This window comes from Echeneis naucrates, chromosome 12 (assembly GCF_900963305.1).
Source record: "Echeneis naucrates chromosome 12, fEcheNa1.1, whole genome shotgun sequence".
NCBI lineage: Eukaryota > Metazoa > Chordata > Actinopteri > Carangiformes > Echeneidae > Echeneis > Echeneis naucrates.
This window is the reverse complement of record NC_042522.1, coordinates 18,892,029-18,958,704: the sequence shown is the minus strand read 5'-3', so window position 1 is coordinate 18,958,704 and position 66,676 is coordinate 18,892,029. Positions and strand designations below refer to the sequence as shown.

The 66,676-nt window shown below is 44.9% G+C and overlaps 3 protein-coding genes across 4 annotated transcripts; 1 reads left to right on the top strand and 2 right to left on the bottom strand.

The window, feature by feature from the left end:
- Positions 1-7,614: 7,614 nt before the first annotated feature.
- Positions 7,615-21,272, top strand: pitpnm2 (phosphatidylinositol transfer protein, membrane-associated 2). The gene is made up of 26 exons (XM_029515830.1): positions 7,615-7,707; positions 10,211-10,425; positions 11,789-11,910; positions 12,160-12,393; positions 13,721-14,059; positions 14,151-14,246; positions 14,423-14,527; positions 14,617-14,681; positions 15,017-15,107; positions 15,241-15,394; positions 15,468-15,657; positions 15,731-15,850; positions 15,939-16,150; positions 16,232-16,407; positions 17,139-17,309; positions 17,407-17,550; positions 17,653-17,817; positions 17,908-18,156; positions 18,441-18,589; positions 18,669-18,785; positions 19,123-19,239; positions 19,354-19,502; positions 19,688-19,837; positions 20,000-20,183; positions 20,267-20,395; positions 20,703-21,272. Exons 1-26 carry the CDS (start codon positions 7,630-7,632, stop codon positions 21,072-21,074), a joined length of 4,293 nt encoding a protein of 1,430 aa, XP_029371690.1. The 5' UTR covers positions 7,615-7,629; the 3' UTR covers positions 21,075-21,272.
- Positions 21,273-25,743: 4,471 nt separating this feature from the next.
- Positions 25,744-32,833, bottom strand: LOC115051787 (kinesin-like protein KIF2A). The gene is made up of 21 exons (XM_029515442.1): positions 32,758-32,833; positions 31,841-31,935; positions 31,524-31,643; positions 30,988-31,042; positions 30,395-30,520; positions 29,909-30,009; positions 29,728-29,823; positions 29,492-29,546; positions 29,236-29,398; positions 29,070-29,160; positions 28,930-28,993; positions 28,755-28,846; positions 28,379-28,521; positions 28,088-28,292; positions 27,814-27,924; positions 27,664-27,731; positions 27,489-27,581; positions 27,079-27,223; positions 26,679-26,780; positions 26,465-26,600; positions 25,744-26,380 (listed from the first exon to the last, which is right to left on the bottom strand). The coding sequence occupies exons 1-21, from the start codon at positions 32,816-32,818 to the stop codon at positions 26,295-26,297; spliced, it is 2,208 nt and encodes a 735-aa protein (XP_029371302.1). The 5' UTR covers positions 32,819-32,833; the 3' UTR covers positions 25,744-26,294.
- A 680-nt stretch (positions 32,834-33,513) lies between these two features.
- On the bottom strand, positions 33,514-59,971 carry LOC115052202 (tenascin-like). 2 transcript variants are annotated; one of them, XM_029516198.1, is made up of 23 exons: positions 59,755-59,971; positions 52,651-53,206; positions 50,642-51,955; positions 50,043-50,306; positions 49,851-49,966; positions 49,169-49,322; positions 47,766-48,035; positions 47,509-47,694; positions 47,340-47,429; positions 46,917-47,180; positions 43,453-43,728; positions 38,596-38,868; positions 38,218-38,340; positions 37,610-37,753; positions 37,405-37,524; positions 37,124-37,267; positions 36,767-36,897; positions 36,368-36,500; positions 35,759-35,910; positions 35,576-35,672; positions 35,329-35,490; positions 34,749-34,912; positions 33,514-34,465 (listed from the first exon to the last, which is right to left on the bottom strand). In XM_029516198.1, exons 2-23 carry the CDS (start codon positions 53,126-53,128, stop codon positions 34,355-34,357), a joined length of 5,166 nt encoding a protein of 1,721 aa, XP_029372058.1. In that variant the 5' UTR covers positions 53,129-53,206; positions 59,755-59,971; the 3' UTR covers positions 33,514-34,354. The 2 variants fall into 2 exon arrangements, with proteins under 2 accessions (XP_029372058.1, XP_029372059.1); XM_029516199.1 differs by lacking the exons at positions 38,596-38,868; positions 43,453-43,728.
- Positions 59,972-66,676: the final 6,705 nt, after the last annotated feature.

Sequence of the window (66,676 nt, the reverse complement as noted above, 5' to 3'; positions counted from 1 at the left end):
CGCTCTCTGCTCCTCACATGCAGGAACATATGCAGCACGCAGGAAGGTCAGCAGTCATTAACATGCAGATCAGCATTGTGATATCCACACAGCAGCAAAGCCTTTAAATCTGAATGAAAACAGCCGATGATCAGAATCAGACTGAACACAACAGAACTGTTTACTCGTGTGGGACGATGCGACTGAACTGAATCTGTCAGATCTGATTAAACAACAGCTCCTTTAAAATGAAGCGCAGACAGTCAGACCAAATTAATCCTCACTTGGTTCTTTAAAAGCAGCCAGCAGTTTCCTGGATGTGTTTTCATTTTGAAATAAAGATATATTGTGCTATTGCACATACAATAAATAAACAAAACAAAATCAATTATATTTAGTTTTTTCATTTTGCTGATAAAACTGTTTCACAGATTTTTTCTTCCATCACAACAAACTGGATTTAGACTCACTTTCCGAGTTTATAGTGAGATGGTGCCCTCAGAAGAATGCTTTAAATATAGACCCATAACTGCGTGATGTAGCTGCAGAGGGTGAGGGGGGGTCCATGTGAGACCAAGGTCGGAGGGGAGCGCACAAAGCTGCGGTCACACTCGTCCACGTTTGCCTTTCTCTGTTTGTGCACTTACTCTAATTAACAGTCGTCAGACTTTGTTCAGACGCAGCGAGCCGTTGTTTCCTCATCAAATTTTCAGAAGCAGCACAAATTCAGAGGTTTGGAGGAAGTGGAGCGTCGGCTTACTCCACACTTGGAGCGTCACCGTTAGTTAAAAGTGAAGCGTCCGACTGCTCAGGACTCTTTCTGTCCTCAGGTCCAAAGTCAGAAAAAAGCAAAAAGTTCAGAAGTGAACTATCTAATCAATTCATAAGACATAAAAATATAAATGGAATATAAGTCAAATCAGTCTGTTCTTTCATTTCATCCCTTCCTGAGTGTGAAAATGAATTGTGAGTTGTTGAAAATGGTTCATCATGCTGCCAAAGAAGCTTCTTCACTTTCTAATAATGAGTCATAGCCTGATTCTCCTCCCTGGGGGCCCCCCAGGGTTATAGATCTGTTGTTGGGCCCCCATTTTGGCTCCAACTGTGGTTTTCTCATCACTTCCTCTGCAAAAAAAAAAAAAAAGACTCAGCTTCCAGATAAACTGCTGGAAGAAAAAGATCTTTACATTTTAAATTCAAATAATATAAATTAGAATAAAAACAAATTGGCAGTAGAAAAGGAAAGAAAAGTGCATTAAAAAAGAAGAAAGAAGATTTGCAGTTAATTAGATTGACGTTTCTAATCTGAGCAGAATGATGATGTTGTGTTTACAGTCCGTGCTGCCTTCAGGGTGCACCAAAAATCGTAGTAATGGGCAGCTACTTCAAATTAAGGAAGTGAGTCTCTGTCTCATCTTTAAACACAAAGTAACCGCAGGCCCAGATGAGGAGTGAGCAGTGATCAGCAGCCCCCCCCCCCGCCGACACTGATGCATCGCCATCATTTACCAGAACGCAGGAAAAGCAGAGCAATTTGAGAAGCATCACAGCCAACCCCTGCTCGCCCCCCCAACCCCCACCACCACCCTGAGCTAAAAATAGCCCGTCCTCCCTCATCACCCAGGCCTCATGTCAGGGCCGCTCGCTCCCATTTGCTGCCCTCGTCTCTCTGTGTTGTGATGCTGACGGCGTCAGATGCGCACCAACACATTCAAGGACCCGATGAGGCCATGCCTAAAATTCAGTCCTCCACTTCCTCTCCTCCTCCTCCTTCAGATCCTTTTGTTGCCCTCACAGCGGATTGAGGAAGGAAGCAGTTTTGAAACATGACCTCTGCTCCACGCGCTGTTTATGGAATATGAGAGCGCCTTTTCTGACGACACGCACGTCAGCAGGCTGCTGCTCGAGCTCTCACGCTGCTGAATTCATGTTTCATTAGTGGGAATCTCATCACAGCTTGTTTTCTCGTTCACAGGAAGGCGTCCGACCGCGGCCGGGGATGGACTGCAGGTCAGTGACAGCAACAGCACTGTTTGAAAGGACTTCCTGCCAGCTGAGCGGCTCTAAGAGTAAAAACAGTCCTGAAGTATTGTCAGAACAATACCAAGCATCAAAAGTAAAACGATGCATGAAAGCTGCATTCTACATTTACACAGTAAAGTCCTGTGGTTCCCAGCACAGGGCTCAGGTTACATCTTAAAGCTGTGAAATCCATCTGCTATGAATCTGAATCACCGGCGTGGTGTGACAACGACAACACAATAAGCAAACACACCTTCTGACACATACTGTCAGTCCGGTGCCGGGAACCTGAGAGCCGTCTGACATATCTGACATGAGCAGGATGAGTAACAGGAGCGTCTGGTGAGGAAAGATCTCAAATTAACAGCCGTAATGGCAGCAGATGTTCATGGGTGGCGGGGACTTGATTTTGTTAGCGTGCGTTCTGCTGATGCTCAGATAAAGTGAGTGTGTGTGTAGATCCATCAACAAGTCATTTCATTCAGAGGATGTGCAGTCCTGTAGCCGGCAGATAAAACCGGGAGCTGAGCGATCAGCGGGGCTTCTCTTGGAGTCTCCGAGCTCATTCTCATTCTGATCCTCAACCCTCCGCTCGTCCGCACGGCAGTAAATTTAATCTCGGTGCAGGTTTTGCCTTCCGTGATCTCTTGTAGTAAACGCCGTCAGGTTCATCCTCGGAGCCAAAGGGCCGTTTGAAACGCTGCGTCTGCGGATGGATTTAGTTCAAGACGTTTGTGGAGTTTGTCCTGCGCTCATTCATTTCAGTCACACACCTGAATGTCTGACAAACTTAAATTCACTGTGATATCATGAGTCAGGAGGCAGTTGGCTTAGCTGAGCAGGAAGAAAATGTTCATTTTCAGTGATTGGGGTTCAAAGAAAAACAAAAAAGACAGCAGCTGGTCTTCTGTGGTCTGAAGCAGCAGTCTTCCTCCTGAGTCAGAGGGAAAGTCCAGAGTCCACACCTCTCAGCAAATTCAAATTCTGTAGACAGTGCAGGAAAGGAAAGCCAGGTCGGCAGCGACAAGCTGCAAATACATGAATAATCATCAGAGAGTCGTGCACACATCTGCAGTGTCACAGATCCGCATAATCCCATTTTAGGCATTTGTGTCAACAGATGGTTTGGATGAACGTGAGCTGCAGTTCGATCAGTTAAAATGATATTTCTGTTCTTTGCTTTTAGACCTGCAATCAAAAAAAAAAAAAAAAGAGCAGAGCTGCCAAGATGAGAAGAGTTTCCCTAAAATGTGACGGTCTGCTGTTTGTTGTCGTTGTAAAATGTTTTTTTTTTTACAGCTGTCGAAGAAAACAGCGAGCAGATGAATCAATACGGGCTGTTTCAGTTCTAATGGAGCAGCAGAATCAGCTTCAGCTTCCTCTGCCGCTCACATGTGATTCGATTTGTATTATCTGTTAAATTAACATCTTGGTCAAAGTTATTCGGACTCTTTTGTGGACCAGAAGGTGAATTTGTTGCGTATAAATAATAAATCATGAATCAATAAGTCAACAGTAAACACCGAGCCGATCCTGTCGCCGTTTGATGCTGAAATGAAAAAGCATCAATCTGGTGGGCTGCACCTCCGACTCCTGCATCACAACAAACCCCACCAATCAGGCGCCAGCCTCGTGCGTCTCCATGGTAACAGAGCTTCCTTGGTCCTGGGGAGGTGGAGACAGCAGTGTGTGTGTGTGTGTGTGTGAGGGAGAGAGGAGAGAAGGGAGGTGGATGAAGGAGGTAGAGCAGAGGGAGGATTGATACCTTCTGTTGTTTCACGGCGAGGATTCAAAAAGCGAAGCGAGGAGGGGGTCGAGCCGGCGTGGACGGCACAGAGAGCAGGGACGGGGGGGGACGGGGGGAGGAAGAGGATGGGAGTCTCTCTGGAACCAGGATCTGTTATGAAAACAGGTAAATGATGGTGATGACATGGAGGAAGGTGGAGGATCTGCAGGTGTTGTTGTGTTGAAGTTCTGGATGTGCTCAGGTTGCAGCTCCTTTGTTGTCACGTTGGCTGGTTGTGATGTGCTGCAGGTTCGTTTCTGAGTCTTTGGAGCATTAAGGCAGAGCTCAGTCCGGTTCAGACCCGGAGGAAGTGAACTCATCGTGGGATTCCTTCGCCACGCCGTTGTGTTTTAAATCCATGTGTTTTGTATGATGAAAAGCAGGAATCTCAGCACGACTCATGTAGCTCCATCTAACCGCAGAGGGATCCGACCAGATTCATCCTGATGATGATTTTCTGATTTTTAAAACATTTAGTGAGCAGAAAGTGAAACAGAAGGGCTGAACTTATGTTTTTGTGTCCTAAATATGAAAAACTCTGCAGGTAAATCACATAAAACTGCTATTTTAATATTGATAATGCCGCTATAATTTATTTAAAACTGAGATTATTTGCCGTTATGTGAATGTTCCTCTTCTTCATGATGTGGCTACTTGTTTTCATACTAATTTCATGCTGCACTAGTTTTTAAAAGCTATCATTACCCTTTTTTATATAGCTGTTAGCTTAAGTTGACAAATGTTACAATCCTTTTAATGCAGTTTACTATTTTTTTTTTATTCTAATGTGATGTTTTCTTTTTTTTCTCACTAAATGCATCTAAATCCTCAGTTAGCTTTTTTTTGCTCTTGGCAACCAGCTGACTCAGAACTCAAAGTTGGAGATGACCAATGTTGTGTGTAGTTACATTAGTTAACATCAAGTCTCTCATTTCCCTTTGGAGGTTGGTGGAGACCAAAAAGGAGCTAAAAGACGGGCAGCTGCTCTCTTAACCAAACCAACGGAATTATAACTAATCAGAGCAGAACAGATCTTATTTAGGAATAAAATCCTACAAAGGTGACATTCAGGCCGACACCTCAGGTGGATGGTGTGTTTTCTAGGGATTGGTCGAGCAGGAAGTGGGCTCCTGGGAACGGACTGCAGTGTTTAATGGACCGGAGCCGCTCTCCTCCGAGCCGGCCGCCTTGGTGGCAAATTTGGTGCAATTTAGCTTTAGGCTTTTTCATCCCGCCATCACACGGCGCTTTGATAGAGGACAGCTGGCAGCTAGGCGGCCTCTTAGTGGTGCAGATGAGACATTAGCTGAGCGAACACTCACTGTGGGTTTTTGGCTGCAAGTTCAATTAGGAAGCTTTCAAATTCAACCAGGAAACCATCGCAGCAGCATGAAGACAATGTTTTGTTGGTGATTGTGAAAGTGGTTTCACACCATCGTGCCAATTTGAGCTTCTTCCTTGAGGTTGGTCTTCATGTTTTATTGCTAATGCAACAATAAAAACTGCGAACTTCATCAGCTCAAAGGATTAGAGGACAGCGGAGCTGATTTCCTTTCTGCTCTTGTTGGTGGCTCTGTGTGAAATTGGAGAAAAGCCAGAGGGATCTTTAGCAGTGGACATTCCCAAAGTAATTAGATAATTAGAGGGAGAAGAGCCACGATGTCGTCAGAGAGAGAGGATGACATCATTACATCACATCTTGGACGAGGTTCTCCTCGTTACTCTGTGACAAATGGAATTAAAGTCTGTGGCCGTCTGCCAAGTCCGAGTCCAGGACTCAGATTCTTATTCAATAAATCTTCTATTTTTAGTCTCCACGGAACTGAAACACACGATACATCTTGAAACACACACAGATGTTCATCTGACACCGAATTAAATTTCAACTTTACACTGCTGAGCTCAGCTGATTGGATCCTGAATTTAAAAAACATGATAAATTTAATTTGTCCAAATTCTAATTCTTTAAATGTGTTATATAAACTCTAAAAGAGTTACAGGAGAACTTTCTGCAGCTTCTGACTTTAACTTATTTATTTTTTGTACAATCACTCTGCTGCTAATTTAAGTTCAGCTCACGGTGCATGAATTTTTAATTATATTAACAGATATTTGCCAAGAAATAATGACAAATACGTGGAAATAAATCAGCATTATTTCATCCCCACTGTTCCTTCACAGTTTGACTGAACCAGGAAGTGAATTGAAAACCTCCATTTCATCATTTCTAATTTGTCCAACATGGATTCTTTGAGCCAGAGGAAGCTGAGAGTGATGAAGGACGCTTCAAAACTCAAAGATTTTGTCTTCATAATGACAAAAAACAGAATGTTGGTGTTTCTGAAAAATGAATTCAGCAGACCAGCCGTCTGGATGCAGGAAGCTGTTTTGGATGTGCTGACTCATCGTCCACTTTGCTGACGGAAGCAGATAAAAAACAAAAAGCTCCGTCTCCGTGCCTGAATCAGTCCACATGCCCCTTTTCATCCGTCGCCGTCTCTCTACTTTAGGCGCTTCCTGCCTAAATCCAGGACTCGAGCCGTCGCAGCTCTTTCCTCTGCTGACCTTTGACCTCTCTCAATAACCAGGTGTTTCAGTGTATCTGTGACTGTAATTCAATGATGCAAGTTCATTAAAGCATCACAAATCTCTGCCGTCACAGAGAGGATGCTCTGAGGCAGTTTGTTGGGATTTAAATGTTATCTCTTCATGACTAGTTCAAATGTTTTTGTCGATAACCGTCTCTGTTAGTTTATTGTGCCTTTATGAAAAAAACAGCGTGACGGTGCCGTTAATAATCTCCCTGCAGGGTTTTAGTAATAAACTCCACACTTCGTGGTCGCAAACCAGAAAATATTTGTCAACGTGAACGTATAACAGTTCAGTCTATCTTCCCATCTGAGGTCGTTAGTCTCTCGGTGTTTGTGGCTCATCAGCTGCAGCAGCCTGATGAAACATACAGTACACAACCTGACCACGCACAGATGGACCGACACACACAGACATTGTGACACAAATGTCATATCTGACATATCAGGAGTGATGCTGCTGCCATAGATGTCACTTACTTAGAGTCAGGTGCGTGTGTGTGTGTGTGTGTGTTAACTTCAGTAATCATAATCACAGCGGGACATAAATGAGGTGGATTTACAGGAAGATATAATTCATTCAAAAACAAAAAGAGATGATTTCATTAATTAAATTATTAAAATCTGTAATGAAACAATAACAATAAATAAAATGTAAATATGGACAAAGAAAAACGTTTCATATAAAACATACTTTTAATTTGACATCTCAGCCCGTCTGCTTCCTGCATCAGATTTACAATCCGTCCTAATCTGTTAGATTAAGTAGCTGCTGTCATGTGACCCCCCCCTCCTGTCAGTTTGTGGCAGCAGGTGAGACAAACAAACGCCACAGTCCACCGCCGCCGCCGCTGCTGATGTGTTGGATGGGCGTGTTGCATCAGGACAACAGGAGGCCGAACCTGGATTCAGGCTGCGGGGGGTTTCTGGGTCAGTGGATTACCTGTAATGGATCTGTAGGAGGGCCGGCTGGAGGTCACACCCAGGAAGTGTTGGCTTGATGTCTGGCGGTGGAGGGTGGAGGGGGGCGGGGTTTAATCCCTGATGACGCCTCCTCTGGTTTGACAGCAGAAGATAAAACCTGTTTTCTTCTTCTGCTCCTTCTCAGGTGTGAAGAACGATGACTCCCATCCTCGCTGCTTGAACATGCTGCTCGGGTAGCGAAGAGGAGCGACCACCCCTCGTACACACACACACACACACACACACTCTGGACACACACGCTGAGAGAGGCGGCCCAATCCCAGCACAGCCATGCTGATCAAGGAGTATCGGATCCCCATGCCAATGAGCGTGGAGGAATACCGCATCGCTCAGCTCTACATGATCCAGGTCAGTGTGCGTCTGCTGCTACAGCCTCATCCTCACTGACTCACAACATTAACACACAAATTACAACAATAAGGAAAAAGACTGGACAGAGACAGAAGACGCTGCTGCTGTTTTTATTTAATCTCGATTGTCTTTCATTCTGGATGAAAAATGAATGTAGATTATTGATCGTTGTGTGACGAATCTTGTGCTTCATAAATTCACAGCTCATTTTGTGTCTTTTTTTTTTTTTTTTTGCTGTGATTTCACTTCACGTCTGTTAACAAGTGACAGATTCAATGCGGCCGGTCAGTTTGTTGATGAAGTAGAAGGAAGTGTTTTCTCTGCTAACACCAGTCTGGAGTCAAGGTGTGTGTTGGGGTCAGGAGGTCGAGGTGTTCCTGGTCAACGGGTCGGTGTTGGTCTGCAGACCAGATGGTCCTCCATCTGCCTGTGGGTTGTGTTACATTTAGTAATTGTGTGGCGACACAAGCAGACACGTGTACACATGGCTCTAATTGTGGCGCATTAGAAATGGTTGTAACTTGTAACTTTCACTGAGTGAGCTGGAGAGAAAACAGAATCAGTTTCTCTTCATTCGTTTGGATCTCTGTGATGGTTGTTCGGAGGAAAATGGAAAAAGTGTGAAATTAAAGAACGCAGACGATGTCTGAAAACAGAGAGACGGAGCTCCACTTGTCAGGAATGTGTCTTTTGTTTTACGTACACACACACACGGACCCCTCCTCCTGCTCAGCGTCACAGCTGAGAGCCAGGTTGCCGTGGTAACCGGGTGACATCAGCCGTAGCATGGCGGTAGCTGCCATCATTTGTTAGTGATATGAATGAGGGAGGGGGGGGGGGGGGGCAGACATGATGGGTCAGCCGCCATCGCCATGACAACGTCACAGTTCACGTTAGAGAAGCAGTCCTGACTTCATCATCCACCACCAACACTAAACCAGCCAATGTGGATCCATCCGCCGCTGAAAGTAGTCCCCAAACAGAGCTCTTTAAATTCAGTCTCTCCGTTATGACTCGACAGCCTTTTTTAGCCTTTTTTTGATGACATCACTGTGACTTGGAGATTTTTGTGACGATGACTCCTGAATGTGACGGCGGTGCATTTTTAAAAGTTGGGAAATCATTGAAGTTAATTAGAAACCGTCCTGAAGGGATCATCCCTCCGACACGTCTGATCTGTGTATTTTCTATTTGAGCCACTTAGAGGCAGAATGGGAGACATCTGTCGAACCTCTGAGCTTCTGCTGGTTTTCACTAACTAAGAGTGTTCCGGGTCCACCCAAAGATGTTAGATTGTGTTGAAATCTATGGGAAAACGGCCCTACTTCTTATCGGATTCAGCTCAGTCTCTAGTTTCAAGTTGTCTTCTTGTCCTCGTGATTAATATTATTATTATCACGATGGCTGACGGACACACTAAAGCAGGCTTCCACTTCAGCTCAAAGCGTTTATCTTCAGAAAACCCGACTCGGAGGTGGATCCTGAAATTTGAAGTGAGAGAAAAGAGACTTTTGAGGAGAGCAGCGTCGACACAGAGACCAGCTATTTTATTGTTGTTTGTGTTGACCCAGATAAAAACGTGCTGATCCTTAAATCTCTCTTCAGTGTGTGTGGTCACTGTAGATACTGTGTTCTGCCTTCACACGGTGATTGAGACGTTTTCATTCCGTCCATTGTAATGAGCTGCAGATCGAGGAACGGCGCCACGTGAATACAAATCATCACCGCTATTATTAACAGCAAGAGCGGCGGGGCTCGAGGTTAAAGGAGCTCAGATTAAACATGGGGCTCTCTCCTCAAGACTTTGGGAGGTAATATCAGCGATGAGGGTCAGGGCAGGCAAACAGCTGTCATCTAGGAGGTGAAAAATAAGGTTATTCTGTCACACACCGAAGGCCCGAAGTCAAAGCTGGATCACAAACACACCCTGTTGTAGGTTTTCACTTTCAGTCGTTTGTCACTTTGAGGGGAACTCTCTGCTGCCTCTTCAGGGTTTGGTTTGTTCTGAGATCTGATCTTATGACATCACGTCGCCTGTGTTAAATATCTGGATTCCTTCAGTAGTTATTTCTGGACGTCAGTAATCATCATCAGCGTCAGCTTTTCGAATAATAGCCAAATATTGATTCATTATTCCACGAGACATTTGGGCTCCTGTATCAGATTCCTGTGTTTTTGTAAACAGCCCGTTGGCACTCAGACCCTCTTAAGTAGATGCAGTGTGTTTATAAACTGATGCTGTAATCCCCGTAATACCCGGCTCAGACTTACAGGATCTGAGGGCTCGGACCATCTGCTGCCTTTTACTTCAGGATCCTGACCGTTCCAGCTCCTCTGCAGGGAATTTTAAGGCAATTTCTTTTGTGTGTGTGTGTGTGTGTGTGTGTTTCACAGCTTGGCTTGGAAGTAGCTCTGGGAAATAAACAGATTTACGTTTAATAAGAATAAAAACTCTGCTGCCAAGTGATGCCGCTCCAAAGAACTGGTGGTGTGTTTTCAGAAAAAGAGCAGAGAGGAGAGCTGCGGCGAGGGCAGCGGCGTGGAGATCCTGGAGAACCGGCCATACGAGGACGGCCCGGGGGGGTCGGGGCAGTACACCCACAAGGTCTACCACATCGGGAAACACATCCCGTCCTGGTTCTGTGCCATCCTGCCCCAAGCCGCCCTTCGAGTGGAGGAGGAGTCCTGGAACGCCTACCCCTACACCAGAACCCGGTGAGGTGTCGGGTTTGGTAAGATTAGCTGACACCGGCTGTACAAAGAAGTTGGATTGTGTTGAAGTCTATGGGAAAATGTCAGTAAACGTTTCTGTGATGAGTTTATGGTCTCAGTCTGAAATATAACACGATGTTCATTTCTTAAATGATGGTATGAACTATTATTATTATTTTTTATTATAACTTTATTTATAAAGCACTTCTTCACAAAATTACAGCTCAATCCAGATAAAAGAAAATCTGGATTCTGGAGTCACGTCAGCAGGGGAGCAGCAGGTCTTAGTTGTTGGTCCAGTATGTTACTGTAGATTTAACAGCATTCGATGAACTGTGAGGACTTTAGGTTGGAGAATACACAGCAGGGCAGATTCCAAACTCATCCTGCCCGTGAACACGCAGCTGACAAGCTATCAAAACAAGACAGCTCGGACTTTCAGGAAACTTAAATCACTCCGTTGCCTTCTGGGAAAACGTTTGCTCCTCGTTGACACTTCAGCTGGCATTAACTAAAGTAGGGAGCCTGACCTTTGAGTAATAAAACGATGTTAAAGGGGTTTCACTGTACGCCTCCCACATTCATAAATGTGATGAATGGAATAATGTTTGCTTGATATTGCTGAAGGGGATTTTTTTTTATTCAGCTGAGTAATCACATCTTCAGGGTCTCTGGTTGCCAACTCGGTGTCAGACTTCACAACGTCCTCTGGTTGACTAAATACCCCGAGACCCAACGGGCCGCCTTCTTTTTCACATTCACTTGGCACCAAAAGCAGCACAGTCGATGCTGATGCTGTGAGATTAGATTTACGGGATTTCATATAAACTTTGCAGCTCCTGCAGAACTCACAGAACGTGTCACATCTTTATAAACTGCTAAAAGCTTTATCTTTTTGTTACAATTCAAATATTGTCGTAAATGTTACAGCGTCCTTCAGCAAAGTAAAAGTTTCATTACTGAGCTGAACTCAAAAAAAGTTCAGAGCATTAAAGGCCCATATTTGACTCTTCTGCTGTCTTTTATTTTGAAGGGTTGAAATTTATGCCTTTAAAGAACCAAAAATCATCTCAGTGTAGTTTTTCATCTCCTCTTTGCAGCCATAGCAACAACAGGTCAGTCAGCCAATCAGGAGAGAGGATCTGTTCCTCTTCTTCTGATTGCCGTTTAGGGGCGTGGTCGAGGGTATTGACTCGTTGTGACATCACAAAGTCACGGCTGCTTTTAAGGTTCAGTTTCTGAGTCCAGACTCTGAGAGCTTTGAGACTTTCAGTGCTTTAATGTATTTATCCGGATGGACACCAGGACATTAGTGAACCGTTTGGACTTGGAGATTGTCACACATCGTTCTTCTTCTGTCCCTCAGGTACACCTGTCCCTTCGTAGAGAAGTTCTCCATCGACATTGAGACGTATTACAAACCCGATACTGGAAACCAGGGGGACGTCTTCAGCCTGTCGTCTGCAGAGAAGAGGCAGAGGACTGTGGGTGAGCGAACTGTGTCTGCAGGATCAGATATCAAACATCCGCTGTGATATTTGCAGTGAAAACACAGGCGGGAGTCTGAGAGCTGCTGTTCAGCCTCTGAATACTAAAACTCAGCAAGCTGCAGGGAAAATGTGCAGACACGTTCCCTGCACGTTGTGATTACATAAAAGACACACACAGACACACACCGCTGGAGGCAGATGTGGCAGCATCTGTCCTGCTGAGCTTCACCTTGTTGTTGTTGTGCAGACCCCATAGACATTGTGAAGGACTACATCGCCCCTCATGAGTACCTGGTGGAAGAAGACCCCAAGCTGTATCAGTCCATCAAGACCAAACGGGGCCCGCTGTCGGAGGACTGGATCGAGGAGATCAACCAGAGCCCGGGTCAGAACCCCGTCATGTGCGCTTACAAGCTCTGCAAAGTGGAGTTCAGATACTGGGGCATGCAGTCCAAGATCGAGCGCTTCATCCATGACGTGGGTAGGTACGGCCCGGTCCAAACCTTTCTGAGTGTGAGTGTGAGCAGCTGCGCCCTCAGAAAAAGACTTCCTGCTCATTTCTTAGATGTTGCTCCATTTACAGGGAATATTATGAGATACAAGCCGTGGGCTGTTTGAAATCAGCCAGCAGGCCACCGTCTGGCCTGGAAGGAGAGACAGTGCAAAAGTTAAAGTTCTGGGAAAGCAAATGATTAAAGCTGTGGAGGGCAGAGGAAGAGGTCTGGTTCTCTGAGATAGCGGAGCGGACCGGATTGAGGTCCTGCTGGTTCTGGACTCTTTCTGTGGATCAGCACTTTAACCTGAAGCGTCCCCCGTTTGTTTGTTACAGCACATCATGAGTACGATCCATATCTGCTCCGTCTTTGTTCTAATTTGTGCTGAAAAGGTCTTTGGGTTGTGTAACGCTGCACCTTTCCCGCTTTGTAAATAATCTATTTAGTGATTTCCATGTTCATGCCTAATTTCACAATGTGTTCGTGGCTCTTTTCTCTGGATATTATTCTAATAGCTTTCTCTGTTTGCTAATTTGGGCTCTTATTACCAGGATGGATGTTTTATTCATGATCTGCTTGAAGGGTTTCAGGGTTTTTATAACCAGCTGGTGCTTGTTTAGGAAGGAAGATATTCAATCATCTTCTACATCTTATCAGTGTCCGGGTCGTGGGGGGTTCTGGAGCCAATCCCAGCTCACTCTGGGCGAGGGGCGGGGCCACCCTGGACGGGCGTCCGGTCCATCACAGGGCCAACACACACACACAGACAGAGACCAACAATTTAGTCACCAATGAACCCAAACAGGATGTCTTTGGACGGCACAGCACTAACCACTAAACCGCCGTGCTGCCTCAGGAAGATACTGATTAAATCTAAATCTCCTGTGAGACGGCAGACAGCGCAGATGAAATATAGTTTATATCAGTGTGAAGTCACACAAAGACGAGTTGGTCAAAAAAAAAAAAAAACATAAATACACAAAACTGAACAGTCAGTTTTCTGAGTATAACAATTCAAATCTCTGAAGAAATGAAGCTGCTGGTCCAACAAATTAATAAAAAAAAATACATTGTAGAAAAAAACTGCAGATACAAAATAAATTTTTTTACATTTAAATTAATATAAATGTAAAATTTGAATTCACATTTAACATTTAAATTCACACCAGAGTTGTACATTTTCCCCAGGAGGAGAATTCTTTAAGTTTAATGATAAAAACTTTTCGTTTCAGCTTTAAAGTCCAGTTAAAAATATATAAACCAAGGCCATATTTCAGATTTTCTCATTTTGATGCTGCCCGTCTGTCTGTCCAGGTCTGCGTAAAGTGATGGTCCGAGCCCACCGGCAGGCGTGGTGCTGGCAGGACGAATGGTACGGCCTGACCATCGAGGACATCCGGCAGCTGGAGCTGGAGACCCAGCTGGCTTTAGCCAAGAAGATGGCCCAGTACAGCCTGAGCGAGGAGGGGGGGGCGGAGACCAACGGCTCCTCCGCCAGCCAGGACCAGGAGCCGGGAGCCGAGACGGCCGGGCCGAACGCAGAGCCAGAAGGAGGCGGGGGGAAGCCGGGAGAGTCACTGGAGACACGAGGGGAGCTCACCAAGCAGTGGTCGACCTCCTCCAGATCCTCCAACAGGTCCTCAAAGAGGGGCGGTGAGGATCACCATCTTCTGCTGCATCGGTCAGATATCACGTGTTCGTTTGATTGGCTTCACGTTCTTCACCGTTTTCTTTGGCTGTGCAGGAAGTCCGTCTCATCAGAGCATCTCAGAGTGGAGGATGCAGAGCATCGCCCGGGACTCAGAGGACAGCACAGACGACGAGTTCTTCGACGCTCACGGTGAAACCTGCTGAATTATTCATAAAGAGCATTTAAAATAAATGTTTTCTACAGAAAAAACTTTCCACTGTTCTCTTAGCTAAAATTACTCGTTCATGTGAGGAGGTTTGAGGAGGATCTGAACCAGGATCCGCAGCCTTGTTAGATTCAGGTTTGTGTGTCTGCGTGTTGTTCAGAGGACTTTTCTGACAACGAGGAGATGTTTGTGAAGGAGATCACCAAGTGGAGCTCCAACGATCTGATGGACAAGATAGAAACAATCGAGGTCGATGAAGCACAAGGTAAGACCAGATCCAGATCCAGATCCAGATCCAGATCCAGATCCAGATCCAGGACTTCACGGCTGATTGAATGAATCGTGTTTCCACAGAAACTTTGTACCAGGAGTCGGGCGGGGAGTTCACTGTGATGAGTAACGAGGAGGTGCAGATGGAGGTACATGAGAGCAGCTTTGACTGTGACACTGCAGCTCAGAGGGATGATCCTGAGCCTCGGGGGTCAAAGGTCATTCATGGGCAGTGTGGTTCGAGCCACCTGCCGGAGCTTTCAGTCGCTCCACACGGCCTTCCTCAGTACATGCAGCTGTTTTTGATTAAAATGATTCAGCTGATTGTTGTGAATTGGTTTCCTGTTCATCGTCTGGTAGATGTAGTCTCAGTACTTTTCCCTGCATGTTCCTGATTTATCTCCCTCTGTTTCTCCTCTCCTCTTCCTCTCCTTCTTTCCTCTCCTTTGTCTCGTCTCCTTGTCTGCTGGCGTCTTTCTTGTAGGACTGCTCGTCTCAACAGTGTCTCCAACCGTCCAAGATTCACGTCCTCGTTCTGGTCCTACATGGAGGAAACATCCTGGACACCGGCTCAGGTACGACAACGACCTGACCCTAAAACAAACCTCAGACAGTATTCATCTCAAAAGCCAAACAAATGATAATTCATATTCACTGTTTGTTAGTGTTCAGGTGTGTTATGTTGTTGTTGCTCTTGTGTGTCTGCAGGTGAACAGAACAGTAAGCAGGGGGACGTGAACACGCTGAGCGGGGCCTTTGAGACCGTGATGAGGGTCCATTACCCCACGGCGCTCGGCCGCATCGCCATCCGGATGGTGCCCTGTCCCGCCGTGTGCGTCGACGCCTTCTCCCTCGTCTCCAAGTGAGTGTGTAACATGGTTTGATGTCCAGCCGAGGGGGGGGCTGGACCGATGATGACTGTCTCTGCTCTGCAGTCTGAGCCCCTACAGCTACGACGAGAGCTGCCTGTCCAGCAGTCAGGACCACATCCCGCTGGCCGCCCTGCCTCTGCTGGCCACCTCCGCGCCGCAGTATCAGGACGCCGTGGCAACCGTCATCCTCCGAGCCAATCAGGTGTTCGGCGACTTCATCAAGTCTCTGGAAGGGGCGACCTTCAACGGCCAGGTCAGCGTGACGCCCGAAGGTCTCCTGTGCTTCGCTGAGTGTGCGCTTGAGCGTGTGGTGTTTTCTAACGCAGGTGTGTGTCATTGGCGACTGTGTCGGAGGAATCCTGGGATTCGACGCTCTGTGCAGCAGCTCCGTGACGGTGTCGGAGAGTCAGAACAGCAGCAGGCGGGGCAGCACCATCAGTGTGCAGGTATCAGCCTCAGCAGCCCCACAGCCATCTGCATCACGTGAAGACTGCTTCCTTCGGTCTCTCCCACATGTCCACCTCTGTCCCTCAGGACGCAGACCTCCTGTCTCCGGGCATCGTCATTAACAGCGTCTCGCCTTCCTCGCCGTCTCTGGAGGGAAGTCGCCATCTGAGCCGCAGCAACATCGACATTCCTCGCTGCTCGGGGCCCGACGACCCCAAAAAGCAGCTTCCACGCAAGCGCAGCGACTCCTCCACCTACGAGCTGGACACCATCAAACACCACCAGGCCTTCCTGTCCAGGTGAGACGCTGTTTGATTCGTTTTACATCCGTGTGACTTTTTAACAAACCTGCATTTATCTTTCCTCCCCGGCGGGAGCAGTCTTCACTCCAGCGTTCTCCACGGAGAACCCGGATCTCGGCGCTCCAGCAACAGCACGATGCTGGAAGGAGGCTCTTTGGGAAAGTTCGACTTCGAGGTGACCGACTTCTTCCTCTTCGGCTCTCCTCTGGGGCTGGTGCTCGCTCTGAGGAAGACTGTGGTTCCCTCGCTGGACGGTGAGCTCATGTTTATTCCTCTGTGGGATAAATGTCTCCAGCAGCTGGAAAACAGGTGTCAGAGGTTAAAGGTCATGTTTCTGCACTCATGTTTTGGCTACAAGATTTAAAAGACAGAAAAAATGTAAAAAAAAAAGACTCTCCTCTGGATTACTGACCTGCAGCTGTTACAGTCCGAGCTGATTTCATTCTGGTTGTGGATCATCCTGAATTCTATTTAAGAACCAGCAGTTTGTTTCGCTTCTTTAATCTTCTTTATTTTTTTTAACAGACAGATTAAGAAAAAACCAGATGTGGCCAACAACTTTTGGTTGTTGTTTGATTTATTTGTCTTAAAGATCGACGATCCAACTGCGGAACTGTTGGCTGATTTTTAGATCAGAGACATAGAGCCTGAGGGAAATTCAGCCGTCTGCTGCTCTCATGCGTACATCATTCACACAACAAGACACAAAAATTGTGCAAACATGCATAAATATATACAGAGAAACAAAAGACACAAAAAAATAGTCTTGCAGTTTTACAGCTTTAAAGATTTGTTATATTCGGCTTCATATTTCTCTCTCTCTCTTTTTTTATGACCTTTTCTTTAATAATTTTGCCGCTCTCTCTCATTTTGTCAATATGGAAGATTTGTGTTTGTGTGTAGTCGCAGGTCCTGGTTGTGCGTTGTAGAAGATGAATAATGACAAAAAGCTTCCAGGTTAAATGTCCCTCCTCCTCCTCCTCAGTGTCGGCTCTCCGTCCGGCCTGTCAGCAGGTTTACAACCTGTTCCACCCAGCCGACCCCTCGGCGTCGCGGCTGGAGCCGCTCCTGGACAAACGGTTCTACCTGCTGCCCCCCTTTAGTGTCCCCCGCTATCAGCGCTTCCCTCTGGGCGACGGACACTCAGCTCTGCTGGGTGAGCAAACGCGCCGCGACGCATGCAGCTTTCACATGCTTTCACGTGCTTTCACGTGCTTTAACATGCCACGTCTCTCCTCCATCTGGCGTCCCAGTCGACACTGTGCAGAGTAACCCTCACATTCTGACGGAGCCCGGCGGTGCCGCCCCCCAACGCTGCCAGGAAAGCACCACGGTCAACGAGACGTCCATCCCCGTCCCCGTCCTCAACTGGCCCAACTCGCAGCTTCCAGCAGAAAGTGTGTTTCTGTTTGTCTTCACAGTCCGGGGGGGTAAAAGGCACCAAGTCAATGATTCCTCAGTTTTAAAGTGAGAAGCTGACTTCTCTTCTGTCTCTTCAGTGGACGCTCTTCACGCACAAATTACTGTGGACGGCCAGTTTCCATCATCCACCTCCTCACCAGGCGTCCCCCACCTTCGCTTCGCCCGCCGAGCCAGCGAGGCCAGCATAGCCAGCCAGGTGTCGGGCTTGGCCGACTCCTACACCGCCTCCAACATCGCCACCAGTAAGTTGACCTCTGACCTCAAGCTTTGGCCCTCAAGCTGACGGTTTATTTTCGATGTTGACAGTCTTGTGTCCTCCCTCCAAACACCAGCACACAAAGTGAGCCCCACTAAACGGTCCGGTCTGCTGCACCAGCTGGCTCTGCCCTACAGTAAACTCACCTCTCGGACTCCGTCCCTTCGCGTTCGCTCGGCGGTCCGTCGGGTGTTCCCGAGACCCCGCGGCGTGGAGTCAGAGCAGAGCTCTGACGTTAGCTCTGACATCACAGATTTCACTTCTGACATCACAGACATCAGCTCGGCCCCCCCGTCACCCAGGGTGTTGCAGAACGTAGAGCAAGGTACCCTGGGAGATGCAGTGCGAGGACATGACGCTCCCCTTCTTCCTTCCTTCCTCTGGAGTAGTCTTCCTCGGTAGTCCTGTCTGAGACCAGTAGACCTTCTTGTGTGACTTCCCAACAAGTCTGAGCTGTTATTCTCCTCCGAGTGCGTTTTTCACGTCTCCTCACGCAGGGCCGTTTCCAGCTTTGTGGGGGCCGCTGTGCTGATCTTCCTGATCTGTTCCTCTGGATCAGGACGTCTGAACTCACCCCGTCTCTCTTTCTTCTCTCCTCCCCTGCTGCAGTTGCCTCTCGGTGGTGGGGCAGTAAGCGGATGGACTACGCTCTGTACTGCCCCGATGCCCTCACAGCGTTTCCCACCGTGGCTCTGCCTCATCTCTTCCACGCCTCCTACTGGGAGTCCACGGACGTCGTCTCCTTCCTGCTCAGACAGGTGAACGGAGTCCGGCCGCCGATTTCTGATCAAACTGAAATGCTCTGCGTTGTTTATGTATCTGTGGTTTCTGTTTTAGGTGATGAGACACGAGAACTCCAGTATTTTGGAGCTGGATGGTAAAGAAGTGTCTGAATTCACTCCGTCCAAACCTCGTGAGAAGTGGCTGCGCAAGAGGACCCACGTTAAAATCAGAGTACGAGTCACTTCTTCTTGTTTTATCTTCAATGATGAAGCTGCATTCATTTTGTTAGTTCAAAAAAACAAACACAAAATACATGAATGTTTTTTATTTTTTTATCCCACTTATAGCTGAAGCTAACTATAAATCCCAAAGTGACCTTTAAAATCACCATTCATTTCTTTGAAGAGAGCTGATACTAATTTGATAATAAATAATGGTTTATAAAAATGTCAGGAAAACAGGACAGAAAAAAAAGGGAATTATTTGGTACCTCCTGAACTTAAACTAAGATTTGGAGTCATCTGGACAGATGATCAGTAGAAGACTTGTTTGTCTCCCTCTGCGTCAGAACGTGACGGCCAACCATCGTGTCAACGACGCCGTGTTCACGGAGGACGGAGCCCAGATGGTGACGGGACGTTTCATGTACGGCCCGCTGGACATGGTTACCCTCACTGGGGAGAAGGTAATCACACACTCAGCTGTGACCCTCCGGGAAAAAAAGAGCCGTTACATAACCGCGTCCCCATCTGTTCCCTCAAAGGCCGTTCATGGGACGAGTGTTTGTTTTTTCTGGCAGATCGACATCCACATCATGACCCAGCCGCCGTCCGGAGAGTGGGTGCACTTCCACACGGAGCTCACCAACAGCAGCGGACGGATCTCTTACGTGTTACCTGAGAACAAGAAGCTGGGCATCGGGGTGTACCCGGTCAAAATGGTGGTCAGGTGAGAGAACACGCTGTTTGTTATTCTTCCTTTTGGCCTGAAGGCAGCAGAGAAGGAAACACAGATACACACTGCTGAGTTCTGCTGCTCAGTCCGTCTTTCCAGGATCTTATAAAATCCAGCTCTGCTCTGGTGTCCTCTCAGAAATTGGCCTGATAAGGTGTCACCCTCCTCGTCTCTTTCAGGGGTGATCACACATTTGCAGACAGCTATCTGACTATTTTACCTCGAGGAACAGAGTTCGTCGTGTTCAGTATCGACGGCTCTTTCGCGGCCAGCGTGTCCATCATGGGCAGCGACCCGAAGGTCCGAGCCGGAGCTGTGGATGTGGTGAGGTGAGTCTGTCCCTCAAGAACATTTACTTTAGAAACATAAACTTCTTTAAATATGTGAATTATACAGCAGACTGCAGGAAGTCTTTTGTCCCCTTTCCTGTCCAGTATTAACATTTTATGACGCTCTCTTCGTGCCCTCTGAATCTTTATGGCCTTTTTCAGGTACTGGCAGGACTTGGGTTATTTAATCGTGTATGTAACGGGCCGTCCTGACATGCAGAAGCAGCGGGTGGTGGCCTGGCTCTCTCAGCATAACTTCCCTCACGGCATCGTCTCCTTCTGCGACGGGCTGGTTCACGATCCGCTCCGACACAAAGCCAACTTCCTCAAATCCCTCATCAACGAGGTAAAGGAGGCCGCCGCGGTGTGATGAAATGCTGGAAGTCTGTGACCTCCGCACCGCCGCTGACCTCCCTCTCTCATTATCAGGCACACATGAGGATCTTCGCGGCCTACGGCTCCACCAAGGACATCTCCGTGTACACGTCCATCGGCCTGCCGCCCTTCCACATCTACATCGTAGGAAGAGCCTCGAAGAAAATGCAGAACCAGTGTCAGGTACATCGGTGTGCTAACCGTCAGGCCTCACGTTGTGTTAACATCTCTTTTATCACATCAGCACATCGGTGTCGGCGTTAAAACGGAGCACTTCACTTCCAAAGGTTCATCAGATGAATCTGAGGGGTCATGAAACGATGAATGTGATTCACTGGATCATTTCTTTGGTGAAAGCAGCGATGTCGATGAGCGACGTCTCAGTTAGCTTCTGTTTTATATAATATGACATAATGCAGGACTTTATATTCATGATGTAGATTCCTTTTTTATTTTACTGTGTGTATTTTCTAAATTCTGATCATTCCAGTTCATCTCGGACGGTTACGCCTCCCATCTGTCCCAGCTGGAGTACAACCAGAGGTCTCGTCCCGCCAAGTCTGCCAGCGCCCGCATGGTCCTCCGCAAAGGCAGCTTCGCCCTCGGAGCGGCCGGGGGAGATTTCCTCCGCAAGCGCAACCACATCTTTCGCACCATCTCCTCCAAGCAGGCCGGCGGGGCGGGGTCGTCCTCCCCCAGCCAGTCGGGCCGGACTGAACGCACGCAGAGCCAGTGTGAGGTGGAGCGGGAGCGAGGCGCGGCAGCAGCGGCGACCCAGAGGAGTATGAGCATAGCGGCGGGATGCTGGGGCCGCAGCGGCAGCACCAAGGAGGGCAGCGGGGGGCTGCTGGGCCCCAAATGATTCAAACAGGAGCCACGGTGTTCAAGGCTCCGGCCTGGACCACCATGATCTCTGGGCAAAGAGAGGACAGGAGGAAGTGGGCGAGGGATTGGAGTCAATCAGAGGAAGGTCTGTCCAGGAGGAGTGGACCGATCAGGCCGACTGAAGACTCTTCTGTAGCATGACTCTTTTACAGGAAAACTTTTATAGGATTCGTTTAAAAATCAACAAGGAAGGATGAAGTGAAATATTGTAAGCCTTAAACTGATCTTGTTTAACAGGACCCCCCCTTCTCAACACACACACACATATACAATACGCTGTCCAAACATTCACACTCATGAGCTCAGGACAAACTGCAGAGCTTTCACTTCTGTTTCTGCCACGCTGTCGGCACCCAGCAAAGACCGGCAATAAGTACGAGAAGAAAGGAGAGAAGACGAGTGACATATGAAGGGAAATGGTCAGAGTTTCCCCACCTAATCAAAAAAAACCCAGATGTTTGTGGTATCAGAGCTTCAGGTTTATTCATCCAGAGTCAGATTATGATATGATATTATGACTGAGCTGCTTTAGCTCCATGTTTGGTCTCCACCGGCTCCTGAGGGAAACTTTAGCTGCTGAAATGATCATCACCTCATAAAACTGAACAAACTGGCTGCTTTTACAAAAAGATATTTGATCTTTGAAACCAAAAAAGTGACCGCAGAGCTCGATACCACAGGGAGTCCGCGATAGAAGTATCATTTGGGTGAACTGATTCTTTCCGGAGCGAGCCGGATTAGAAAATCTTGAAAATATATTAAAGTGCTTGTTGTCTTAGTCACAGAGCTTCTGTGTTCATCACTGATGTGCTCCGAGCTGCTCGCTGCCGTGTTGTTTTATCTCCATGTGGCCTCTGGGCCGTCCAAGGCCTTAACGTCCACCCAGACAGTCAGTCCGCTGATGGAACAGGAAGCAGAAAAAAGAAAAACAGGGCATGCAGCATCAAAGCAACAACTGAGACTCTGTACAGTCCGCAGCAACAATCCCTTTATATATCCATCTGCTTTCAATACCTCTCAGCCGCCCGTCGGTGGATTCTGTTTCTGCTGCTGGTGTGGCGATCCCCGGCTTTTTGCTCGTTTCCAGCAGGATGGACCTGGCAGGAGTCCAACCTGAAAGCAATTCAGTGTGAAGGTCACAACAGCTGGGTCGACCTTTCGTTGAACGTGGAGTCCGTAAACATCTTTGTTGCTTCCGTCTGTGAACTGCAGCAGAAGAAGAAGAAGCCGCCTCACATCTTCAGTCCAGCGGGCCGATTTGCACACATCGCCCTCACTCAGTTTAAGGCAGTCGGCTGAAACAGGTTTTACTTCCCAGTCCAAAGTCGGTTTGTGCCCAGAAGTCAGTCTTCGCTGCGCTGCAGTGGAGGGATGGTGGCACGAAAAGGCCATTTCCTCCATAAAGAAGAAGGCTTTGATTGAAATCCAATTATTTGGGCTCAGGATTCAATTTTGAATCTTTTCTGTACAAAACGTTCTCCAGACGCCTTATTTACTGTATTTAACTCAAAATGGGTCCAAATTCAACGAGAGCTCATTTGCATGAACACTTTTCATCACACGAGCTTCAGATAAACGTGGATTTATCAGGTGAAGCCTGTTTCAGCGTGCAGACAGACAAATGATTCAGAGTGAGGATCGTTATTTTTCTGTTTTTCTTCGACCCACCGAAGCCAAAATCATTCTGATACTGTAGTGAATCAACTGTGTGACCTCATTGTTGTTTTTTTGCACTACTTTACAGGAAATAGACTCTAGTTTCCATCTCATGTTGCTGCGTCTCAACACTTCTGTAGAGCATGACGCGTTTCTTTTGTTTTTTAAATGTGCCAAACCCCAAAAACCTGAAGAATTTAGACGGAGTTTTCAAAGTGTGACACAGAGACAAATCCAGACATCTTCTTCTGTTGAAGCTCCACTTTGAAACTACACTTCCCACAATCCTTTGGGGCGCTGGGTGAGCTGTTTGCAGTGAGACACAGCTGTCAGCTGATTACTCTGATTTCTGGTGATGAAGCGTCTTTTTGGATGTTTATTCTCTTCTGGCATCGAAGAAATCAGCAGAAACTGTAAGTCCCGAAGATCCAAACTGTCTGTTTCAGTGCTGGAGTGTCTGAAAGCCCCTCAATTCAGAACATTCAGGCCACGTGGTCCAAAACAGCTTTAACAGAAGCTTTTAAATTAAACTTTCTGGAAACCACAGACGATAATAATATTAATAATAATAATAAGAAGAAGCTGTTTTGAAAATGCAGTTTCAGCTGTGTTGTGGCTCTCAGATACAAAAACACTGACCCCCCCCCCCCTTTGGCTGCTGAGTTGAATGTCTTCCCCCCCATTTGAAGCGTGTACATAATGTAAAGATGCATATGTAGGTTATTTATTTACCTAAAGATCACGACACTATTCTGGAAATTTCAGGTGAAATATATTTGAAAATATGTAGCATTTTTTTTTATTTTGGCGGTCATGAAGGCTACGGACCAACACAGGAAGGTTTTCTTTTCTTTCTTTCTTTGTTTGGTGGTTTGTGTTTCTACCAGTGCAATATTATCGTTCCAATCGCAGCCAGGCAGATTAATCCACGACCACAGCAGATCAGCCCACCGTCTGAAAACACACCGTCGTGAAAACTATTTGTATTCCAGCTCTTGTTGACCTCTGCTGAGCGTTTTATAGGACTTGCTGTATCTGTTTTTCAAACTGGACTATTTTACAGAACCTTTGAAATAAACTCAAGACTGGTTTTTCAGTCGGCAGTGGGTGCATGAGAAATACTAAAAAATAAAAAACCCAGAAGGAAGCAGCTCTATTTAACAAGCTGTTGCATGTCATCCAGTCAGATTGGAACTACTTAACCTTCATGCTTAATTATAATAATAATAATGTTGATAATGATAATAAACCAGTTCTGTTGTCCACATCATCTTCGCTGTTTAATGAAATATACATCTGAAAAGTTCTGCTGGTTATATTTGAGATTATTGTAATTATTGCCACTTTCAGATAAACAGACCTGAATGTTTAACTGCAGCTCAGTTTTAAATCCACAGTCCAGTTTCTGTGCAAAGGTCTGTTTTATTTCAGTTTGCTTTGGTTTGCCAGGTTGTGAAAAATCTTCTCTGATTATTTGACATTTTATTTAACTGGGAAATCCACAAACCTTCAGATTTATCCTAAAAAGGATGATTAAACAGCAGCTGGAGGATTTTTTCCAACCTGGAAACCTGAAAGTTGTTGTTAATGATATATTTAAATGATTAAATATCAGTGAATAGATTCTTGAACCAATCACAATCTTTTATCCTTTTTAGAGGACGCCTTATAATAAAGTTTCACCAACATCTTATGTGATTTATGGATAATCACAGGTTGTTGTTCATCCTGGAGCAGCAGGACATTTTTTGTACATACACAACTGTAATAAATCATCCCAAACACTATAGAGCAGTACGTTTGTGACAAATATTAAGGTGTTAAAATAATTGGTGGCAATAATTCATATATATTTTGGATATACGCAGTATTTAAAATTAGATTCACACGCTCAAATAAAAAAAAACCCTTGATTTAAATGCCCTTACTTAGCATTTATTAGCAGTATACGTTTATTTTTACACTATCATGTCGTTCTGAGCAATATAATTACATCATGCCTTTAGTATTTCTATGTAACTTCTATAACAGTTAATTAGATGATGCAATCATAAATTTAAAAACAGTATTAAACCAGTCTGGTTTTATTCACATTTGATTACAAATGTAATGTTATGTCATTTATTCTAAAAGCATGAATTTGCTGTTTATACGCAGTTACAGCGGCAGATTTCCATTTTGAAGAATATATTTCCGTTTTTTATCTTCACATGAATCACTGTAAGTTGTTTTCGGTGTTTATTCTGCTCATGCGTGCTAACTTAGGGGCCGTAGTGTCGACAGATGGTCCATTTCTACATGTTGTTGGCAGTTTTTATTCATGACAGCGACAAACTGATTCAAACACTGTGTGTGTTTAATCAGCTGAGTGGGAATTATTTCTGTAGAAACTGACGTGTGTGTGTGTGTGTCAGAAGTTTGACCTCTGACCCCGGCGCTCTTTACCATTGTCTGTACTGTGGAATAAAACCCATTGGACGGTAACACAACACGAGTATGTGCGTTTTTATCTGAGCTGTGTATTTTGGTTAAATATTTGCCAAAGAGAGTTTCAGCTTCAGAAGTTGGAGAGTAAAATTGTTGGATTTTAGTCTTCATCAGTTTGTTTTGCTGTAGTAAAAAAAATTATTTATCCAAAATAATTGTCAGAACTAAAAATTTGAACCATCAACATTAAATATCTGTAAAGAAAAACAACATAATTCCTCCTACTGAACATTTCTAGCTTAGATATAAACTAGAAGTTAGTTTACATCATAAGACCAGAAAGAGGTGAAATAATATTAATTCCACCTTTCTTAGGAAAGATTATATTTAAAATAAACAAATATAAAGAAATCTTTATACTTTTTTACTGGCTGTGTAAACAACAGCTTGTGTGATCGAAATATGGAGGAAAATAATGAAATAAATCTGCGTACAGCCGTGAGATTCAGCATCTCTTTATTATGGCAAATGAAAAAAACAGTTTCTGTAAATGCTGTCTGGGAATCGGCTGCTTTCTTTGATTAGGTCGCCATCTTCAGGTCAATTCATGTCATGTTACGTTATTTTTCGGCTTTTTCTCAGTCAAACCTTTTTTTTTATTATTATTATTATTCTTATTATTTTTTATTTTTATTTTTTTACATACAAGTATCAACACAAACACGCGGCGGCTCATTTTACACACAAACTGGACATGCCCTGTTCTGCCCCTCGGGGGAATATTGCACCAAAATGGCAACAGCTGTTTATAAAATTGGCCGTGGTGAAGAAAAGCCGTGATTGACTCTATAAAAAATTCACCTTTTTTTCTTCTTCTTCTCCTTTTGTCACTTAAATGAAGCACTTGTGACTTGGAACACGAACAGGAAGCTGATAAATACACTTCAGAGGAGGATGGAGAGCGACGACGGTCTGCTGGTGGACGGACGGACGGACGGATGGAAGCGATGGCGGCCTGTACAGCTAAAAGGTTTGAGGGGAAACCAAACACAGAGACAGTAAAGTCGTAGAACCAGCTGAGCTCCTCGGCGTCCGGTCAGTAACACAGTTACGTCTATAGCGCTCGAGGCCTCTTTGGAGTTATTTGTTTGCTGGCCTGCTCCTCTTCCTGCAGCGTACAGCGGAAGGACTTGACTTTATCTGAAAGACAGAACGGCTCTAAGAGTCAAAGGAACGTTCAGAGAGACGCTTTTAGATGTTAGGAAGCTGCTGACGTGACTTCACCTCTCAGCTCGGTGAGAATGTCGATCTTCTGGTCCAGGATTTGCTCCAGTTGAGTTGCATATGACTCGACGTCGTAGTCCACCTCCTCCGTCATCTCCAGAAGGACCTTCTCATCCTCCAGCCAGCGGATCGACTCCTGTGGAGGACGAGAGTCACGTGGACAATGGAAATCTGCTGATAGTCAGTTTGTGAAGACATCTGTGCAGACTCAGACCTGGAACACGGCTCTGTGGTCCTCCAGAACCTGCTCCTCCATCTCCACCAGCTGAGAGACGGCTTCATGGAAGGTGAAGAGCTGTGGAGAAACCTCCTCCTCCTGGAAGAGACCAAGACCACGTCTTCTTAAAGTTAAACTTACGACTCCATCTGGACTTAATGGTGAAGCAGCTGAGATGTTGAAATATTTATCACTAAGCTCCATTTTTAAAACAACTTCTGACTCCTCACAGGCCTCCGGTCTGCTTCAGTGACTCTGCGGTCTCTAAATCAGCATCAGGTTTCATTTTCTTATTTTTAAAACTCAAACTGTCATCGTTAGAACTTAATTTGATCCGGAACAAAAAAAAACAAACTCTGATCTGATGCCATTTTTATAAAACGGCTGTGTGTCTTACGTTCTGTTCACAGAGCAGCTTCAGGTCGTCCCTCTGCGGGGAGCTGCCGACCCCCCACTGGGCCTCCAGGACCTCCAGCTGGTTGACGTGCCCCCCCTGACGGGTGTCCATCGCCACTGCAGGGTCCACGGCGAGCTCCTTCACCCTGAAACACATCAGAGCTGCTGGTTAACGCCAGGAAACCGCCGACATCAGCTGGAGGTGAGAAACCACAATGAGCAGACTGTCAAAACAATTCTGGACATCTTTATTTTAAATGTCACGCGATATGCAGAAGAAGATATTTGTGTTTTCTTAGATCCAAAAACTGTCTCAGCGGAGTTTAACGTCTTCTCTCTGTTTTCACCAGACACGAGTTCTGATTGGACAGGAAGCGACAGGAAGCGGAAGTTGATGTGAAAAGGTCGTACTCGTAAGTCGGGGAGAGCTCTGAGCGACTCCCGCCGCCGCCGCCGCTCTGAGAGAACGGGATGTCTGAGGGACTGATGCCGAACTCCTTCACCCTGGAAACACAGAGGGACACAGACGGACACGTCAATAAGACACGGAGAAGAAACGGAGACGACGAACTGCTCGGCAGGTTACCTGTTGGCGTATCTCAGCGTGTTCAGAGTGTTTTCGCAGGACGCCATTCCCGGAGAGATGGTGGCGATCTGTGGTGGCGAAGCAGCATCAATACGCATCAACAGCAGGTTTAAAGTGAGTCCAGGAGCTTCAGAGCGCCGGCGGTCTTACCATACAAGTCCTGGAGTTCTCTCCTATGAACGAGTCCCTCAGGACCTGCGTTAACTTGCTGGCTCTGAAGGGAGTGTGAGGTTTGTTCCGGCCCAGGGCTCGAATACACTCCTGCACAGACGCACAAACATTGTTAACAACAGACACACTAACTTTTCTCTTGCTGGCTCGGAGATGGCGCTCGCCCTTCTTGTCCCTTTCTGTGAAACATCTTGAATTCTACAGTTTTCAGACTGAATGACCTCTGTTCAGGTTACAGAAGTGAGCGGGAGACCTTGAGCGCCAGCAGACTCTTGTTGATCTCGGCTCCTTCCAGACGAGTCTGGCGGTCGGCGCTGGACGTGTCGGCCCCTCGCTCGTTCCCGGCCAGGTCGATGAGGGAGAACTTTCCGTGCATCTTCCCCCGTCGACGCAGGATGATCTGAAACACGGCGTGGCTCCGAGAGGAGTGAGCGTTGGCCGAAGTCTGGCCTGACGTCCTGAAGGCAGCACGCACACACACAACAGGCTGAAGTTAGTTTGCTCTCTTTAATCTGACGTTCAGACGGCCGCTCCGCCGTTTTACCTGCAGCTGTTTCCCATTTCGATGAGTTTGAGGACGTCCTCCGTGCACTTCACCTCCCGCTCCTGCAGGCCGACCACCTGAACCTGCTGCTTCCCGTCCTCCAGCACACGTAGCTTAGCTTTTCGGTTCAGCAGGTCGAACACCTTCAAACAAAAAGCTCAACTTCACATCCTTTACTGAGTCACAGGAACAAAACATTGAACTCTGAATGTTCTCTCTCATCACTGTTATCGTATATAATGTCAATGTCACTCCAATAAAGTAAATCACATTAAAGATGCTCAAACTTCTTTAACTCTCAACTGCTTATTATTTTCAATTCACAGGGAAGAAATGTGTTTACACATTTATGAACCCTGATGGTGTTCAAACTTGCCTTTCCACTGTAAATCTCAAAAAATGTGGCAAAGACTTGCAGATCGAGCTTCTTGTAGTTTGGCTTCTTCAGCATGAGAAAAACGTCTCTGGCTGTGAAGAGACAGAGACAGACCTGAGTGAAACGGAGAGCAGGAAGTGGCGGTGAGGGGGGCGGCGGCGAAGGGGAGACTGACCGGACAGAGCGTAGATCCCTTTGGAACAGTCCTGGTTCTTTCCTGAAAAGTCGCCTCCCATCGTCTGGAAGGAGACGTGAGCGTTACAACAGGAAGTGGGCGAACACCAGCTGGTCTCAGCGTCCAATCAAAACACTCACGTGTGTTTTTCCACTTCCGGTTTGTCCGTACGCGAAGCAGGTCGCCATCCCTCTCTCGAAGATGGTCTCCACCAGCGGGTGAGCGGTGAACCTGCGAGCAGAATGGCGTCGCCGTTAGTAACCGGACTCCTCTCCTGGTTTCCTGGCCGCGGGACGAAGGCGTTACCTGTAAACCATCTCATTGGTGGAGTTCTCGTCGAAGGCGTAGTCGAATCGGAAGGTTTGGTTCTCCAGGTAACGCGTCAGGTCGACCTTCTGCTTGGGCTCGTGCACCATGACCACGTCCTTACTGGGGATGGTGATCACGTCCAAATCCTTCACTGACAGCTCTGAGGGCGCACGGTGATGACATCACTTCAGCTTTGGTTGTGAGTGAACGTAAACAGGAAGGATCCAGACCTTCAGAATAAAGCTCCTCTTACCTTTTTTATTGAGGGGACGTGCACGCACACAAACACATATCCTGTGTTCCTCAATCTGAAACATGCACAAACACACAAAAATGGTCCGATCAGAGCATTCCTATAAATACGGGACCTTTAAATTTAAATTAAACTGATTTTATTTACTCAAAAAATCTGATGGAAATAATCTGTCTCCAAAATATTTGGTCTATGTAGAAAAAGATGTCGGATGAAAAACGCTGAAACAGACTCACCAGGTCATTCGTGGTTAAAGGTCTGTAGTCCAAACTGGCTCTGAAGTCTCTGATCATACACATGATTTCATAGTTTGGTAAATTCACATCCACCTCCTGCAAAACAGACCGAAAACAGAAGTCAGCTGAGAGAAACTACAGCCAGAGACGGTCTGTGGGTGTTCCTAATAATCTGACTCACCTGAGCTCTCTTTTCTCTGAGCTCCTGCTGCTGAAGTCGTCTCTTCTCTCGTTTCTCCTGCAGTTTCTCCACTTCCTTCACACAGTTGGATTTCCTCCGTGCTGGAGGAAGAAGAAAAAGAAATAAACAACAAAAACTAGAAAGCGTGTTGAGTAGGATGTCACACGAAGAGAATGAAGTTATTTTGATTCCCGGTCGTCTGGACTTTTCTAATCCTGCGGAACATTTTCCATACAAGCTGATTATTCTCATGTCGGAATCAGTTGGAGAATTACTGATGTAATGTGATTCTACGATGGTCCAGATGTCTTATCTGATTTTGTTTCCACAGTAACAAACACAGCAGCTGCTGTAGAGCGAGGCTGTGAAAGAGCCTTTGACGTTCTGCCGCTCGCAGCTGCGTGGCGAGCACGACATCACCAGCCGGGGCGACACGCCCTCCTCCACAGACACAAAAACAACAACAGCTGATGCATGTGGCGTTACCGTTCTGCTGCTGCTGCTGGATCTGAGCCTGGCTGAGGGCAGGCTGGGGGGCGATGGCGGGCGGCGGCAGCTCGCTGACTTGGCTGTGCTGGCTGGGACGGGCCCGGGTGGTTCCCACAGACGCAGCTGAGGAGCACAAAGTCCAAACAAAAGAAAATTCTGTTAACGCCTCTCTTCTCTGCAGTTTTGGGCTGATCGTCTCCAGAGAGACTGCTTTTGGATCATTCAGAGGAACAAAGCTGAGAATCAGAAGCTTTGATTAAACGTCTCCTTGTTCTGTCTGTTTTTACTGTGGAAGCAAACGCCATCTTCATTTTTTTTTTTCCGTGCTGAAAAAGATGCGAAGCAAACAATCGATGCCTGTTTAACTCATTCTCACTCTTTAGATCACAGAGACAGAAAGTTTGTGACTATGAAGTTGGTTGAAGAAAAAACCTTTAGAATTTGGGGACGTTATTCTCAGACTTTAGTGTCCGATAAGAAGCCTAACAATGATTCTGGTGCATTAAGTCTGCAGGGGTGTGTCGTGGAGGTAATTAACTCCGGTTCAGGTTGTGGGTTTCTTGTCGTCTGCACATGAAAATCAAACATACCTCGATTCTCCCTCGGAGCGTTCTCGGCTTTTGGAATCGCTGTGATCCTTCTGGTCTGAAAGAAGGACACAGAAAGGCTGTGAAATAAACTGTGAAGACTCGGGGGGTAAAGGGAGTGGGGGGGGGGGGCAGTCAGTTAAATACAGAATTCAGGTCAGTGATGATTTTGGAAACATAAAAACAACCTAAGAAAATCTGGATCGATCGGGAGAAATGATCAATTCTGATAAATAATTTATCTTCTCAGACTTTCAGTCAATAAATATCAAATATTTACCGGCTCCAGCTTCCCATTGGCTGCTTTTTCTTTGTTTCATATGAAGCCAAGCTGCAGGTCTTTGGGCTGTTCAGATGAATCTGAAGGTGTTGGAGGTAACTGACCTGACTTTTTTTTCTTCAAAATTAAAGTCTGACATTTTACAGACAATGAAGAAAACGATTTGCCCTCTTGGAGAAAATAAAGCAGTTTCACCTGAACTTTCACAGAGAAGCTCAAATCAGATTTATGAAGACGTGTTTAAACATTTTTAACAGACCTTGGTCACTTTGCTGGCTTTGGTGACGTTGGAGGGAGGAAGAGGAGTCTCAGGACTCTGTGGTATCTCCTCATCTGGGGCAACATCCGGATTCAGGGCGAAGATGCTCTCCAGGTCAATCTGGTTGGGGGGGGGGGGTCAGAGAGAGACGGTGACACAACCAGGAAGGAGACCGTCAGAACGAATGACACAACATTGTCTGAGCTACATCCTCCTCGAGCTGTCTCTACACTGTCATGAAAGTTTCCTCAGATCTGATCTGAGCTGAGATGATTTCTTCCTCACAGGAAACTTCTTTTTCCAACACAGAGCTCTACCTCCTTCCCTTTCGTGTCCCCGTTCTCGATCCACTCCACCGTCACGCTCTCGTTGTCCTCGTGCAGAGAGGTGACCATGGCCTGGTGTATCCGTCCTGCAGAGGGAGGAGGAGACACACTGAGTCACAACGCCACGAGCCGTGAGACGCACACACACACAAGACAAAAGCTCGGTGTCAGCTGCTGCAGTTTGAAAACTAAAATAAGATGCTGATGGGTGTGGCTCAGGAGGAGGATGAGCCTGAACCCTGTCATTCGTGTTGTGCTGCATCACTGAGCAGACAGAACAAGATGAAATAAAACAAATAAAATCTGACATCTGCAGCAGGAAACGGGCGGCTGTGAGGAGCAGCCAGAGGCCCCACCATCCGTCCATCCACCCATCCATCTGGGATCAGGAGGACACTGCTGGCTGCTCATCACATCCACACAGGTGGACGGGTGGATGGATGGATGGACTGATGGATGGATGGATGGATGGATGGATGGACTGATGGATGGATGGACTGATGGATGGATGGATGGACTGATGGATGGACTGGTGGATGGATGGATGGATGGACTGATGGATGGATGGACTGATGGATGGATGGATGGACTGATGGATGGACTGGTGGATGGATGGATGGATGGATGGATGGATGGATGGATGGACCCGCCCAGCTGGTGTGTGCCCATCTGACTGACACTAACTCCAGCGTGGCAGTAACCCCCCCCCCCCCCCACCTTCCTCCACCCTCCACCCTCCACCTCCGGCTCCACCTGCCCGCCTTTAACGGCTCCATGGCTCGGTGCCGAGGCGGCGGAGGACGCCAGCCGGCTGTAGCCGCCTGCTAAGCTAACCTACCGGGCCCCCACCGGTCCTCCCAGCCGGCCGCGGCCGGCGGACGGAGCTCGGAGCCGGCGTGTGAACTCACCGTCGCTCCGCTTGATCTCCACGTAGATCCCCACGAAGATCTTCCCGAAAATCGCGGCCATCTCTCCGGCTGGCTGCGGCGTGTGTGTGTGAGTGTGTGTTTGTGTGTGCAGTGTGTGTGTGAGTGTGTGTTTGTGTGTGCAGGAGCTGCTGCAGATTCTGAGGTCACTATCGGTCACCGGAGGAGAGCAGAGGAGGCTTCTGCGCATGCGCGGGCGGTGTCGCCGACAGCGTCTCCTGTCCGCTTTTATTTTTTATTTATTAAAATATCACAAAAATACTCAAAATGACTCCCACAAAAAACAATTCAGATGTAATTTTATTTTATTTTTATTCTATAGAGGAAATACATTTCTCAGAACCAGTAAATTCTTAAAACTAAAACCGACACGAGCTTGTATGTGATCTTTTTCAAAATATAATTTTATTTTTATCTTCTTACTTTAATTTTCTTATTTTAATTCTTCTGTCTTTCTTTTTAAAAGGTGCCATATAAGTAAATGTATTATTATCTACAGATCAAAGCTGGCATACCTGGTATATTTGGACTGAAAGGCTCATTTACACTCTTTATATGCAGACATTATGTTTTCTGGTAATAAATCAGAGATGATCACTTAGATTTTTTTTAAATAAATCCACTGACAGAATGAATGAATTTACAGAATGTTATATTAAACAGAATTCTTTTTTCAGCACAAGATGGCAGCACACACCAGCACAGAGACGTCAGTCAGTTCGGATGAAGCTGCTGCTTAAATGTGCTGCCTATAAATCTCAGTGTTTGTATGTAATCAAGAATAAACGCTCACACACTTTTATCAAACTACTGTTTTATTTGTGTTGAAGGTTACAGAGTTCTGGATTTTGTTTTCCAATCAAAATTCAGATTTGAATTCAATGTTGTCGGTCTCCCAGTTGTGGAGTAAATACACATTTCACTGAGTTCATTATCACAACATTACTTTGCTAAAGTCTTTAAATTTGTTGTCTCCTAATAATTTAACAAGTTTGTCAGTGATTCCAAGAAGAAAGAAAAAACAAGTTCAGAGAAAGTTGGTTTAATTAGTCGAATTTATTTAAATTCACTTCCAGACAAATTGAATGAAATGAAATATTTATAAGTGACTCATTGACAGGCACATTTTACATGTTTTTGTCTGAATAAAGTCTCCAGGTTGTGCTGGTTTGGTATTTAGACAGCAGGAAGCGAACCTGCAGGTCCACGTAGGACTCGTGAAATAACTGCAGAAATCTGAGCACCAAAACTAATTCAATCCCTCTGAATGAACTTCCTGTTGCGAAGGGTGTGGCCTGAAGCCGTCTATGTGCCTTTGACATGTTACTGATTTGGTGGATCCATCTACACCATTTTATTATTAATTCTCATCTGAATGTGGCTGTTGAAGTCCCATTAACATATTATAGTAAGACAAACAGCAGCTACACACTTTGGATCTGGATTAATTTACCGGGTTCATTTCTCACAGCCAGAATTGATTACATTCAGTGCGACTGCCGTGGTTTGTGAGTAATTTAGAGAATTCTTAAATATGAGGGAACACCAGAAGTCGCCTGGGGGGGTGAGGCGGACAAGTCTATGAGCGTTTTTTCCTGCTCTCGAAGTTTCTGAAGTTGGCCGGTCGAATCTTCATCTCTGCAAATTCAATTGAGTGTTCGTGGCCCTTCCAGTGGAACCAGTTGATGCCCTGTGGAGAAGGCAGAACAGTAAGTCCTGAGAAAAATGCTCCAACAGTCTGATAACTGACTCCGGAGCTGCCTCTCCCTCCACCAGCGAGCTGCCAGTTACCAGCCCACGAAGGTCTATGATAATCTGCATTTTAGTTTAGATAGTAAAAGAGTTTTATTCCGCCTCAGCTCAAATTGCTGTACAAATAAATATGTACAGGATGACACTGTTCCTGTTCAAGGAGCAGTAAAGATTTTGGGCTTGTTCCTCCACCGGAGAGGAATAAAGGGAACTGTACTCACCTTACTGTGACTGTTGTCGCCATATTTCCCCATCAGGTTGACTCGATGGCAGTTTTTATACCAGAAGGCACCTTTGTAGGACAAGGCGCAGTTGGTCACGGCGATATCGTTATCGTTGTCGTAGGTGGAGAAAGGTCGACCCTGGTGGTAGGTCATGGAGTCACCTGGTGAACACATGAATCATCGTGACTTTCTTCAAGGAACAGTTCATCCACTCATCACGGCGCCGCCTGGAAACTGGTCAGCTCTTTGGGAATAATGATTGTTCAGTTCTTTACAGAGAGCGTGACGAAAATAAGCTCTGCTCTTAGCATGAAGCTAACTGTCTGATTATTTTATCCTTCTGACTATAAACAGTGCAGGCAGGAAACAGACAGCCTGTTTATGAAGGAAACGGTTGTGTCTTATCTGTTTAATTTAACAGAAAAGTCTGGATGCATTTACCACTTTTTTTTTTTTTTTTGGTGCAAACTAAAAAGCTAGAAAAAGTGGATGGAATTACATTAATACATTTTTACAAATTCAGTATTTCTCATACAAACAGGAGCATGATCTGGATCTTCTTCAAGCTGGGACCTACCTGCTGTGCCACTATATCCTCCGATGAAGACTTTATAGCGTGTTCTCGGTTCTGCGACAGTAAACTTGTCATACTGAGCGTAGGCCGACTCCCCCTTGTCCCTCAAGTCCACACGCAGCTCATAATGTCCAGAAGATGTCATTTTATGGAGGTTGGAGAGACCTTTAACGCAGATATAATACTTTTGATTTGCTCATGAGGGGAAGAGGACGTGAAGGAGGCGAGGAGAAGACGTGAATAGACTTACCCAGCCAGAACTCATCAGTCATGTTACCGAAGCCAGCAGTGTAGTTCTTCCAGTTCCTGAAGAACTCCAGCTTTCCATTCTGACGTCTGAGGAAAACCTGAGGAGGACGGACTCTCCTGAGTGTCTCAACAACAGCTTCACGATAATCTTTAGGAGCGTTCAATTCAAAGTTAACAGCCTCACCATCCATCCGCCGCCATCCGTGGTCATGTCGCAGTAAACCCGGAGGGGCTGGCTCTCCTCTCCCCCCACATAGACGGTGAACAAACCAGAGGTGGTCTCTCCGTTCAGTAAAGTCTGAGCACAGTCCCTCGGGTGTCTGTACAGCTGTCCAACTGAGGACACATTAAAAAGACATCAGTGCAGATATAAAGACTTCACAGTACAGATTACAGGAATGTGATGGAGAGAGAGAGGAGCTTGGAAAAGCAGAAAGTTGCAGAAAGAAAAAAGGTTTTCCGTTCAGAGCAGATCCAGCACAGTGAAAAAGAAGTGCAGATGCTGCGACTGGAATATCAGACGGAGGGAAAGGAATTTGCATGAGAGAAGACGTTGTGTAACCGGGTTGCTGTGTAACTCATTGTGAGTTTGCTCATTGGATGAGCTTTGCTAATTGGACTGAGATAAAAGCATTTTTTATTATATAATAATGTCATTAACAGTTTAACTGTTTTTCGATATATTTACTTCCGTTTGTCACTCTTGTTTTCGTTTGAATCTCTCCTGATTGAATCAGCATCAGTGTGTGAAAGCAGCAGATGTTGTGGTGTGTTTGTGCGTTTTCGTGCTCACCGGTGGTGAAGACCGTGGAGATATGTCGGCTCTTCTGGGCTCCGGCGATGGCCTGCAGTCTGACGGTATACTCCGTGGAGCCGGTCAGCTGAGTCATGATGTAAGAGGAGGCCGTTGGGCTGAGCACCACCTCCTGACGCCGTGCAAACAGACAGACACTAGTTTGGATTTTTTACATGCTACATGACATTCAACGCCGTTGTTTTGCATCCGTTAATAATGTACAAAATGGAAGTCCTGGTCAGTTTCTAGTAGACGCTTCCTTGAATCAGTACGGATGATTCCAACTGTTGCTCAAGCCACATTTATACGAACTCACCTACCACAAAAGTTGTGTTATCCTTTGGAAACAGAGAGTTGACAGAATGTCAGTAGAACCAGCTCTGCTGTTGGACATACCCTGATTGAACCATCAGCAGAAGAGAAGGTGAGCGTGTATCCGGTCACGGCGGCGTGGGACGGTTTCCATGTGAGAGTAGCGCTGTCAGTTTGAATGTTCACGGCCGTCAGGTCACGAGGAGGATCCACATCTGCAAACACAACATTATCATTCATGAAAGCCCGTTTTTTTTTCTTTTTTCTAAATTTCGAGTCCTGTTTGTGGCTGTGTGACAAATTTAACAACTTGATCCCTTTTAGCTCTGTCTTCGGTCTCCACTGGGGCTTTTCAGCATATAATTGCTCTGTTATATTCATTATTCATTAGAGAGAGAGGCAGATCTCGTTCATCCAGACGGATCTCCTCTCTGGACTCACCAGTGGTGAATTCAGTCACAGCAGGTTCACTCTTCTGTGCTTCTTTCATAGCATGAACTCCAACAGTGTAGTGGGTTCCTGGAACCAGGGAGCCCATCTCAAACTCCACGGTGTTTCCAGACACATGTTCCACAACCGAGGACACTGGAAACCAGTACAAGCCCCCATCAGTTGATCTGTGTGTCACTGATTTATTATCCAGGAGCTCAGGGAACGGATTCATAGTGTAAACATAACGTCTGCTGCTTGAAGTTAAAAAAGGAAAGACAGAAAAGGCTCACATGAGTCAGCAGTGTAGGTGATGACGTAGCCATCGACTGTGGCCACAGACGGCTGCCACAGCAGCAGGGCCGAGGTGTCGGTCACGTTCACTACAGTCAGGCCTTGAGGTCTGTCCAAACCTGGAGGACACAAACACAGACCGTCTCCAAACTGTCTCCAACATCAGATCTGACAGGGTGAGTGGACCGAAGGAAGGAAGCCAACCTGTGGTCACAGTGTCGGTGCTGGGGTCACTTTCCTCCAGACCCTTCACGGCGCTGACCGTCACTCGATAGGTCTTGCCGGGGATCATGTTGGACATCAAAGCCTCGTACACGCTGCCGTCCACAGTCACCATCATTGGGCTTCCTGTGGAGGAGAGAACCAAACGCTGAACAGTATGGAAAGCAAAGGGGAGGAACACTTTCAAAAACACTGCTGGTGCCTTTTTATCTCCGCTGAAAATCCCTCCAACTGTTTTTCAGGTATTTCAGTTTGACCTGCCTGTGCTTAATTAAATAATCCATCCACTATCAACACTTAAACTGAGTTTAAATCGTACAGATTCTGTTTCCTGAGCTTGTGCATCAGCTGATATTGTTTTAAAAAACAAATGCAGACTCAGGTTAAATTCTTTTTCAAGCAACAACCAGATACGAGTTCAAGTTTTCAATACAACATGATGTTCATTTTTTAAATGATCTTCATGTGATTTTGAATGTTTTATTTAGAGACAAAGCTTCTTTACTGATGGACAAATCACAGTCAAGGCCTCAAAATGGGATTTGATCTGTACAGGAATAAGAAATTTTTAACGTTTCTTGAGTTTTTACCTCCTTCAAAGGGCATGTAGGTGATGCGGTAGTTGTCCACCGGAGAACGAGGCATGGACCAGTGAACGACGGCTGAAGAGTCGGTCACCTCAGAGAAGTGAAGTCCTCTTGGAGTGCTCAGGCCTAGCAGAGTGAAAATGGACATGTGCAGACAGAAAAGCAGGAAAAAGTAAAACGTGTTCATTAATGTTGCAAAAACAAGAACAAAAACAAAGTCTCAGCTCAGAGGATCAAAATTAAAATTAAAAAAAAAAATAAAAAAAAGCATTTCAGACAGTAACCCTGAACCAGAGGGACAAAGATGGTTAGTTGGATCTCTGTCGACGGATCACACCCCCAGAAACTCCAACAGTTTAGTAGTTAGTAGGTTTCATATACCTGTCTGAGCAACCCCAGTAATGGGTTGGGAGCGTTGGTCCAATGAGACACCGTAAAGCTCGATTTCATACTCAGTGCCACTCATGAGTCCAGTTAAAAGCTTGGTGCGCTCATCGCCGCGGACGCTGAACTCTTGAGGATGGGCTAACCTTTTGCTGTCTCTTATTTTAATCACAAATCTGTCAAACAGGTCTTCGTCCGCCGTCCACGACAGACGGAAACCGTCAGCGCTGATGTCTGAGACAAAGAGATGCTCCACCTCCGGCTCGGCCTCTGGTTAAACAAAGGGACAGAACGTTGCAGCAGGTTTGGTTGTTTTAACTTCCCAGAAATATTCATCAACTTCTGAGAGACGGCCAAAGACATCGAGTCAGTTTGGAAGAAGATGAGCAGTGAGGAAAGAAGGTGTCCGGGTGGCAGACAGGGTTATGATCCTTTGTTTGTCCACCACCTCCGATCTGGGCATGCTCAGGTGTCCGTTAGTGTAAACGAATCAAAAACACAGTGCAGGGCGACGCACAGGTTTGGGAGAATTAAAAAGACAAGGCGCTTTTTGTAGGTGTTTATTTAGGTCAGTTGACGGGTTCACATTCCCTAGAAGCCTGTAACTGGCCTGTTGGAAGGATTTCAGCAGATGTCTGCTGAGAGGAGGTCCTCAAGACTCAAGTCCATGCGTCTTCAAGGCCAACCTCGGTGCATTCAGTGCATTCAAAGACAACGAAACAAATGAGATTAGAGGTTAAATCAACAGACATTTCATGCTCAGAACATCTGTTGATTTGTCAGTGTTTTCCCGCTTCTGATAATTTATTCAGCAGTTTGTGTTTGAGGAGTGAACCATGATCGCCCTGATCATGCACACACTTTCTGTCAATACCAAATCAAAGTTCTGGAGGAAAACACATTTTAAAATATGAAAACAAACAAATATGCTTGTTCATATTTTGGAGGTAAGAAGAAACAGATGAGAGCTCCACATCTCATCCCTCCGGTTGACGAAGCTGCATACCAAGAAAAATATTTAAAACAGAGGAGGCGTGAGGTGATTCTGGAAAAGAGTAAATCTGTGTTCGGGTTAGATTACAGTTCTGAAGCTTCACCATCAATCATCAGCGACCAGGCTGATTGAGCTGAAGGAGATCCGAATTTCAATGATTTCAAAAAGGCTTAGTATCAGATTATTATTATTTTGGAATGGACCAGCCTGGATGTGATGGTGAAACTTCAAAGTTGGATCAAATACACAGCAGCTGAAACAAAACGGGTCATTTAGATGTTTAGTAAGACGAGGGGGGGCTTGAAGTGTACTGAGTGGTACCTGTCACAGCCACTGTAGTCAGAGGCCGAGAGAGAAGCCCTGACTCTGACACCCCGGTCAGCCTGACCTCATATCCTATGCCGGTGATGAGGCCCCAGATGTCCAGGTGACTTTGGTTTCCTGGCACAGTGAACTCCTGAGGCTCCAGCAGCCAGCCAGAGTCTGTCACCACTATCTGAAAATGGCTGAAGCCAACGCTAGAGGGGGGCAAATCTTCCTGCTGCTGCTGCTGCTGCTGCTTCACCTCCCACGACACGCGGAAGCCGAAGGGGGTTATGTTGGAAATGGTCACGTTTTCCACTTTAGGCAAAGAAGCTGAGGGGAGTTGGTTTGATTGTTTTGTAAAAAGGAACAGATGTGGGAAAAGGAACATGAGTCCGTTAGGAGCATAATGTGCGCAATGCTTGCAAAAGCAAATCATAGAATGTGTTCTTGGTGTGAGGTCTCACTGTTTTTTAAAGAGACAAAAAGGAGTAGTCAACAGATCTATAAATAGAATATCCCTCAAATTTAAAAGCTACAACACATTAAGTGCAAATACGGAGCGCTTTATATTTCTATAAACAGACACAAACTCTTTCCTCAAACAGAAAGTTTGATGTTAATGAAGCCAAAACACAGTGAATGAGGATGTGTTGAAGCGTCAATTTGTCCCAGAAATGACGCTTCAACACATCTTCTTGTGACATCACAATGTCCCAGAAGTCTTAATGGCTGATTTTAATGCCCTCTGAATACAGGCTGTGAGTATCTGAAGACTGAAACATTTGAGGCTTTAACTGTATTAATATAAAACCTGGACCTGATTTAGAATCAGAGACCACATGAAGGTCTCCTTTTAGACCGGACTGACCTTTAAGAGAAGATGCTTCTCTTATATATTACTCTCTAATGCAAAAAAAAAAACAAAAACAAAAAACAAACAACAATAACTGCTGCTGATAATGCGAGTTAAATTTTCTCTCAATGTGTGTGAGATATTCTGGTATATAATGCTGAAGGAGGGAGAGTTGCTTTTCCTTTAAAATAATAATAAATGGTTTCCATTTACAACTGGAGTTTCAAATATGAGTAAAATACATAGTACCTGTGACGGCGTGGGCTAACACAGAGGGAGTGTGGCGCCCATGAGAAATACCATACAGTTCAATGTCATAGCCTGTGGCATCCATCAGGTTAGAGACCGTAACGTTACGGGTATCACCAGGCAGTCTGAACTCCAGCGGGTCAAACTGCTGCTCTGAGTCACTGACCCGGACTACGAAGCCATCAAAGTGGCCTGACACAGTGCTCCAGTACAAACTGAGGTTATGTGGGCTCAGTGATGCTGCAGCTATGGGCCCCAACTGTGGGACGTCCTCTGAATGAGACAACAGAACACCACTTTCAGTTATGCTGTTCTGAGAACTGGTGTGTTGACAGTGTGTTTGGTCACATGCAGTGCGATACCTGTTGTAGCTACAGCGAATAGAGGCTGCGTGTTCTGGCCACCAGCGCTGGCGTACAGCTTTATGTCGTAGCTTGTGCTGGCTTTGAGCCCGGCCATGACTGTGGAGCGCACGTCTCCTGGCAGAGCGCGCCCCATTGCCTGCGAGGGCAAAGCAGACTCTCTGACTTCTACTATAAAGTTATCAAAAGCCTTCTCTCCTGTCCGCCATGACAGAGAGAATCTGTCTGAGGTAATGTTAGAAACAACTAGCCTGGATAAATCAGGCTCTTCAGCTACAGGGGAGAGAAAAATATGGCATATATTCATTTGTTGCAATAGAAAGCATGTATGTGTCTCTTTATAAAAGCCCAGTGTATGAAATCAGGCCCAAGTCAACTTTAAAATACAGAAAATAACTAAATAATATTCACAAGATAAAAATAAACAACCCTATTCCGTTTAAAACTAATTACAAATACACATAGAATGAAAATACCTGTTGATGCAACAATACTGACAGCTCTGGTTCGGGATCCTTTGTATGTCCCATAGAGGTAGGCTATGTAATCAGTGCTGGGCCTGAGCCCTGTCACGTCGTAGGACTTAACATTGTGGGATATGTTATACTCCTTTGGCTCCATCAGCCAATCGGAGTCAATAATCTCCAGGATAAAACCATCAAACTCTCCTTCAGTGGCGTTCCAGAGGATTGAAAAGCTGTCAGACGTTAAGTTTGACAGATACAGTTTGCCAACCAAAGGCAGATTCACTAAAGAGAGAAACCATCATTAGATTTGTCATCAACACCACTCTGCAGAACACACGTCTAATTTAACAATGAAAACTATGTGACTGATAGTTGGTTGGTTCGATCATTGGAGCGTGATCACAGAAAACTCACCACCACCAAATTCCAACTCCTGATAGTCTGAGTGTCTTAATAAAAGAATAGATTTGGCTTTATAGCCCTCCACCATACTTCACACTGAGCATCTATTTGTTTTCTTAAAACAATAAGATGGACAAACAACTGATGCTGAGGAGAAAGATAAAAAGCCTTCATGGTGTTGATTTTAAGAAAGGAATATGAAGTCTTTTTCGTGCATATGGAGCAAGATCTGACAGCACATCTGCTCTGTTAAGATTTAGTATGAGATTATTTCTGCATCACGTTGCACCAAAGCAGATGAGAACTGCCACAGAAACAGTCAAACTGACAAAAAACAGATAAGTATATATATATATTTTTTTTACACATGCAATTACGTTGTTACAGGCAAGCATGCAGTAGATAGTTTAGGTATCAGTCAGATTAAACGATTCACATTTTATCTTGATATTGACAAGAGGGTTTAATCATTTGCCACCTAGTAGTTCAAGGAAAGGATATTTACAAAACTAAACTATCTCAGCAACACTAGGTGAAACTGACAGAGCTCAAATGTCACTGGAACTCACGCAGAGTGAGCACTTCCACGTCCACGGGCAAATGATCTGTCAAGGTTAATCAATTACACGCTGAGTGAGTGTTGATGGGATGAAATGAGATGATCACGTGGTCACTGTGTGACCGGCAGAGGAGGGTGAAGGTTATTGGTTTGCTTTTGCAATCATTGCAGCACATCAGCATCAAACCCGACCACGATGCAGGATGGTAGAGAGGTGGGGGAGGGAGGAGGCTTCATGCACTTTGGTAACTGGAGATGGAGGCGGCAGTCCAGGGAGGAGGGGGGACATTTGAGGGGCGTATGCTTGGCCCGGTGATGAGGCACGGCCGCCCATCACCCTGCCCTCTCTCAGCTAGACAGAAACAGTGGCTGGAGGGTAAAGGATGGTTCATGGCATGTTGGTTAAGATGAAGCAGTTCAGTACACCGTGACCAGGGTGATGGACATAGATGACGGAACAAGAACTGGGTTATTATGCTGTTGTCGTTTCATGCAGTGGGATGCCGACGCTCCGCCTACGAGCGGGACAACTAAGGGCCTAATGTGTCTGTGTGTGGCTCACAGAAACTCACTGGAATGCAAAGACAGTTTAAAATCAACGGAAAGAAACAAGGTTTGAGAGTCAGAGGAAGAAACTCTGCAACGCAGCAAGTCGCAGGTACCTGTGGTGGCTTCAGTGTACACGGGTTCAATGAAGGAGCCCTGATACATCCCATACAGGCCAACCATGTAGCTGGTGTTGGGGTTCAGCCCGGAGAGGCCCAGGCTGAAGGCGTCTCCGGACAGTGTCAGGTTCTGGCTCTCTGCGAAATTCTCCAAGTTTGTTACCTCAATGACAAAGCTGTCAAAGTCGCCCCCCGCGGGGCTCCAGGACGCAGTGAAGCTGTCCCATGTATTGTCAGAGATAGTGAGGTTCACCACCTTGGGCTTCAGCTCCTCTGGTAGATAGACAGATCAGAGTGGGGTCAACTGAATGGCAAGATGGATTATCAAATTTACTCTCACATAACTTTTCAAGGTACATCAGTCATCACCAAGTACAACAGGTTATCAGGGCCACGCTTCAGAAAAAAGAGATTTTGATATTAAACTCAAACTACTAAAAGAATAAACGTATGAGAAAAATAAACATTACATTATGCTGTTTGAAGAAAAAAGTTCACGTTAAATGCCTTAAAATATTAAAAAATTATTGTTTTTTTATTTAAATTATAATGAATACAGTATGATTCTAATTTTGGCAAACATAAGTTTAACCTTAAATTTTTCCTTAAACAGATGTGACATCAAATTACTTTAATCTTGAAATACTGACTTTTAAGTTATAGTTAACATAAGTTAACATAAACGGGGTTAGGGTTAGGGTTAACCCTAACCCTTTTTTTTTGACATTTTGACATTTTGACAAACATTATGACTTTAATCTTAAAGTCATCTTTGTCATAATAATTGTGATTTTACTATTTATTCATCCTTTTAGATGACAAATATTGAAATGTTGGACTTTAATCTCAAAATGAGAAATTATATGATTTCTTGAAATATTTCAGACAAAATTACTCTTGAAATATTGTGAAACTTCCTGATTAGCTTTTTTTCAGTAAGGTGACTTTAATGTCAAAATCTCTCCCAGTGTTTTTGTGGCTCTTAAATATAGGATGATAGAAAACAGCCTTTAGAAATAAAGCATCTGTGGAAAAAATGGACCATGCTGCCTTCCTGAAATATTTGGTTGTAAAAAATGAATCGATATGATGATGATGATGATGATGATGATGATGATGATGATGGGTTGTAATGAATACCTAAAAAAACATAAATATTAGCATTATGTACCTGTGGTGGAAAAAACTTTGAGAGGCAAAGATCGCCCCCCCCTCCACCAGTCCATGTAATGTGATATCATAGTCTGTAGAGGGGGACAGCCCTTCTATTTCAGCCCTCCTCACACTTCCTGGTAATGTGGTCACATGAGCTCGTGTCACCCCTGATGGAGGACTGACCTCCACCAAAAAGCCATCGAACGCCTCGTCAGGCGCCGACCAAGCCAAGCTCATTCTGGTGGAGCCAACGTTTGTGACTTTGAGGTTCGTCAGTGCGTCCACGTTTGAGCCCTCGGGCTCAGCCCCAGAGCTCGTCACACCCGGGTCAGAAGTGGGAGGAGCTGCAGTGTTTACAGAGCGGGGAGGATCTGGGTTTTGAACCGTTTCATTATCCAGAGCAGAGTGTGGGCTTGTCGGGGCATCTTTGATGCTCAGAGTAAGAACATCTGGAGAGGTAGGCTTTGGTGCTACAGTGAATAAAAGCAGGTTAAAGTGTGAATTCGTTACTGGCTCTGCTGATGAGTGAAAAAGAAACAGCCTGTGGAGAAAAAACTGCATTAAAATAATAACAAAACATGGAAGTCAAATGAAATACACAATACTGTCCTTCCATCTACCTTTCTGTTCTCTCTAAAGTAGATTCATATCCGCGTTTTTCAAGGACCATTTTTTAAAAATCATCAAGCGACAGCTAAGGGATTAATGACACTTGAGCCAGTGCCATTAATCTTTGAAGGTTCTGAGTAGTCCACCAGAGTGGAAGTACACAGTTGTCTTCAAATGGATGGAGAAGCCATGCACAGCCATTTTGCTCCTCCTCACTGTTGAGTCACTTCTTTGACATGCGAGTGACGTTGGGTGTCCTTTTCTCCGCCTTCGGGATCATTTGATGTGCAAATGGGTGGATGATGTGGATGGAACTAGTCAGAGAACCAACACGATGCATTTTACAGGCTCAAATGCAAAGAGAAATCAGTATTGGCTCCCAAATGTAGATTTCTTCTCGTCTTTGAATTTTAATAAGCAGCATTTTGTTTTAGCTCCAGAGCCTTGGAAGGTGACAGATGGGATGATTTATGTTGGGTTTCTCATCATGAGTCATGCTAAAGATTATACAGATGAAAAATAAATAAATAAATAAATAGCAGCATGCAAATCATGCCACTTGTCTGATCTGATAAACTATCTGACCTCGTAGAAACAGAATTCTTCTCTAAAAGGAGAAGCAGTTAGAACAACATGAAGATAAAAAGGTCTTTAAAGAATTTTCTGTCTAAAAGAAAAGCTTATACCTGTGACTGCAACAGCTTCAAGTAGCGCAGATCTCTGGCTACTTGTTATTCCATAAAGTTTTATTTGATATTCTGTTGATGCCTTCAGGCCTTCGATTTTAGAGCCACTGGCATCTCCAGGAAGTTGGACCACTCCTCCCACATCCCATAATCGCTGGGTGTCGTTATACTCTAGTGTCAAGCTATCATAAACGCTGTGAGCCTTTAGTCTCCACGAGATGTCAAATCCATCAGACGTGACGCCTGAAACAGTCAGCGTTCCAAGCTCGTCCTCAGGCTCCGTCCCAGAGAACTGGGACTCAGAGGGCTCTAAATACACAAAGCTAATCACATTGTCCTCCGAGCCTGTGGGAACCGTTAGCTCACGGTCGTCTGAGTCAGCTAAGTAAAATGTGAAAGTGGCTACAAGAAAAACAAAAAGGCACAAATCAAAAAAATATTGATCAGGTGTAAGTGCAAACTTATTTTTGTAATCATTGGCAGATTTTTTTCCCAGCCTTCAAAAAAAAAAAAAAAAAAACCCCAAAAAACTTGAATTCAAGTTCAATTCAAGATGTGGTTGTTCTAAAACCCAACGTTGGAAGTTTTAATCCTTAAGATTTCATTTTTAATTAATTTGCAGCTGTGGTGGTTGGTAACAGGGAGCTGGGAATAAGTAATGTGCGTCAGCAGTTTCTCATACAACAGGAACGTATGCATACTTTCATTCCGTGAATGCTTCACAATAAAAGCCAGGCTGTTTCAGCAGTTCAAGACTCTTAATGTGAAACAGAGACTGAGGCTTTAATTTGTGAAATAATTTTTTTTTTCTGTGCTGTGCTTGTAAATTAAATAAAAACGAATAACATTAATCATCAGTATCAAAAATGACATTTTAATAAAAATCTTAAGGATTATAACTTTGCACTTCACCTGTAGAAATTCTGAAGGGCATATTTAACATCATGAGTAAAATTATTTTTTCCTTGAAAGGGATCTGCTATAATTCATTCTACGTTGTTTCCCACCCACCTGTGGATGCTGTCAGGGTGACAGGGCTGCTCCTCTTGTGTCCCCTCTCTGCAGTCAAAGTGTGAGTGTAGCTCATTCCAGGAATCAGGTTGGTCAGGATGTAGCTCGTCGCCGTGGGCGGGATCTCCGCCTCCTCGACCTGGCCGTCTCTGGAGACGTAGACCAGCCTGTAGCCGCTGATCCTGGCCCGAGGTTTCTGCCACCTCAGCGTGATGGAGGTCTCGGTGGACTCGACCTCCTCAAAATTTCTGGGAGGATCGATGTCTTAGAGAAGAATGGGGGTAAAAGGGTAAAATAATTTAAAGCAACAGTAAAGTGTTTCATTTAGCTGCACGCTCAGAAGCCACTTTCACCCCCCACGCTCACCCTGTTAGCTGTAATTCATCACCCAAATTGATCCAAATTGTTTGTGGCTTCTCTCACCAGTTGCTGCATTTGTAGTAGCAGGCAGACTTTCTCTCTCATTCTTCACGGCCGTCACACCGATCCCATACTCCGTCCCCGGCTTCAGCCCTGTCGCACGTAGAGACGGGAGGAAAATGACCACCTGCAGGTTGTGTGTGATCAACCTTCATGACAGTTTGACCCTTACCAGTGATTGTAGCTGTTGTGGTCTCTCCCGGTCCTCGTGGGAACACTTCCTCACCATGAACTGCTCCAGATATGGGGCTGTACTTCACCCGATAGCTGCCGGCATCAGCCTGACTGTTAGTCCACTCCAGAGTGATGCTGCTGTCTGTCTGGGACACAGTCTGAAGGTGCTTGGGGGCGTCCAGGGCTGAGATACATATATACAAGGTCACAAACTTACAGTTTTATAATTCAAATACAAGTTGGCATCTTGTTCACCTGTGGTGAATGTGGTGGTGACGGGGTCACTGGTGATGTCTCCTCTCCTGGAGATGAGCGACACCGTGTACTCTGTGTCTGGCCTCAGACTGTCCAGGCCGTAATGTTTCTCAGGGGGGAGGATCTCAGCACTCATTTTCTCTGAGAGGTCAGAGGTGGGCCCGTAAAACATGGTGACTCTGTCCATGGGTGCCACGGGCTGAGACCAGCTCACCAGTGCCGAGGAGTCCGACACATCCTTCACGTCCACCTGCCGGGGGCCGTCAATCTCTGTGGGTGAAAAAAAAAAGAAGAAGCTGTAGTTTAAGGGAGATAAAATAAGCATGTGAAATGATGCCGGCTTCATTTTTCGGTGGAAGGTGATCAAATTACTTACAAACACCTCACCTGTCTGTAATCCCTTTGTCTGCACAAATCAGTGCGAAGATTATGAAGTATGAACTTGACCCATTTCAGTGGCTAATTTCAGTTCTGCCTTTTTGGTGTGAAACAAATCTTTTTAATTCTAAGATCATCTTTTCAGGTTTTGATTTAATTCTCAACAAGAACATTTACCCCAAATGTCGCTCTATTCCTCAAGGCAAAGTTGGCTTCAGTCATACTCAAAGATTAAAGCACTTTTAGGAAAAATTACACATCTGTTTAGTTCTCAAACGAGTGAAGAAAAAGTCAAACATAGACCCAAATATGAACAAACACAGCTCTGAGTTGGCTCCTCACTTGCTTCCTCCCTTTCACTCTGATATCGTATCTGACAGATCTCCTGTGTTTACATGCGGGGGAGACGTCTCTCCCCTGTGTACTAAGATCTCTGGGGGTAAATGGTGTATAAAGGATTTAAACTGGCTCCTATCATTCATCTCTCTGACCTGTGTCTAGTTTCATCTTATACAAATACATGACATCAGGAATGAAGTGGTGTGATGCGTGGGGGGTACCCATCGACACGAAATGGCTTTTCCATGCACAAAGGCCGTTGTTTGGCCTGGCATGCCACGGTGATTGCACAAGGAACTGGAGGGATTTCATAAAATAACATATGGAGTTTGAACTGCAATAAAAGTCTCAGGGAGCAGAAGACACAAGATGAAAAAATAAACGATTACATGGTCAAAATAGGCCGAAATTCAATTACTTTGAAATATTACATCTCACCTAAATCTGTGGAATGGAGCTGCTGAGAGCCAGCAGCGATTTCCTGTTGTTACTCCTTTTTTTTATTTATGTCTTTTTGCCGCACTCAAGTAATATGGAGTCAATTGTACCCAACCCAAACTCTTAAATACTGCCAGTCAGTGCGGGAAAATGACATAATCCTGCTATTTTTGACCAGAACTTCATCATCGTGATAAACTGGATCACCTTCATACAAAGAAAAAGGCTGTCTCCTGCATGACACTCACTGGTTGTGACTGTTTTGGATGTCTGGGGTCCCTTGGTGTTGTTTTTGAGGATGTTGATGGAGACTTCATACTCCTGTCCCGGTCCAAGACCTGACTGGAGGAACTGGTTTTGGGAGGGTGGAAGTGTGCTCACCACTTTTCCATTTTCTTCTTTCTGCACGGACACAGAAGAAATAAGATCCTTTTCAGTGGATCCACACAGGAAATCACACACTGTGGCAAGGAGCTCAATACCCTTTTTGGGTTTGGATTAAGATATAATTATTATTATTTGGTTTTATGTTTTTATAGAAATGCTAAATAATCCGTTTCTCTAGCAGACTTTATTCTCTTAAATGTTAAATTATAAGCACATCACACAGCCCATTATCAACATTAACATGGAGGTCAGGGAAGGACAAAGTTTTTTAAGGTGTCTAAAAACTCTGCAGAGGCTTCAAAATTCAAAATGCCTCTCCTGACTTATCGGCCGAGTATCATTTCAAAGAGTTCTATGACGTCCACGCTTGCCCACACTGAAAGCTTTCCAGATGTCAAAGCAATTTTTACGGGTAGCATTGAAATAAATCTGCGTTTCGCTGACACTTCCAACAAACACACTGCCCAGCTTATCACTTCTCCCTTCCCCCCCCTGGGTTAATAAAACCCTAGACAGACTTTCAAATGAGATGTGCAGACTGACCGTGTTGCGGAAATAGATCTCCCAGCCATCAAAGTTGATGTCCAGCTGGTCCCACATCACCTCGACTGAGGTCTCTCTCACTGACTTGAACTTTACACCCTCAGGTCGGGGGAGATCTGGAGGAACGCAAAGCAAAAAAAAATCAAAATGGTGAATTCATTCCCCTCTGGGTGTTAGCAGCAAAAGCGGTACCTGTAGCCACCCTCACGCTGACCGGGATGCTCCTCTTGTTGCTCAGCACGGCGTAGACGCTGATCAGATATTCAATGCCAGGCTCAAGCTCTTTGACAGTGGCAGCGGTTTTGTCTCCAGTCACAGTGAAATCCTGGAGAAGCCCGCCAGGACGGGTGGGCACGTACGTGACAAGGTATTCTGTCACCAACATCTCGTTGTTCCAGGACACGCCCACTGTGTCAGAGGTGATGTTACCGACAGTGAGGTCCTTTGGAGGAGACACTGGAAAAATGAAAGACAGTTTGTTTTTTTTTTTTAAGCGAGGGTGGCAACTTCAACAGCTCCTCATCGACCACATGGAGCAAATGCAAACCCCAGAGCCACATCTGGCTGTGGTGTGAGGATCTGCCAAAAAAGTGCAAACCAAATGCAGAAGAGGGAAACACACAAACTTCTCAAAAAGAGCGGATTTTGAGAATAGAAGGAAATGACATCACTCTGGTTTTGCTTTTATAGCGCATTTGGTTGAAACATGGAAACCTTCAGAAACTGAGAAGTGCCAGATCCTTTTCTTGTCTATATTTTACTTTTGCAGACAGCTGAGTGAAGCCTCTCACCTTCTGAGCAGTCATCTCCGATGTATCCTTCGTCACACACACACTGTCCGTTCACACAGCGGCCTTTGTCCCGGCAGTTGTTGAGGCAGCTCAGCTCTGCACAGGTCTCTCCTTCGTATCCGCTCTCACACGTGCACTTTCCGTTGACACAGCGCCCCCTGTTGTTGCAGTTGTCTGGACAGGCGAGCACAGAGCAGTCATCTCCGGTGTAGCCTTCCTGGCAGACGCACTTGCCGTTTGCGCAGTAGCCTCTGGCCATGCAGTCATTGGGACAGGCTATCTGACTGCAATCTTCCCCGGCGAAGCCTTCGTCGCACACGCACTGCCCGGCAACGCAGCGACCGCGGCCACTGCAGCTGTTGGGGCAGCTCAGTTCACTGCAGTCCTCGCCGGTGAAGCCTGCGTGACAAACGCAGCTCCCATCGATACACTCCCCGCGGCCGTAGCAGTTAGAGGGGCAGGTCCTGATGCTGCAGTCCTCCCCAGCGAAGCCTTCCTCGCACACACACTGGCCGTTGACACAGCGCCCTCTCTGCAGGCAGCTGCTGGGGCAGGAAAGCTCGGAGCAGTCATCCCCCTGGAAGCCGACATCACACGCACACTGACCATTTATGCACTGTCCTCTGTTGTTACAGTTGTTCAGACATGCTAGCTGGCTGCAGTCTTCACCCTGGTAGCCCAGGTCGCAGATGCACATCCCGTTGAAGCAGGAACCTCTGCCGTTACAGTCGTTGAGGCAGGTGAGCTGAGAACAGTCCTCTCCCGTGTAGCCGGCGGTGCAGACGCATTTGCCGTCTACGCAGAAACCATTGCCTTGGCAGTTGTTGGGACAGGTGAGTTCACCACAGTCCTCCCCGGTGAATCCCTCCTCACAGTAACACGTGCCGTTATCGCAGCGTCCGCGGTCGTAGCAGTCTTTGGGACATATGAGCTCGGAGCAGTCGAAGCCTGTCCAGGGTTCTTTGCAAACACAGTCGCCGTCAACACAGCGGCCACGGCCAAGGCAGTTGTTGAGACACTCGGTCTGAGAGCAGTCTTCTCCAGAGAACCCATCCGAACAGACGCAAACAACGCCCACACACCGGCCATGATCTCCACAGTCCACAGGGCAGACCTGGACTGAGCAGTCCTCTCCAGAGAAACCTTTGAAGCACTCACATTTTCCATCCACGCAGCGGCCTCGGTCCTGGCAGTTACTGGGACACGCTGGCTCACTGCAGTTGGGTCCTTTCCAGCTCGGTTCACAAACACAGCCGCAGGTCTCAGCACTGAAGTTTCCATGACCGTTGCAGAAGGGTTTTGTTCCCACCTCACCTATGATGGAGAAAAAACAACAACAAAAAGAAAGAAAGAAAGAAAGAAAAACATTGGATTTCTATTTTACTTTTCAGTTCATTCAAAACTTCTGAGAACTTCTTCCAGGCGATAGTTTGACATTCTGGGAACTGTCCTGTTCCAGTTGAGATGAATAGACTCCTGTCTGGACACTAAATATGAAGCAACAGCCAACAGATGGTTATCTAACACTTAGCATAAAGTCTGGAAATGGAGGGAAATGACGACATTGGTTCTGTCCAAAGGTAACAGAAAACACCCATGACCAACTCTGATGCTCTTATATTGGCTCTCTGAAGTACAAGTTTACAGATTGGGATGTTGTGTCCTTATTAATCTCAGCACAAAGAATCCCTTTAAAGTGCATCATTCTGAAAAGTCACAAGCCTTATTTTGGCAGCTCCTTGACAAGTCTTCTTACTTTTATTGATGTGACAGTGAATGTATATCAAATAAAGCCAAATGAGCCAAATAAAGCTCCGTTCAAATGTGTTGGTGAGTTGTTGGTTTTCACTCTGTGACAGAGAACATTAAGCCCCCGCGCAGATGAATGGAACAGATGTGTCTTTCACATAAGGAGACTCTCGGGGGTTGTGTATTACCCTTAATGGAGCACGTCTCAATGTAAAATTAACTGCAGGGGCTGTAACACACACATGACGGAGCCCACCTACCTGTGACCTGTGCACTGCAGCAGGTCCCGTCACCGCCGCACTGATTCCTCAAAGCCGAAACTTCTCCCTCCAGCATTTCCAACCGACTCAAGAGGTCTTTCAGGCCGGGCATGTCATCAGTGCAGGAGCACGCCCGCCGGGGGATGTTGATGCGGTGGGTGAAGACGATCTGGTTCTCACTGTCGGTGGTGTGCTCAGTGACGTGACGGTCCGAGGCGACCGGCGCGTCTTTGGGCAGGAGCTGCGTGCTCTCTGGGGCATCCAGGTTGACCGCGCACAGGGAGCTGGCAGGAACGTTGATGTTATAGACGTGGTTGAAAACCACAGGCTGGTCAGCACTGGGGAGGGTGAGGTTGTGTTCTGTAGGGGATGCCAGCGTCTGTCGTCTGTTCCGTAGGATTTTCTTCACCAGCCCAGCGTTCGATAAGCTGAGCAGAGCTGTGAGGAGGAGGCAGCCTAGGACGCCTCTTGTACCCATGATAGGAGTGGGCTGTGGATTTAACTGTACAAGTGTGATCCTCAGTCTAAAGGCTAACGCTGGTTGAAGGTGAATGTTCTGGAAAACAAGCAGAAAACACACAATGCTGAATATTCAGTCTATGAAATACAACTATCACACAGGACAACAGCTTGGAAAGCAACTATTGTATCATAAAATCACAGCAGATCCCTGATGCAGTAACTCAAATTATACGACCAGACAAACAAGTCTGGCAATGAATCCAAAAAGAAACCTCTAAATATTCAAATCCATGGATTTATGAATAACGTGTTCAAATATTGAGTTTCTCCTCCATTTTAATGTTGGTCTCGGATGTTTGGACTCTACAGTATATTCTGTATGGCATAAAGTGTCAGGCTTTATATTGATATATAAATGTAACGTGTTTATGAGCATAAATATGAAAACATACATACATATATAGATTAAAAATGCCAATATATTTAGATATAAGTTTCATGTACCTTTTTTTAAAGGTCTTAAAAAAACCAACAACATTTTAAAGTAAACGGCTTGGGTGCCACTGAGTCTTTATTTTCTTTCCGGCTCTTCAGGTCTCTGAAAACTATTCAAACCGAAGCGAACAAAGGTTGGTTGAACTGCCCGCAGCTCTCTGGTTGAATAGCTTTAGGGACCCCTCTCCCCACCCACACCTTTCCAAATATTGGGGGGGGGGGTGGCCTTGTCCTGATTGGTCAGCTATGTGGAAGTGAGGAGGGAGCTAGTGATCTCTGTCAGCTCCCTTTGTTCTGTCCTGACACAACAGTTTCCGTCACGCAGGAGCGTGAATGACTTCTTTTTGAGCCATTCAGACGGCGTCCACCTTCTCTGTGATGCAAACCGAAACACGCTGTCACTTCGCAGCTTCCTGCTTCTGAGACTAAACCTGGCGTTAGAGATTAGAATGTTTGAAACTGCAAGCTGCTGCATTTATTAAAAAAAAAACAACAAAAAAACAACTTTCATCATCACACAACCTAAGTCAAGAGTTGTTCTATACATATACAACCTGTTTTCAAAGGCTGAGAGAAATTTAAATTCTGATTTCAGGGAGAGAGAGAGCGAGCATACCAAACAATCCACAGCTGTGCTGGCACATCAAGTTCTTTACATGTTTTTGTGAATTTGTTTTGTGTGTTACAGGATGAAGGCTCGGGCTCTAAAGTGTCTGTACATTTGAAGGGGGTGAAATAATGTCAAGAGTCATCCTGTATACACACACACACCTCCTTCTCGCCCACACATCAATCAGATGACTTCACCAACTGGACCCACAATCTCTATAATTTGTGGGAAACAAAGGAGAGCTAATAACAAGCTTCTTCCTCAGCGTGGGAAAGCTGCCTCAGATTACTCACTGCTGACTTTCCAAAGGATCTGGTTCAATGCAGGATAGTGAAAATCAAAAGAAAGGTCCACAGTGGTGGATGAATTTACAGTACCGGCTTGTTCCTCATCACTGGAAACAACAAAGCCTAAAGCTGGGCATCTCAATAAGGGAGTCTATGGGGACTGAGTCACTGATTCGAGTGGTCATTAAACAAACTGCAGCTTTTAGCACTTCTGAGGTTCTCACTCGGGTTCAAGGTTGAATTTGAGGGTAAATCTGAGCCTTTATTTTTCAAAAAGGCAGAAGATGCTGACCAGCCAGGACGTTGCTCCCTCTGATTGAACTACACCTCCATAAAGGGGCTCGATCTCTGCCAGCGATGGAGGATTGGGTCCAGACTTTTTGATAGGAAACTGCTCATGTGTGCAACAGTGACTTCCAAAGGACAATTGTTGTTGCAGATACTGATATGAAAAGACATGTGGTGCACTTGGATTTAGGCTCACACTGAGACTTGTGGAAAATATTTGAGATACTCAGTAAAAGTTGAAGTCCAACAGACTTAGCTGAGTGTTTGGTGCATTTCAGCGTAACCATGACACCAAGAGTTCTGTTTTTTATTTTATTTTATTTATTTTTCTTTACTTCTTTTGACTGTTTTATTTACGAGGACGTACTTCATTCTCCTGAGGCACGGAATCAAAATGGATCACTGCTGCACCTTAAAAATAACTTTCATTCTAACCCAACATATCTACACATCTCCTTCGTTTATACACATCTCACATGTAACGTTTGACTGCAATAAAGCCCAAATTCAAGTAATATAATACATATTCTCTAAATGACATGAACGCCACTTAGGCTTTCTTCTTCTTCTATAAATATATTCAGACTCTCATTGGACTTTTAGGTGACAAATTATCCTTGTCAGCTGTGGCTAAGATTATTGACAGGGTAGTTCAAGATTAATGTGCAGGTTGCGTATTTACTTCTGATCCAAATTGTGAGGAAGGCTGTGATGGTTTTTCCAGTGTGGAATGCCTAAGATTTATATTTGGGAAAACCACTCTAACAGATTAAGAAGCCGGACTCAGCAGGCCGTGATGTGACATGTTGCGGGCCGTGAGCCACCCGTCTGAAAATAACATGTGTCCTACAAGCCAAGAGGAAATCTGAAGGTTTCATGCTGATCAGAGTGATGACTGAACGTTGTCCTGCGTTTTTGTTTTGTTTTCTAAATTCTTTTACAGTTGAATGTCAGGCACACTCACCACGGGTTGGGTATGAAAGAGGACCCTTCTCATCAATCCTCTGTTCCCTCTGTTATTGTCCTGACCTCTGGCCTCTCCCCTCTGACCTGATCTTTTTCTCTACATGTGACCCTTGCCAGCATTTATTCACCCTTCACATAATCTGTTGAAGCACAGATATTAAAACTGAGCTAGAATTTCACGAGTTCTTGCACATCTGGTGAGTGGCAGGACATAGGTAGGTTACATCTGGTGTTGTAAATCTTAAAACTAGGTCACGAAATATGTTTCTGATGTCCTTCCCGAAAAAATTTACAAGATGCAGGGACTGATCATTTGCATTTTTTGGGGGCAAAAGTCCTTTAAATGGCATGTGTTTCAGGTGAAGATGTTTTTGTTTCAAAAAGTTCAAATTTTTTTGCTACCATGTTCGGGAATTCTAAGTAAAATTTCATGTTTAAAACTTGAGGATGTTAATTGATATTTGAACAGCCTTTTCACAGCTGAACCAATCAGAGACTGACAGAAAAGTAGTAGTGAACATTTCATTGGTAAGAGGATTTACTGAGGAATTACTGACATTTACAATAATTCCTTATAAATGATCAGTTAACGGGCCCATATTTGAACTTCTTTGGGTAAACTCTCAAAGAAACCAAACCATGCTGGGTTGGACAGTGAGTCCTGTTGAGCAGGGCTTGGGGGCGTGGCTAAGGATGGTGACGGCTCTCCTATGACATCACAAAGTTACCAAAGTCCTGACGGCTGGTTTTAAAGCTCAGTTTCTGAATACAGACAGAGAACATTTTCTCTGTGGACCTGGACCTGATTAAGACATCTCACTTTAACACCAGTTTTTGCAGCTGATATCATAAAACAAAAAATGGGGTTCTTTAAGTAGTAACAGGACAGAACTTATAATCAGAATAGACCAGGATGTCTGACTTTATACGATGTGGAACCTTTTAGGTTAAACTGGCTAAACCAATTCAAAAATAATTCTCACTCACTAATTTAGGTTGAAATAATCCAAATTTGAGTGTCTATAGCCTTCTTAGCTTTTGTAGCTGCAGCAGTGTTGGGTAAAGGTCAGACCAATCAGCCTGCTGCAGACAGAAAACATTCACGTTGTAAGAGTTCAGTCTTTTTTTTGTGTGTGCGTGACGGCGCGGCATTAAAAGCTTTACTAAAACTGCAGAGATCCTGTTAATACACAGTTGATGTGATCTCAACTCATCTTCATCCAATGATCCATGACAAAGTTAAACAGGACGAGAGCAGAGGTGCCCACAGTAAGAAGCCAACCACAGCAGACTTCAGGGTTGACTGAGGACATCGGACTTTTAGTGTGGGGACAAGGAAGACAATCTGGAGGGAAAATTGAAATAAATATAATCTCTTCGCTAAACTATAATCCAGAATAGCTGTAGCTTTAATACTCTTCCCCCATACTGGCAGAGAGAGGGGAACTTTCCCACGTGGAAAAGAGAAACTGGGAATGTTGGCCCTAGACTGACGACATCTGTTTTGTTGAAGAGAAATAAAATGAAACAGCGACCGAAGCACTTGTCTTGTGTCCAGACAATAGCTCAGTTACTGCTACCTTTCATTAAAACTGAAAGTGCTACTTCATGCACAAGTTAACTAACCGTTGACTAACTGTTAACTAATTGCCGTTTCTGACCATCTGTCTGTGTGATCACTGAGATGATGGACTGTTCCTGTCGTCTTCATTCCATTGTGATTTAAACAATACACAGTGATTCTGGACACGCTGCCCATGGAAAGCATTTGTCGGCGACAGCAGCACGACAGAACTCTGTTCAGTGGCAAATGTGAAACTGATGCATCTGCTTGTTTGTTATGTGTTTTTCCTTTTCATTTTCCATAAACGGCAGAAATCTGATTCTTATGGCATCTGGAGCAGCTGGAAATCATCTCATAGAAGTTAATTAGAGTTGTTACTTTAGCCGACACAACAGTAACAGACATTACAACACCTCATTAGCATTAAATATCCTCAAGTGGCCCTCTAAGAATAATAGCTCTCTTGTGTTATGTCCCCAGGTGAGCCTGAACAGGATGGAGACTTCAAGCATTCTCAGTTTCAGATTTGTTGCTGATATGGTTTTTAACAGATTAGACGATTACACTAATCTGGTACAAACACATTTTAGCCATTTTTCATGCTAAAATGGCAAATCTCTTCCAGCTTTTAGAAGATGAGATTTTGGTGGTTTTCTTTGCTTTTCTGTGTTAAACCAAATATCTGTGGGTTTGACAGAACAAGCAAGCTGAATGTATCTGTTTGGGAACTTTGGCCTTTTTAATCATTTTTCTCAGGTTCATTGACACAACTGTCAATCAACCTGCTGAGAAAATGAACAGGTGAATTAATAATGAAAGTAACAATCCTGGTTTTTGGTTCTGCATTACTGCGTGAAAGATGATTGCTGTGCAAGAGATGGTTAATGTTAAAGGTCCATTCTGTGTAAAGGTAGGGCTCCATGTGGTCCTGGACCTTGATCTAATTCTAAATCAGGCCTGGGTTCTATATTGAGACGATGAAACTATTAAAGGTGCACAGAGAAATGCTCACAGCCTGGATTCAGAAACTGTCTGAGCCGTCAGGACTCCTGGAACTTTGTGATGTCACAGCAAAGCAGCCACACAACCCAAAGCCCCGCCCACCGGGATAGAGACTGTCAAAGCTTTGCAGGATTTCAGTGCCAAAAATAAATCTTTGTGTATATATGAACACATCAAAACCTCATGACACAAAATATGGGCCCTTCAAATTGATTTGCCACATCTAAATTGGCATAAGTAAAATCATACACAGATGATGTGTATGTGTGAAAATGTGAAGCTTCTGAGGAAATAAGAGCAGACTTAGCTGCTACTGAACTTGCAGTTGTATAAAATGTAAATATAATTGAATTTTACCAGATGATTGACCCCGTCCAGTGCCCTTATCACCCTCAGTGTCACCACTCAGGCGGCACAACGAGACCTTTGTTTCTTCACTGAGCCTGGAATTTAGGACACTGACCGCCCCCCCCCAAAAAAAAAAAAAAAAAAAATCTAACACATTTTACATTGAATTATGATCAACCTCTGGCTTGTTGTGCGGAGGTCATGAGGAGGGAAACAGTGTGAGCTGAGCCCTGGGGGATCTCCAGCTACCAAACCAGCTGTCCTCCTGACAGAGATTTGTTCACCCAGACACCTTTCATACGCTGCTGTACAAACACATCCCGGGACACCAAGCACAGAGCAGAGGCAGTAAAACACCGTGGCCTAAATAGCTGCGGATGGGAGATGATGAGATGAGGTTTAAGATACCAGAATACCAGCAGGGGAACGTGTGGATGAATGAATCCGTACAGGACGATCCTAATCGTGGACTCCAACCCACAACATGAAGGACAAAACAGCAGTTAAAACCAGATTTCAATTAAGCTGCGCAATAGAGTGGATGGATTAGGTATTTTATCTTTAACTGAAGGAGGCTTTCCCATCACCCACTCTCCCCTCTGTTTAATCTCCATGATGGAAAAATGACACACGATGAAGAGCGAACTGCTCTGCCCAAGGTAGTGTGATGAATCATCGGGCTGCACAGCCTCTCCAGACAGAGATACACTTATGCAAACACTTTTTACTGCATCCATCCACAATCCTACACAAACAAATGGCAAGTTTTTTCATTTAGTACTAATCTACAACCTGACAAACTTTTTTCCCCTTGCACTGTAGGTGCTCAAACTGTGGATAACTCTTCCACATGTTCACACCCTCGGCAGTCAGTCTTTACCTCTGATCTTTGCATTGGCTGCTGAGCAAGAAGTTGCAGAATACATCAAGCATCTTCTATAATAACTGTAACAACTAGAATTTGTGCCTTCTGGGGTTGGATTGACCTGCGATGCAATCTGCTGCCATGATGTATGAAAGATTTCTGCACAAAGAGCTTTTGTCGGAATCCAATCAGATAAAAATTCATATATATCTCTTACCTGTATCGGTGCAGTTTTTTTTCCCACAAGCCCTTGCAGGTGAGATGAAATGCTCCTCTCCAGCCAAGAAAATGATGCTGTGCCCTTTTGTTGTCACTGCCTCTCTAGCAAGGTGTCAGTCCTCCCCTCAGCCAGCTCTTAATCTTCCCTCAGCGCTGAAGAGCTCAGACTGGGATTCAGCTTCCTCACTGACAGAGCAAAAGAGAGACAGAATGGGAGTAAATGTCTTTTAAGGTGTGAGGAGTGTTTAGGTCTGACCCCCATTGCTTTCGCTTTAAACTCCAACCCCTTAAATAGGCGTCATTCTTCCTCCCTCCTTCCCTGCCTGCCTTCCTCCTCAGCCCGTCTTCCCTCCCTCTACTGTAACTAATGGATGCAGAGCCCGGCTGCTGCCTTTAAATGAGATGCCAATGTGACTGGGAGTCATGACAGAGCGAGCAGCGCTTGTGGTTGTGCAGGAAAATTAGAGGGAAAAGATGGGAAAGTGAAGTCAGAGCGTAGACAGCAGACAGACTCTTCCCTTCAAACATATTAACTCTGCAGCCTCCATTTAAGATTTTTGCAAAAATAAATCTGAAGTGTTGATAAAATTTTATGTCCGATTTCTGGAAACCCTGCCTCAGTCATCCACCACTCCTTATTCCCATACTCCTGATTTCACAGTGCGAGTCTGTCAAAGTAATGGAAGTCCCAGACCCCTCTGATTGTACAGTTCAAATAATTGTTCTTCATAAAAGTGTAAAGTAAAAGTGGGCATGTAACTGTATTTGAAGAAACGTTTCCTTGTTCAGACAATTATTTCTTCTGCAGACACGGTTTTTCATACATTTAACAGATGGAAGCAGGAAACGCACATTTAACTTTGGCATGCAGCCATCTTCGATTAAAATAAAAGGAGGCAGCCGTGAGGGAATGTGAGCTGAACTCCAATATAAAAGTGAGAGACGATTCGATGCTCTGGTGGGCAGCGTGCCACCATACGGACAGTCTCCACACAGTTGAACCTTAATATGATTAGATGAGGATAAGCAGCAGCTTAGACCTTTAACACAAGTCTGTTTAGCATTGGTTAAGAAGAAACATGTTTTGTTTGATTCTGTAGAAGTCAATTTAAATTGATAAAGCTGATTACAACGACAGTAACTGCTGCCTGGTAACAGCAGCGACGAGATTTTAGTTCAATGCTGTTTACTGTCACGTTTAATGAACAGATGATTCCCACCATTATACTGTAGAAATCAAGGGGGCTGATGGGAATGCCATTACTTCTCCTGATGGGGATGAGGAGCATCAGTGTCTTTACAGTCCCCCATATTAACCTGCTGCCGGAGCGAAGAGGAACTCCCTTTGTAATCTGCAGCCTCATTAGGATTCATCCTCTGTGTAACATTAAGCTCTTCACATAGTTTCACTTTAAACCTGCAGAGACCGATGAGGACCAACCCACTGAGAGACAGACACCGTTAACAAAGGAATCAATACTGTTAATGTCATAGCAGCAAAAAGAACAAAAAATACGGCAGCATTCATCATTTAATAAAAGAGCAACTACCTTTCACATCTGCTGCACAGGAAAAAACAGGTGTATCTTAATTTAACAATGTAAAGAACTACACAAAAAAAACCAACAACAATAATTTGTCACAATGTGATAACCAACACTGAAGAGACTGTGACAATTATCATCATCCCCTGCTGACATCTTGTGCTAACTCTTCTCCCCTGTGAATTCAGTTTCATTCACAACCAAGAAAGTCCAATCAAAAATGTTTTCGTAAACAAGGAGGAAACGAAAGAGCCAAATAATGGATTCAAACAATAAATCCTGACTAATCTTGTCTCACGGCAGAGATAAGGAGCTTTGCCACATTTCACTGACAACAAGAGTCTCCACTTTAACATCATGTCATGCAGAACAGGGTTTGTGCTCAGGAGGAATCGACTCAGTGACAGGAGGATAAAAATCTGTTCATCAAATCAAATCATCTCCCGAGCCTCAGAGGACCCCGGGGCTCCGGATGGGGGGCTGCTGCCCCCACTGGAGCAGAATAAGTGGGTCACTCTGTGGGCCTCTGCAGGTGTTTCAAGCTGCCATACGGCCCATGTGGTTCAGACTCAGGCTGCTGATAATTTGCAGCCTACGAGAAGGAAAACACCAAAATATATGGTCCCCTTTAGAAGGAGCTGGTTTTCTGCATGAACTGGTCATAAAAAAACAGCAAGTCCAGCTCCTGTGGGGTCACAGAAAACATCCTCCACAACCTGCTGGCGCTACGTCATCAGGAGGCAGAACAGGAAGCATCTGCAGAGCAAACCCCACCACAGCTCATATATCAAAAACACATTGATACGAGCTTCTCATACAGCTATTTCTCTAATTACAGTCCGTACAGTGATGTTAATATTAATTACCAGAATATTATCTGCTATTGTTTTTAAACTGTTTTTCATTTCATTATTTTAATGTGTCCACTCTGTCTTACACTGGTTGTGTTTTTGTTGATGATGACAAATTTAAATTCTTGAACCACAATGTGACTTTAGATCCCCAAGTTAATAAATAAACCAGCTTCTTATAGACCATTAAGTTTATTAATTGACACAATGATAAGATTCACGCATGCATAACAAGAATAACTGATAGTAACACTTTATCCTTTGGCTTTGAATAAGATGCATTCAAAATCCACTCAGATTCTGCATTCTCCTTAATGTATTAAAATAAATAAATATCCTGAGTTACAGGACAGTTATTTTCTTTGAGAAAAGGCCTGAGTCTAAACATTTATTGCTCGTTTACATTTTGGCATTCCTTCCCAGAAATTACAGCCGATTTGTCCATACAGTCGAGCTGACGCTCTGCCTGGTCCCGTCCTCTAATCTGTAATCTCAACAGACTGAGACTGAACCAGAGGGACGTGTCTCCTGTCTCCTGTCTGTCCTCTGGGCAAGGCTGTAATCATGGAGCTTCACTGGTAATGGCTAGTTCAAACCCAGCCGTTGAATCAACATCCAAAAAACCGTGACATCAGTGACTCTAGCAATTTCGTTTTTCTCAAAAACGAATTTCATGAATTAACATAGTTATTTCACAATTTCTGTTCGTCTGTCTACACACGGTGCTGCCAGAGAAGACATTTGGTTGTTTTTTTTCCACCTAAGCGCTGGCTATGTGGATGCATTTATGTGGCTACTAACATAGTGTTTAAATACGCAGGTGGTACATTTTGCATGTACAATTACTGTGTTGGTGCACATGGCCTTAAAGTAGGAGGTTCACTGTATGTGCCGTTTCATCTTTTCTAGTTAAAGAGGAAGAAAAAACAGAGAAGAGTCTGGATAAAAATAAATGTTGTGTGTAGAAGGTTTGTCTTGTAAAGGTAAATACTGACTATTAAAATTACATGAATGTTTAGACTTTTGGCCTGAATTTGATGCAGTAAAGATGGTTTTGTTTCTGCTTTGGTCCTGGTGGTCCCCCTCCACAGATTAGATATACAGATGTGCTGACTGACTGGCTGCACACAAATGGCAATCTGGAAATATTCTCATCAACATCATCTTCTCTTGGAGATTCTTGGTTTGTTCTTTTATCTTCACGGTTTAGGTTTTGCAACAATACTCAAAGTTGAGCAAGTGCTGGCGTATTTATCAGGGACGTCTGATCAAGTATCATCCACTCTGCCAAACTGTCCTCCAATAAGCAATAGAAGACATACACCAACAGTCAACTAGTCAGATATGACAACCCACTGTGATGTCATCCATCGGTTTGTTAGCTGCCATTTTGAAGCTTCCAGTTTGTAATTTGTCCGTCCACCATCTTGTTTTCTTGAAACCATGCTGTATTTGGAGGAGAGGGAGGAGCCGAGAGCTGGGCCGGACCTGCTCCATACTCTTTCCTGATTGGGTGACACAGCCAAGTCAATCCCACACAAACCCCACCCCCTAATTCATCCCCTGGTTTAAGGTCTATTTTGCTCTAAATGGAACTGTCACTTAAAAATTGTGAGCATTGTGTTATTTCAAAGAGATTAACAAAGCTGAGATCGAAGCTGAGATCCATAAACTCATCAGGAAAATGTTTACTGAGATGATAAATCAGGGAAGAGGAGGGAAATTTTCCCGTAGATTTCAACACACTGAATCTACTTCCATCTTGATTTATAATCTCTGGTCCTAGTCAAGTATTTTGGACCTTGATACCAATGATGGTCCTTTAATACTGGGTCACAGAGTCCACTTGAGTTATTTTATTTATCTTATAAATAAATATCTGACAAGTTGAAATAACTACGGCCTGCTCCGTCTGACACTTCTTATTTATCACAATATATTAGAGCCAAATACTGTTTCAAAACATGAATTTTTTACACTTAAATCATTAATATGATCTGAGTGAAAGGGTGTAACTTGATGAGACCCACTTAAGAGTTGATATACTGCTCTGTTGGATTTGATGCAACAACAGAACGGCTGTGTGGACTGTGTTGTGTTACAGAGTGATGCTTTCTCCCTCACAAGCCATCTTTGGTTGAGCACAACTAGTGCAAACAAATATACTCCTATTGACATGAAGCACCGAGCCTGGCTACTGTAAAGGAGAGCAGCGCTGCAACAAAAACAAGTTGAGGAGGACAAAACACCAAAAAACATACCATTAATATTTGTTACTGTGGGCTCTGTCATTCAGGTAGTTGCTGATTTCTCAACACGAAGCAAAAATATCACAAGAATTAATTATAGTCTGAGACTCCTGAAGACCTTTAGATTGTGAGCTTTTTCCAGTGGATTTATGATCAACAAACCTTCAGTAACACATAAACACAGCAACACAGGGAAGCTACTTCTTAGATGATCTCATTAGTTTTAATGACCATGTGCAACTCTGCAATAAAAAAATAATCAAAAAACAAAAACAACAACAATAAAAAAAAGTATCTGCCAACAAATGCTGGAAAATATCAGAAACAGCTACATACTTGGAGGATTATGTACGGCGAAGCAATGACAGCAAGAATGACATGATTTACCTGCAGAATGAATAAAATCCACTCGCATGACAAATTATTGGCAGCATGGGGTGAGTAATGTTTGAAAAAAATGCATAATACTGTTGAACATCAGGTTGTTTTGAGTATCAACAGTGGCAAGCTGAGTAACACCCTAACATCTGTGGTAGAGACTGGAGAAAAAAAAGAGAGACAAAGACAGAGCTTTGCATCCTCATATGTGGCAATACATCCTCATCAGTAACTCTGAGTCAGCTACAGACCATGTGCAGACACTGAGCAGACCAGAGACATCCCCGCTCCCACAAACATGAACTAATATGGCTCTGAACGCATCACAAATCCCTCTCAGGTCCCTCCTCAGGCTTGCCAGCACTTCTGCTGAGAGCGTCTGATTGCAGTAAGTACTGCGAGCAGCCTCGACCACAAACTCCAAACTCCCTGCGCTGTCCTTTGTTGTCTCAGGGTGGCAGCTCTAATGGGCTTGTGCTCTTTGCAGATTAGAGGATGTGCTTGTCCAGGAATTAGTTTGAGGATTAGAGAGACGCTGGTGAATGATCTGTACTGAATCTGAACCTTTGTTAACAGCCGTGTTGAGTTAGAGCTAAATCAACCGCAGGACACGAGTTCCTTAATAAGCTCAGTGATCGGTCGTTCATCACTGTGGCTAAAGTTGATGAGAAGAATATAAGAACTGCTTTCATCGTTTATAAAACAGAGACATAAAACTCCACTGTATCTCACGGACACTGTAGCGGTCATAAAAAGAAGTCAGACTGTATTAAAGCCTACAGAGAAACGGCCGTACTTCTCTCTTCTTCAACAGAACATGGTGTTCATTTTTGAAACAGAGCATATAGAGTACAGATGAAGCCCTCGCTCCTCCTCAGCTCCACCAAATCTGATTTCTTCTGGATAGAAAAAACACCAAGATGTCAACAACCACATTACAAACACAAGGCTTGAGAATGGCGGCTTCCGAACCCATGGGTGGCGTCACAATGATGCCACCTTTGTGGCGTCAGGGATGGAAATAGGTTTAACAGGTACGCTGACATATTCAAAGGTCAGAGCACAACCAATGTGAAAAGGCTCCATCCTCTGGGGATAATGAATGAGTCAGCACTAGAAAATGTCACAGCAATTAAAACAGTTGTTAAGATAGTTCAGCCTGGACCAAAGTGATGGGCTGCTCTGGTGGCCGACAATAAAAGACATCTCTACTCATATTAGATAAGGAATCCCACTTCAATTAATTCAGATAGCAGAATAATAATCATTTGAACACTTATAAATTTAAAAGCACTGTCTCACCATTCAGAGCCACAAAGAAATTCTGATGTTGCTGCCAAAAGAATCCCACACTTGTCCAAAATAATCTCAGCACTTCATTTTCTTTGCCCGATCAGTCCATTCGCTGAGTTAATGTTCTCGAGTCGAGCTGAGGAAAATTATCATTGTCAATTAAAACAGACAAAGAAATATAAATTTGGCTTTGCCTGTGTTATGAGTGTCTTTATCATGTTGCATGCCCCACTGAACTCATACTTATGAAGCCGAGACTACACTGACTGTTCAGAAAGTAAGAGAGGATTCAGCTGCGGACACTGACACAATAAACTCATTACTTTCGGCAGAATTTGCAGTGATTGTTTGAATTTTTTTTATACCACAAATCACGACAAAGTATAACATTTATATTTTTTCCTTGATGTATTTTGTTGACACATCGCTAGATTGTTCTAAATAGGTGAATAGTACTGTATTTCCCCTCATAAAAATCTTTTAGGCCTTCAGAAGAATCAATACACAGTCCCGAAATACATCAGCAAAGTCTTGCAGGACAGAAATATCCCTGAACGAAGCTGCAAAAGCAGCAACTCAAGATGTCATGTTTAACAATTACGCCG

Coding starts and splice junctions, on each gene's coding strand:
- pitpnm2 (XM_029515830.1), top strand. CDS start 7,630: ATGCTGATCAAGGAGTATCGGATCCCCATGCCAATGAGCGTGGAGGAA. Junction 15,851..15,938: donor GCAGCACCATCAGTGTGCAG/GTATCAGCCTCA, acceptor TCTGTCCCTCAG/GACGCAGACCTCCTGTCTCC. Junction 18,590..18,668: donor TCTCCTTCCTGCTCAGACAG/GTGAACGGAGTC, acceptor TTTCTGTTTTAG/GTGATGAGACACGAGAACTC.
- LOC115051787 (XM_029515442.1), bottom strand. CDS start 32,818: ATGGCCGCGATTTTCGGGAAGATCTTCGTGGGGATCTACGTGGAGATC. Junction 28,994..29,069: donor CCGGAAGTGGAAAAACACAC/GTGAGTGTTTTG, acceptor GTCTCCTTCCAG/ACGATGGGAGGCGACTTTTC. Junction 26,381..26,464: donor CATTCTCACCGAGCTGAGAG/GTGAAGTCACGT, acceptor TCTGTCTTTCAG/ATAAAGTCAAGTCCTTCCGC.
- LOC115052202 (XM_029516198.1), bottom strand. CDS start 53,128: ATGGGTACAAGAGGCGTCCTAGGCTGCCTCCTCCTCACAGCTCTGCTC. Junction 37,754..38,217: donor CTACATGCCCTTTGAAGGAG/GTAAAAACTCAA, acceptor TCTCCTCCACAG/GAAGCCCAATGATGGTGACT. Junction 35,673..35,758: donor CGGATGGCGGCGGATGGATG/GTGAGGCTGTTA, acceptor CGTCCTCCTCAG/GTTTTCCTCAGACGTCAGAA.